The sequence below is a fragment of the Amblyomma mixtum genome, chromosome 5 (assembly GCF_055824585.1).
Source record: "Amblyomma mixtum isolate Tamu chromosome 5, ASM5582458v1, whole genome shotgun sequence".
Taxonomy (NCBI): domain Eukaryota; kingdom Metazoa; phylum Arthropoda; class Arachnida; order Ixodida; family Ixodidae; genus Amblyomma; species Amblyomma mixtum.
This window is the reverse complement of record NC_143016.1, coordinates 112,835,272-112,898,310: the sequence shown is the minus strand read 5'-3', so window position 1 is coordinate 112,898,310 and position 63,039 is coordinate 112,835,272. Positions and strand designations below refer to the sequence as shown.

General features: G+C 47.7%; 1 protein-coding gene and 2 pseudogenes across 2 annotated transcripts; all 3 read left to right on the top strand.

The window, feature by feature from the left end:
- The first annotated feature begins 4,377 nt into the window (after positions 1–4,377).
- On the top strand, positions 4,378–15,672 carry LOC149343379 (uncharacterized). Its single transcript, XM_089545886.1, has 3 exons — positions 4,378–7,503; positions 13,899–14,223; positions 15,330–15,672. Exons 1-3 carry the CDS (start codon positions 7,346–7,348, stop codon positions 15,525–15,527), a joined length of 681 nt encoding a protein of 226 aa, XP_089402012.1. The 5' UTR covers positions 4,378–7,345; the 3' UTR covers positions 15,528–15,672.
- Positions 15,565–45,972, top strand: LOC149343378 (uncharacterized; annotated as a pseudogene). The gene is made up of 6 exons (XR_016283119.1): positions 15,565–15,692; positions 18,493–18,653; positions 21,574–21,739; positions 24,736–25,001; positions 38,769–38,863; positions 43,780–45,972. The product of XR_016283119.1 is annotated as an uncharacterized LOC149343378 (transcript).
- A 7,839-nt stretch (positions 45,973–53,811) lies between these two features.
- LOC149343377 (uncharacterized) lies at positions 53,812–56,741 on the top strand (annotated as a pseudogene).
- The last annotated feature ends 6,298 nt before the right edge of the window (positions 56,742–63,039 follow it).

Here is a 63,039-nt window from a genome sequence, read left to right as displayed (position 1 = left end):
GAGCTGCAATGGGCAGCAGAAGCGGCTGTGGGAGAAAATTTGTTTTGCTGTTATCGCTTCTACCAACAACTCGATATTGGCTAACGATACTCTATCCCATGCACGTGAACAAAAAATACCAGTGAATTTTTCTGGCGCCGGCATCCAGGCTGGCAGGCCGGTCCCGAGAAGAGCGCCCTTACGCTTGCATGGCAGTGGCGCACGTCAAAACCGCCCCGACATTCTACTCTTCGCTCAGGTTGTCATAGCACTGTTAATAGTAAGGAACACTTTAGTGGACCGAGCGTGAGGGACCAGAACACTCTAGAGGACGAAGCGCGAGGGCGCAGGAGACTGAACCAAAGCGCGCGATCGACTGACGTCAGTTCCAAGACTTCTCATTTCACGTGAGATTCAAACGAGCAGGCGAGCTGCAGGTCACTCTTGTAGGTATGAGGAAGTGTCGTGGAGCTGCTGCCCGATCGCAAGCGACTGCTGGTCGCATGCCCTTTGCTATTGCAAGTGTGAATGGGCATTAAACGCACGTTTACAGTAGGGATCCAGTCGCAGAGTTCGCGCGAGTTAATTAAGCCCCTTGGTCACGGAGGGTGATCCCCGAACAAATACATCCTCATGGGGAAGTCACTCACTGACCGAATTCTTGCGGCGCGACTTCATGTCGCAGAACTCGCCACCCAATCCTTGGCGCCGCGGGGTAACGCCACGTCGACTGACAAATAATCGGGTTCTTGTTCCTCCGGGAAATTACAGCGAAGGCGCGACGCAACGGTGCACGCACGCGCCCTTTTTAGGCGTCCGTGTTCAAAGACGCTCAAGGCTGTACTGGGCCTTAGGCTTCGTACGCTGTTCTCTATATTTAGCGAGATGGTTGCGTCACAGTCATGAAATTTTCAGTGGAAGCAATGAGCGAAGTCGTAAAAATATATATATTTTTTTCATATTTTATGATGATCTTGCAGCATGCGCGGCTAAAAACTGAAACGTGGAAACTTGATATGGGAGTCGCCTTGATCATTTATACAGGCAACAGGTCATGCGTGCGTAACATACATGCTGCCTTTCTGATAGCAGGACGATTACTGCGAGTAATCTTCCAGCTTTTTCGCCATCAGGTTACTCTATTACGTGTCGTTAAGCGACGCGTATTTGTGACCTTAGCTTTTTCTCCGCATGTGGTAGTGGGTACAGTATGTTACACTGCGAGACGCACAGGTCACAGCAGCCTTCGGTAGCGCCATTCGTCATGCTCGCGCCGACTCGAATGAAGACGCTCGCGTGGCTCGCAGCATGCCACTACTGCAAGCACTGCCTCATTCACAGGCGCCGCTAGCATTCTCGCTGGTGCATATGCTTCTCTTGAGCATGGTCTTCTTTCGCTCACACTGTCATGTGCGAACTGAAGGGAAGATTGATTGCGAGCGGCGCCTCTCCTCCCCGCCAATTTTCGTGCGGCCGGTAGCTAGGTCTAGGGAAGCGAGTTGCAAACTCGAGTCGCGTTTGTGAATTAACACTTCATTTAATTCCCTCGATGATCGTCGCCAATCGAACAAAGCAACTCGCATCGTCTTCGTGGCTCGCCAAAGTGGAAGCGATTTAACACGTAATTGGTGAATGTCTGCCTATCCCTATCACACGATGGCGCTACAGAATTTCGAGATTTCTGTAACCACAATTACCATCGACTGCAATCTGTAACACGACACTTGCCTCGACAGATATTTGTCCCAAGACAGAACCCGCGACAGGTATCTGTCGCAAGACAGTCCCACGACAGGTATCTGTCGCAAGACAGATACCTCGACAGGCTGTAGTGTCGCGCGACTAAACCCGCGACAGGCAACTCTGTCGAGGCACGCAGGCCCTGTCGCGCGGCACAACTCTCTCTGTCACACGACAGCACCCGCGACAGAAACCTGTCGCGCGACAAATCCTGCGACAGGCACCTTCTGCGCACTACAAAATACAGGAATGATGACTGTCGTGCGGCAGAACCCACTACAAACACCTTTGTCGCGCGAAAGAACCCACGACACGAGCTCCTGTCGCACGACACAATGCACTACAAGAGAGCTTGTCGCGCGACATAAAAGTTTGTCGCGCGACAGATACGCGACAGTAAATTCTGTCGTGCGTTTTGATCGGGAAGCTTTCGCCTTAATATTTGCTTTTCGGTACCGCAACACAAACGTTCAGAGTTGGGGCGGAGGTTGTCCATGTTGGTGGCCTTTCCAGCTTCATGGATGAGGCTGACCAAGTTCGTCTGCCATTCGATGGCGAGTGGCACTTCCCCAAGCCAGATTGAGATAATGTAATTCAATAAGGACAGGTAAGCCAGGTCAGGGAGGTTGGCTAACTATTTGACGATAATTTTGTCCCGACTCGGAGCGGTGCACGTTTCAGTTTTGCCAGGGCCGCCCTCAAGTCATGGAGCTGGAACGGTTGATCGAGCTCAACGTTCTTAGAGCCTGAATAAGAGTACGCCGGCCCGCGCGGGTCCTGGGCTGTGCTCAAGTACTGGTCTCTAAGTTTGTTCTCTGAGGTTTGCTCCCCTGAAAGCTCTGTATTGCTCTTTGGAGGTGTTTTTGAGTTTTTGTGTGTGTTTGCGTTGGGTCATTTAGGGCGAGCAACTGTCGCCACGTGTTCCGGCTTGACATTTACCGCGTGGCCTTATTGCATCAGGCCACCCAGTTGGAGTCGGCGAGTTGGGCCACATTCTCAGCCTCTCGTTGAGTGAGCTCCGCGATGCGAAATTTAAGTTTCCGGTTGTGCTTTTGGCGGTGCCACCGACGGACAAGGCAATGACGGGCCTCCCAGAGGTCGAGCGGGTGGTTGGCCACTTCCGAGATCTCCTCTGGGAGCTGAATTTGAGTTTCGGAAGAGCGAAGACCAGAGATCAATTGTTCTGGCCAAGACTGGTAGCCTTGATCATGTATGGGTGTCGCAGTGTTATAATTTTGCCTGAACTTGGTTCAGTATGGGAGTCGGGCTTGTGTTGTTGGTCGCGCGAAAGGATGAGTCCTAATTGTAGTGTTGAAGAGGCAGTGGTCGCTGCCGAGGGTTTCCTCGGTGTTGACCCAGACTGCATACTGAATGTTGCGGGTGAAGGTCAAGTCCAGACATGTATCCCTAATCACAGTTTCCCATACGAGTTGGGTGGACTGATTCAGTTTGGAGAGTGAGGCACAGCGTTCACGCAAGCTCCGCCAACTTGCGTCCCCCCTTCTCTTCACGGCAGTAACCCCGTATTCGAGCGGGAGCGTTCAAATCGCCCACAATCAGGAGGCGGTCCCGGCCTGCAATTCTGAGCGCGCGGCTAAAGAGGTCCGCGAACGAAACATTCGGCAATTTGGTATTGCATTATACAATGACTATGTGTAACGGTGAGTCCTGCTTGTGGAGTCACCATTATATAGGAATAGTCCAATTGCATGTCTAAATCTACCTGGTTGGCTGCATAATTTCTATGGAAGCATAGACAAGACGAGGGGTCCTTCTTGAAAGTCGTATAATTTATTAGTGTGGCGCCTTTCCCTGGCTCTTGGAGGGCAGCCGCTGCTAGAAAATGCTCACAGGTTGAAAGGAAAAGCCGGAGGTCCGCCCTCATAGAACGGGACCAAAGCCCCCGACAGTTTCATTGAGTAATTGTAATAAGGGAAGACGATTTGGAAAGGGGGAGCGCCTACACCGAGGGTGTCCCGCCATGCTCAGATTTAGAGTTCAGAGGCGGAAGTGAGGCTGCTCCCGAGCCAGATACCAGGGGCTGAAGCTCAGCACGTTGAAGGGGACAGCTGTCTTCGTCATCGCCGAGGTCATTGACTCGGCGGGACAATCTGGAGGGCCGACCACATACGTCCTTAAGGGGACCGGCTCTGCGACAAAGGGCGGAGATAGTCGTGACGTTTTGAGCGATTATAGAGGGAATAGCCTCCATGGCTTGAGCGATGAGGTGTTCCATCGCTGCCTCCACCAGAGTGTCAAATTTGGCATTAAGACGGGCTTCGAGTTCGGTAAGCGAAGGTTCCAGAGCCGGCGCATCGCCGTCTCGCTCTCCATAGACCCCGCGTCGGGGGTACTAGAGGGAGGCGCAGTTGTTCTATGGAAGCATAGACAAGACGAGGGGTCCTTCTTGAAAGTCGTATAATTTATTAGTGTGGCGCCTTTCCCTGGCTCTTGGAGGGCAGCCGCTGCTAGAAAATGCTCACCGGTTGAAAGGAAAAGCCGGAGGTCCGCCCTCATAGAACGGGACCAATTTTGGCAAGTAGCATATCGTTTTGTGCCCGGAGAGAGGCTACCAGGTTGTGGAGCTCTGTGTCAGCCGCCGAGCGAGGGAGAGGGTAGAGGGGTGGGAGGAGGAGGCAACCCTGCCTGAACAGCTCACCTGTTTGCCGTTTTTGTCGGTGTTGGCCCAGGAACCGGCCGCTTCATTCTTGTCTTGGGAGCGGTCTTTTTTCTCCTGGCCGCCGTGTGGGGGTGGTGGTGGCACTTGAGAGCTGTTGACGTCCTTCCCGCTAGTAGGCGTCTGTTGCTGTTCAAAACAGAGCTATCAGATTCATTCACTCCTCATACTCGTACGACGTGAGCATATCATCCCTCAAATCGCAGTCAGGTCTAGCTAATCTTTCTACTCGCCGCCGTATAGCCAGTCTTGTCCTGTTTCACAAGTTCTTTTATTCACCACTAGAACAAGAACCATACATTTGCGCACTTCCACAACGCAGGTCCCATCGCACCGGTCATTCTCTTCAAGCCCGTACCACTGTTTCTGCCAACTCATTTTTTTCTCGTGCAGCAGCATTTTTTTCTCTTGCAACAGCCTTCCCCATAATATTGCTGCAATTACATGTTCATCATCATTTTCAAGCACTGTTGATTTTTGCATTTTGTAAACCCCACCCCTTATGTAATACCCTGGAAAAGGGTCTTTAAGAAAAATAAAGTAAAGTGAAGTGAAGGCGTCTGTCGCTGGAAAGCATCGCTGCCGACGCTACCGGTTCAACATGACTGCCTGCCCGTGACTCTGGATTTCCCGCCCTTAGGGGCGGCTGGCTCTATTTTACGGTATTTTGCAGTGCAGTCCCGCGAGTTCGTGGCATTGCCACCACCACAAACCGCATATTTGGGCGCACACTCGTGAGGGGCCCGCGCCCCCTCTTCTATGGGTGCTTGTTGTCCACACAGGCCACACTTATCTTGGGTGGGGTCTGGGCAAGAGTCCGCCCGATGGCCGACAGTTCCACATAAGCTGACGGACGAAATAGTGCGGAAATGTGGCTGCACTGAGACGATCTCAGAGTTGTAGTGGACATACCTAGGGTTCACCGAGCCGGTGAAGGTGAGCCGGGCATTGTCTGAATTGCCGAACTAGGGGATATCAAGTAGCATGCTGTTCCTCCACTGCACGCAAGGTTTAAGTGATGCAGACGTCTTTTGGTTGGCCACCGTAATGACCCCATAGCAGACGTCCTCTTCATGTTCTTTGAGATGGCCGGCGAGACGCACATCTCCTTTGGCAGATTTAATGGAAGAGTCACCTAGCAGATTGTCTGCGACGTGGGCGTTTCGGGTGCTGGCGAAGATCAACTTTTGCTCCTTGCATAAAAGGAGGCTCATTTCGGCCGCCTTAGGCGCCCCGAGGAAAGCGTCGAACGCGGCACCTAGCTCACCATATTGAAAGGCGTCCCTGATGGACAACGATTTCCGGGGCTTGATCACGATGACAAAGTCGTTTTGGTGAAACTTTGGTAAAGGCTTCGGCCTCCACTTGGTCTCCGGGTTGCGGCCCTTACGGCAGGTGTCCTTCGCCGCTTGCGAGGTGGGAGCTTGGCAGTTCGCAGCAGGATTGTCGGTGGTTGCCGTGGCGTCAGCCGCTATCTTGGCTTTTCGTCTGCAGGAGCGCTCATGCAGACGGAGAAGATTTTCATTGCGGATCGGGTCCGCGGGTGCTGATTTTGGTTCCACAGTGACAGGAATGGTCGGCCAAGACATAGCGTCCGGGTCATAACCGCGTTGTACATGCGTTTCCGCCATCTTGGAGATGGCGTTAGGCTTTAGGCTTAGCGTCGTTAGGCGTTAGACAACGGTTGGTGCCGGAAGCGGGAAGGAAAACCCGCTTTAAAATTTGGAAGAGTGGGCCCACCTAAATGAAACTGGTGTCCACTGATGCCAATGAACTAGCCGTATCCAAAGGGAACAAAACTGATGGGGTCGGATGACTTGAGTCATGGCTCGTGTCTGAAAATGACAGAGTGGAAGCGCCACACGTCTGCCCGACGCGATACGCTGCCGCGACCCCCCCCCCCCCCTCGCACACAGACGCCTTTATGCGTTTCGCCTCCATCGAAACGCTGCTGCCGCGGTCGTGTTCGAAGCCAGGTACTCCGGCTCAATAGCCGAGCGCACTAACCACTGACTTACCACGGTGGGTCGTAAAACGTCCCCATTCGCAAGAAATTCGGTGTCGGCGTCGGTGTGTCTAGAAAATCATGATTGGTCGACAGAGTAATGACACAGAAAGGCACTTTCGCTAAGGAAGAAAAGGTGGTGAAGCGGAATTCAACTAAATCCTTTGTGTCAGCAGCCGGGCACGCTAAGTCTACACGACAAAAGAACGTTCGTTCAATGGGATAAATGGAGGCCGTGTTCGAGCACCGAACGCAGCACAGTAGGCGAATTACATTACAGCGACAGTTAGATAATTATCGTTATTAATTAGCTTCACCAATTATTACGAACTACGGTGTGTAATAAAATAATATGTGGTAACAAATGTGTCCATATCTGCGAAAGCTGCTCCACAAGACACCTAAGCGTCGAGCGATTGCATATGGCAATTTAAACTTGTGTTCCCCAAGTTATCTTCCCTGCAGGCACCAAGAGAGCTTTTATGTTACTGTATGACCTACGCCACTGCATTCTTTGTTGGCGGGCGCTGTGACCATATTTGAGCATTTCGGCCGATATTCTCTTCTCCTGCCGGTTTTTGGTATAATAGATGTACTTGGATAAAGTTTTCAGTATCTGGTTGAGTGCTACGACGATAAATACCCAAACGTTATTGAATTAAAAGACAAATAATCAGTATACATCCACATTTATTGCGAGTGAGGAGACAATCCTTTTTCGATATGGACCTGTTGCACCCACAGGCACTGACGGCGCCGCTCCTGCTAATGGCAACCGCAACGCGGGGTTCTGCAGAGGCCACGGCCTATGCGCTCTATGTACGCTCGTGGCGGCTCTGCCAGCTGTACTCACTTTGGTCTACGTACTGAACCTGTGGGTCTCCGTGGACGTCCGCTGGCGGTCCTTCTGTCAAGAGTACGACACCGCTGCCTGCCTGACTGCCATGAAATCACTGCAGGATCTGCTCGCCCCAACTGTAGCGCCGTGCGACAACATGCGCGCTTATGTTTGCGGCCAATGGGACCAGGGCAGCGACACCCAAGCTGGAGGCGTCACTTTGGTGGACAGTGCCAAGGCCATGTTCTTCGAAACAGTAAACAGGCAAGGCAGAATTTCATTAACTTTGGTCGATTTCGTCTACATTCAACCTTACGCAGCTGCCCCTTGCGCTGTGGCCCAACAAATTTTATTTGCACCGCAAAATACATGCGCTTTCGAGAAGTCTGCAAGCCGGGCGACCCCTACAGTACTCGTAACTCTTCGAAGTAGCCAGAATTTTGTTGAGCCCCAGCGCCAAGGGTAAACGTGTTTTTGATATTCGAAAACTGAAATGGACATTACTATTGGTGCGCTACACGCCTGTTAAAAATTCTAACCCTTATGATTCGAAAGTTGCCTATTAAGTATTAGCCGACCATTCTGCTAGTTAGCACGCCATTGCTGTATTATAATGTGCGGAAACATTGCAAAGCAGATAAAAGCGCTCTTCTAGCTCAGAAAGCCTATTTTGAGAAAAACTGCAGAACGTATTAGATGTAACACCCTGTATACTCTAACAGTGGTAACCTGTAAAGCTACTTGTATAAAACCTACAAGCGTTGATAATCTTTGAAAAGAAGGTTACGGCTAAAGTTGTTTTGATGATGTAATTATCCTACTTGTGGTAACTTTTGCGCGAAATCAGTACAGGGGACATACAGGCTACTTCAGAAATATGTGCGTAAAAACGTGTGCTGAATAACGTGATTACTTCGACCTTGTAAATTATAAATTCAGAGTTTTATGTGCGGTAGCTGATAAACGTCGCGCCCTTATAAAACTGTACATATTTGCTTTTGTGCATTCTTAGTTTACAGCAAGTCTGCAGAAAAATCTGCTACAAGTGTGTAACCATAAATCTACGACTATCTAGAGTGCTTGCATTGCATGCAGACTAGTGGATCGTATTTGTCTATAGAAAGTGCACAGACAATGAAAAATATGTCCTTATTAGGTGAGAACCTCGGGAATGGCTTTGAAAGGTGTAATATTAATTCGCTGCGCCGTGAGCAGGCGTTGCTGCTCGAAGTCGTGAATTATAGCGCGATATTTTTGCGAATCCTCGGACGTTAGTTTAGCTGCCATCGCAAGGAGTACTATGCGACCACGCAGCACAAACTGCATGCTGACATACGCTTTGGCTTTGATGGGGTAAACACATGCACCTCACAAGGTTAACAGCCCGGGAATAGCATTAAACCGGGCAGGAGGGTGTACCGGCCCCATAGGAAACCATTTTTTTTTCTTAAAATGAGTGAGTAGCCCAATGGAAAGGGAAGGAGCCAGTTCGGTGTATTTTGGCTGTCACTATCTTAATGTTTCAAGTTACCTTTTCCAGCACTTGAAGCATAGAATTTTGTTTTCTCTTGGGTGGTATAAACGTTCGATGCGGCTCTTTAGTGAGGCTAACTTCGCTGCCTTCACGAGTTAACTTCAGCTTTTCAGCTTGCGCAGGTTTATTGTGCAAACGATTAGCTTTGTTCCTTAATTTCCTTCGGCTTATTTCAATCAATCCAATGTATTAGTTCACGCACTGGAGCGTACAACCATATCCTTTGCTTCACTGAGCTCTATACTTTAACCACATAATCTGGGAACGATCGTTAGTACCAGTCATCGTTTAACGATGCACATTCTTGAAGACACGCGTATTCGCTTATGTCTCCTTTAATTTACGTGATTACCAATAGATATTTGTATTGAGAGCGTGCGTTCACTTATATATTCTCTGTTATCGGAGAATCATCTAGATATAAATCCAAAGGACCACACGTGCGCACGTGGAAGGAGGTGCAGGCTGACCTGCATTAACAAATACCAAAATATATAGGACGTTTAAATGTCTTCATCACAGCTCTTGCTTTTTCCTGTAGTCGTGTTAAACAAAATGCTCGAGCTGACAACCAAAAGTGTGCAGCGAGGACCGGAGAAGGGCAGCTCAAAAGTTTTTCTGCCACATGAAGATAGGCTGCTAACCACTGAAAAGGGCGCGAAAAATATATTTTTTGCAATGATTTTACCACATCGTCTTCTTTCTACCGGTGTTCCTGAGGCTTCAGGTGAACTTCCTTAATTCAAATTACAAGAAAACTCACAGGCGGAGACACTTGCCGGACAAGAGAGAACAGCCTGTAGGACATCCACTAGCGGGTGTCTAGTCCTGTTTTCTGTTGTGTCTGCGCCTGCAAATTGGATAGTAATTATGAATTTAGGAAGCCGTTACCAACCCACCCTGTTTAATACGTTATTATTGGGTTAGCGCTTTTTCGTTTCTTTGCATCATAACCGTTGTACCTGTATGTCGTTTTTCTACAAAAATTCAGGGGGCGCTTTGACTGTCTAAAGTGGGTAGAGGCGAAAGCGTTTTCCGCATCACTTTGCCTGCTTCTGTGGCACTGGTGGCGTCACATGTAATTGAGTACTAATTACTAAGTGATGACAAATCACTAGTTAATGGTTAATTACTTATTGGTGTCTGCATACTAATTAACTGCTGATTAATGACGCTTAAGCTTCGCCTTTAGGAGTGGAACGCAACAGCGTGTTGTAGCGCTGCCAGGGCGTCCACGGAACGCCACCACCCGTTCGGCGCGATGCTTTGCCGTTTGAACGCAACGCTTTTTGAGGAAAAGAAATGGCCCAGTAATTCTCTGTCATCTCGGTGGACACCTGAACCGCACCGTAGAGGAAGGGAGGAATTGGGAGTGAAAGAAGAAAGACAGAGATGGCCCGTAATGAAGAAAATGAAAAATGTATTTGAGGAAAGGAAATTACGTAGTAACTGTCTCACTTATCTCGGTGGAAACCCGTCAAAATTCAGGGGGGGGGGGGGTGCACTTTTTTTACCTAAACTGCGGTCACTGATATGTGGTTAAGATGTTAAGCTTCGCCTCTAAGAGCGGAACGCGACAGCGTCTTGCAACGCTGCCAGGGAGTCCATAGAACGCCATCGCCAATTCGGTTCTACGCCTCGCTCGTCGGTAAACTGGTTTTTGAGGAAAGGAAATGTATCTGTCTCTCATATCTCGGTGGACACGTAAACCTCGCCGGAAGGGAAGGGAGGAGAATGGCAGTGAGCGAAGACACCGTATTCACTAGACGCGCCTTTGTTCATTCCAAACCACCGAGCTGGCATGGCGGAGTCCCGTTTTTGCGCACCGTACGCCAAGTTAGGCTGCGGCGGCTGCTTCCGGAGTACGTATTCGGAACTGCTGAGGTTTACAGTAGGGTCAGCGGTTTTTACCGGGAAATCGTTGCCAGTGTAAGGTTTCTTTCCGCGCGGTTTTCGAATGACTTTCTGTCCACTGTGAAACGAAAGAAACTGTACCGTGCTTCGTGCGATGTACTTTTCCCCGTGCCCTTGTACAGGGCCTTGTACAGTGGAGGACCAGGCAAAGATGTTTTAAAGAGAGTGAAAAAAATGCAGGTGCCGCCAGGAACAAAAACCTTCTTTTTTAAGCTGCACACCGGAACCTTACCGGTTAAAAAATTTTTAGAGGGAAAGGAATTCTTTTTACCCTGGGGATCTCACTGTTTGATTTGCAGGAAGCCAGAAACAATAGACCATGTTTTTTTACACTGTTGGGAAGGGGTTTATTTTTGGGATGTGTTGCAGCGAACCTTAAAGAAAGAATTTCCGCTAGACCCGTACGGCATTCGGTACTTATCTGTTGAAAATGAGGATGGGGTGCCTTTCGACTTAATAATGCTGACAGGCCTCCACTGTATATGGCGCTCCAGAATGGCAGGCTACCACTGTGACCGAGACGCAAGACCTGCCAGGATTTACTTTCGCGAAAATATGGACATGTTTCTGGCCATTCAGAAGGCCGCTGCGAACCCTCCGGAGTGGCTCTCAAAACTAGAGCCGCTCTGTACATTGCCTGAATTTTAATTAGATGAAGCCAGATTCTTGCTGGCTGACCACGAGTCGTATGTACATAGCTTTTATTGTGTTTTGTTGATTGTTTGTTTTGTCCAATTTTCTTTGCAAAAGCCAGGCAATAAGGAAAAAAAAAGCTGGCATGGCGGAGTGGATAGCCTGCTCGTCTCGCACGCCGAAGACCGGGGTTCGATTCCCGAGCCCGAACAATTTCCTCCTCGGTTTATTTATTTATATGGCCTGACTAGAAAAGTTAATTAGGCTAATTGGGCAATTAAGCAATTAACTAAGCTCAGTCCCACTTACTTGGAGCATCACTATATGATCCCTTCAATTGATTGCATGGTTACTAGCGTAAGTACAATTGGCCCCGTTTGAAATTGGCGCACTGTGACGTCACGACCGTTTCGACCAACTGAAAAGCGTCACATTTCTGTCGACAACTGCTGCTTACAACGATGAGACATTAAAGGCTTTCGCCTTAATAACTGTACGTGGTCTCAGTGTGCCCTCAGCGGGCAGGATAAAAGTCAGGGGTGCTGAAAGTTCTCTCAGTTGGTCCCAGTTTTAATCGCGTAATCATTTCTGGTTCTGACCTTAACTTCCCTGTTACAATAGCAGCCTTTAGTAATGATTTGTTTCCACTCAGTTTGTAGCTCTCGCTGAGAAGGGATAAATCTTTGAGTGATTTTAAAGTGTCGCCGCCTATAAAATAGTGTAATGAATACGGTTATACAGAGTATATCAGAAATAATATTTTTAAAGCACTGAGAAAACCCTGATTCTAGCCCCCTTTTCAGGTTACAGCCAATCCCAACGCGCATCTATTGAAGACAGCATCACCTTCAACACATCGTCTGTTTTGAATAACAATGCAAATATTTTGCACCCATAAAACACCCGCAAAAATAAAATGCACTGAAATAACTTTTGAAATACCTATGACGGAAAAAACGCAGAGCCACTGTCCCCAGCATAAAACACATTATATACCTGCTACTATGCAAAAAAAAACGCTGCAGAAATATTTGGAACAGCGCCCCTTCAGTCACAGTAAGCATTATTAAAGGAACTGCTATTGAATACTGGCCCATATAGTCTTCAACCATGAGCTGGAGTTTAAAAAAAAATTGCATACTAGCTGGATGTGTAGGAGCAGCTGCTGATTATTCAGATGTCCCGCATTGAAGACGGCTTAAATATCGCGAGTTGCGCTATGGTACTACACTGAAAATGCGCAGGCACGAGGCGTCCCCGCTTGAGATAATCTTTTGTACACAGACTCTCGTTTGTACCTTTATCAGTGCGGCTAGCAACTTCAGAGAAAACATTTCGTTAGCTTCGAGGTACGTCGCCGACGTTGTTTTGTATTGCTGATATGTGTATTTCTATGGAGTGGTCCTTGGAATGACTGTTCAACAGTCGTTTGTACGTAGATTTTGGACAGTGCAACGTACGTGGAATATAACCACTTCTGTGGCAATATTTTTCAGTGATAGTACAGAAATGTGTAAGCGCATAGAATGGTTTGGTTTGGTTTATGGGGTTTAACGTCCCAAAGCGACTAAGGCTATGAGAGACGCCGTAGTGGAGGGCTCCGGAAATTTCGACCACCTGGGGTTCTTTAACGTGTACTGACATCGCACAGTACACGGGCCTCTAGAATTTCTCCTCCAAAGAAATTCTAGCCGCCGCGGCCGGGATCGAACCCGCGTCTTTTGGGTCAGCAGCCGAGCACCATAACCGCTGAGCCACCGCGGCGGCTAATGCATAGAATGCATTATGAGACTTACAAATATAGCATAGCGCCGTCTCTGGCCATGGAATATTTTAATCCATGCTTGACAAAATCATCTTTCTTTCTTCAGTCTAAAACAAAAAACAAAAATGGCGTGTCATATTCTGCATAGTGCCTTATTTAAGACAGAAGAAAATCAAAGGCGTCCTAATCAAACGTTTTGAATTTTTCAGTGTGAATGTTAACCAAAGTAGAAAAGCAGGAGGTCTTGCAAGAATTTTAGTTTAGGTCATTGTAAGAATTTTGTTTTACATTCGCACAAACTAAATCAAAGGAAAACAATTTAGAATTTTCCTTGTTCAGCTTTTTGGACAAGGATTTAGAATATTGGAAGATTGCAAGCTGCTGTTGCGAAAGCAGTGAAGGTGATGTCGATTCTTTGATGTGTAGCAAAATCTCCGTCGCTCGCATCGAGCAGTTATGTCCGCCATCGAAAACCAATCGGGAACGTCTTTGGTGATAGCAAAAATGTTAACAACACGGGAGATCTGCGCATGCATTGATTGTTGTAGTGAAATCTTAGAATATGTGAAAAAGTAGCGCACATAAACTCTTTCACGTTGAAAAATGCTTTTGTCCAAAATTATTCGGTATGTGTCAAATTTTACACAACGACGTGCGCAAACCGCAAGAAGCACATAAGTTTATTAGCCTGAATAATTCTGTTGCAATTTATGCGTGCACTTTCTCCATTCCTCACCATATTGCTTTCGTGGTTAACATAACGCACGTGAACAATGTCACTTCCTTTCTTCGCCACGTTTCTACGCCGGGCAGGGAACTTCTGAACGGGCAACTACTACGCCCCAACGTGTTCGGCAGGCACGTGCTGCAGCACCTGTACACTTCATGCAACGCGTCGCTGCGCGAGGCAATAGCCAAGTCCTCACCACTGAAGGTCCCGACTGAGCTGGCTTCAATTCTGAAGGCGGGCCGAATCGACGCCCTCATGCGCACCGTGCTCGACACGACGCTCCGCTGGGGTCTCGAAATGCTCTTGGCAACGCGTGTCGACCGGAATGGGACACGCGGCAGCTACGTGCACGTGTACGCGGGTCGATCGCTCGCCGAGAAGATGGAAGGCAGCAACAAGACCATGTCTGTGAGTGTAGATTCTTGTCTAACACCAATATAATTCTTGCCATGACAGCTGGGATGTATTGCTATTCAGAAATCACACTGAAGAATATCTTAGATAAAATACGCCATAATACTTGCTTTTCTCGGATATAAATTTCAATGGGGATATTCTCTATGAAATGCACGCATAATGTTCATTCGTGGCGTGATATAAAAAGCGTCTTCCTTACAGAAACATATTCGTCCATGTTGTGCGATTATATTTCGTCCCATACTGCTTTTCGATGGAGGCGAAATTCTTGAGGCCCGTGCACTGTGCGATGTCTGTGCACGTTAAAGAACCCCAGGTGGTCGAAATTTCCGGAGCCCTTCACTACGGCGTCCCTCATAGCCTGGGTCGTTTTGGGACGTTAAACCCAAATAAATGAAATCAAATCAAACCATAATGCTTTTTATTTTTTTTTCGAATATAGTTCTCGCATAAATTAACCCTCACAACTATTTTGTGCTTTAACTAGCCCCACCATGCCTTTGCATGCACTCGTACACTTCGAGCACATTCCATCAGACCATCTTTTTGGATATATTAGGAAGAGCTGGCTTTAAGCACGTCAAAAATGCCCCGTCATGGAAGCAGCCGGTTTCAAATCTGAACAAGCACATTTTCTCTTAACTTCTGGAGCATTACGCCAACGCTGCAGCGGTTATTGACCGGGACCAATATAGCCCAGTATCGGCCACCGCCAGGTTTCAAATCGTACAACCGCGAGCGTCAGCCATTTAAACACATTTTTCTTAGAGATTTGCTTTTCTAAGGTGCAGCTGGAATTCACTCAGCACTAGTAACGCGCCTCATTTGAAAGGACGTGGATTCAATCTCTAAATTCAGTTTACGAGATTGCATGTTTAAAGCGGTGGACAAGCCTGCGAGTATTATTTCGTTGAACGCCACAAGAATACACAGAGAAGGTGGAAACAAGAATACAAAACATGCACTGTCTTCTGAACATATTTTGGTGTCAAAGCCCGGTTAGTGTAGAGTGAACTATCTTTATAGAGTATCCATGCAGCATTGTGCGTTGTTATATGCGTTCGCGCTGATTGGTCCTGCCATCTACTCATTACCAGGTGGATGGCAAGCGGTACCTCAAGCAGGTAGTGGACAGCATTGAAAACCCCCGCTTCACGGCTGCTGTCGTGGGTTCAGTGATGCGTCTTGACGAGGAGGTGCGTGAGGAGCTGTGCTGCAGAGACAGGCACCAGAGCAAGCTGGTATCGCTCTGGAATCTCGGCACTACCACCACCAGAGTGACCGCGTACATCTGACTCGACTTCCTCGTCCAGCACCATTGGCTAGGAGAGCCGCATGAGGGCGTCTCTACGATGTTGCTGGCGACCGGGCTCTCCCAGATTAAAGGCGCTCACTCGGCGCTGAAGCAGCACGCGGACGTCGTGGTCCAGTTGTATTTGTACCTGCTGGCTTCACTTGAGGCAAGCACCGCAACGTGATTGATAGACGCTGTCTACCTTTAGGACATTGTTAGATCACTCTTGACTGACCCCATTCTCTGTCTCGCGCTTCCTACTGCCCACGGTAGAAGGGAGAAGGTGGGAGTGTAGGAAGAAAGAGAGAAAGGGGTGCCGTAGAGGAAGGCTGCAGAATAATTTCGACCAACTGGGGCTCTTTAACGTGCACTGACGTCGCATGGAGCCACCGCGGTGGCTCAGTGGTTATGGCGCTCGGCTGCTGACCCGAAAGATGCGGGTTCGATCCCGACCGCGGCGCTCGAAGTTCAGAGACGGCAAAATTCTAGAGGCCCATGTACGGTGCGATGTCAGTGCACGTTAAAAAACTCCGGGAAGAGTAAATTTCCGGACCCCTTCACTACGGCGTCCCTCATAGTATGAGTCGCTTTGTGATGTTAAACGCCCATAAACCTAAACAGTGGAAGCTTTCTCCAATGTGCACACAGACAAACATGGGATTGAGTGTTCGAATTCGATAAAGTGTGCCCATTAAAATAAGCATGCGCCAAAAAAAATAACGCACGATAGAAGTGGAAGTTGATTCCAAATAAAAAAAAATAACTCAAGATAAAAGCGAAGTTTGCGGATGTAGTCTACTGTTACTAGAAACCCTGTAATGTTCGCTTTCCGCTATTAACACATTTTATCTTGTGTACCTGTCTCGTTTGGGGAAAAAGATTGAGTTGCGATTTCCCAGCCGTAACTGCTTGGAAGTAGTACTTTCATGTTCTCTTGCCGTCTGAAGACAGCGAACAAGGCGATGACTCTAGGTATTGCGAGATCGATAAAGAAAAATGGCAGGATCAGACATCTCATGGAATGTTTCTGCAAAAGCTGCTGGATTTTAGTTTGACCACAGACGGCAGCGACAGTTTGCGTTAGTTTACTGGCATTTTTACGCTCTTGTGACGATTTCTGTTAATTTTATCATTAAAACAATGTAGCAGGCCAAAGTTGCGCATGTGAAGGTGATTTTCTTACCCTTTTATGAAAAGATTTTAATCTGAGCCGAGGCCTCACACACGGGACATAGTTTTTCTGAAGGGTAAAGGGAGGTAGATTCGTGGGTTGCGTTTCTGCAGGCAGGAGGTGGCAGTCGCAGTTATGTTCATTGCCCGTTCTACTCTGTGTAGCTTTTAATACATGGCATTCAAACTCTTATGTCAGAGAAAAGTGTCCATGGATGACGTACTCTTTAGCCTCAGAGAGCAACCTTTCATTCACCACATTCGGCGAGTGGCAAAGTGCAGATTGGGAAATTCTCGTTTCCACTTGTCGGGAGAGGAGTGAGAGGCCGAATGTGGATGCCTCTGGTAGAACTTGGGAGTTTTCCGTGGACAGAGGAGGTACTGACGCGGGCAGAGCAATGCAGGACCTGGGGCGAGCTGCCATGGAATCAACCTAGTGGGTGGATACTGTGGAAGATAGAGGGTGAGGACAAATTTGAGTGATGATAGAAGCCGAAATATCTGACCGGCGCCCGCGCCGATTGCTTGTGTGCGAGCTTCCCTTGGCGGTTTTAAGTTGCTGCGCGAAGCTTGTGAGTACCCCTCAAATACGCAGCGAGCCGAACTTCAGCACATTCGGAGAGCGCGTCAGCGACAGACGGGCGATCTTGCTCGTCAGGGATAAACAAGTACACTCATGCAAGTGATATGAAAGAACGATTTTCTCTCGCATACCATTTATGCAGGTAAGTCTGCTGCACAAGCACGGTCAGTATGGTATCAAAAGAGTCCGTGTTTAAGATTATATTTGACATAAATGAAATGCTGCATGCTTTCACTAGGACCGTGGAACAAGACAGGTTGATTCGAGTGCACATTAAGAGCTTGAATGGTCCCAGGCACGAGTACCTGTCCGGGGTGCTGAAAAAGGAGGACGTTAGTTGTGGGGAAGCTTCTTTTGACCGTTCAACGGCGGTGTGAGATGCTCGTGATTGGGTCTCATGGAAGCAAGACCGTCAGCTAGTGGGGTACAGAGCGTTGAAAGACGTGTGCCTAGACCAGCGAGTCGAGCAGAAACGCATTCCAAAAGCAAGTCAGTGGCAGACGGGACCATGTGGCACCGGCGACGGGCCGAGTGTGCAAGGGAGTCAAGCACACGTGTACAAGGGGAAACAAGTGGAAGCCTTCAAGTGTAATGAATAACAAAGCACGCTAAGTGTCAACTAAAAGCGGAATTAAAGAACTGTGTGCAATGCGTCGTGTCGTGGAAACGGGAATGAAAGTCTGATGCTACTCACCTCCGTGAAAGTGGTGCATTCATCACCTGCCAGGTTTTTAGTTTCGATGCTTCGCGGGCTTCTAGTGGGCACTTGCCTGGGAAAGGGCACAGGTAAGTGAACTTGCAGGGGTTGCGCTCCTGGAGTGTAGAGATTTCTGGAAGGTAGATGGCGCCTTAGTAGGTTGCAATTGTGTGTAGGTGTGGTGAGGCGTTAGCTCGGTAGTGGGGGTGAGGGGAACAGCACCCTTTCTCGTTTTTTCCCTGGAAAGGTGGCTGGCAGGTGTGTTTTTTCAAAGTGGAGCCTTCACTCTCCGAGGCTACAGACTGACGGACAGAGTGACGCCGGCTTTCGGTATTCTGACCCCGACACTGCACTCTCGGTAAAACTTTCAATAGTCTCGTTATTACAAACTATCCTGGCGTTGGGGAAAAGATGAATCTTTCTTAATTTGTTTAAATAAATTAACTTGGACTTTAGCCACTTCGCAGCTTTTGAATCATTCACCACAAATTGCGATCGCTTCGCTAACCATTCCAGGCACTGCAGTACGACTACAGAAAACATGGCTACGAAAAGACCAGCGCTGGATCTGGCGTCATACATGCCTGCATGGAAGCAACCCGCCGGGTTCTTTCTCCAGCGTGGCCCTACGTCATAGGGGACATTTCTGGCCACACGCATCTCACAGTCGCAGTCGGGTGAGGTGCTGTGACGCGTGTTATGTTTATTTCACGTAACGACCAAAAATATTGCAACAAATAAGTATGAATGCTGCCCGTGAGTCAACATAGGATTTGCAAATAACCGTCAAAACTGTTTGCACATAGTAAACCTGCTCCGCCAAAGAGATACGGGCTGTACGTCAAGCACTCTCAAGCTGTTCAGAACATACAAGCGGCAATGTTCCTTTATCTGTTCTGTCCCAGCCCTCTTGTCAATGTGACCTAGTTTTGAATTGTGCGCCTAAAACTCTTTTTTTTTACAGCCGAAGCATCGTCCACAAATATTTGACAATTAGTACAGTGGACGTCAAAGAGCTCAGTTAGAGCCATGTAAAGATAGATCGGTGAGGAGCGCTAGGTTCATGCGGGGGACGGGGAACAGGGGCTTTGGTGGAACCTCATGTGATGCTGCTATTAAAGACGTGTAGCTCGGCACACTACTTGCAAGAGATAAAGAGAACACGATAAAAGGAGTTGCAGTAGTGATTTCGTCCACACTCCCATCGGGACGCCATTACCACATTCCCAATCACTGACAGAGTGGAAGTCATCCCAGACTCTGGTAGATTACGCTGGCCGGGTGTTTCTGTGAAGGTACGTGTGCTAACTGAAGCAGAGATGCGGTCCACGGAACTGAGCTAGGCCAATGGCTTCGCGGGAAAAAATGGCGCCATGAAAACAGATTTTGTATTCCAGCCGAAAAAAGAGACAGAACCGTGTGAGGAATACGACAAAATATTTTGCACTTTGATCATAACAACAAATTTTTGTTCGTTTTTTGTAGCAGCAATCTACGTAATTAAAACCTTGTGCTACAACTGTTCTGTAGACTAATTCCTATACTATTTTTCAGTGGTAACTACACAAAATTCTGTTGCTGATGGAAAGAGTTTTGTTGCTGGGACCATTTCATTGTCAAAAAAAACATTGCGGAAAATCGGTTGTGATGACAAAAAATTTTTTCTGTTTTTCGTCTCGGATGTCAAAACGGGCTTCATAAGATGGAAGAGGAGTGAGGTCACGGAAAGCAAAAAAAAACAACAGTAAACTGCAAGAAAATCATGTTCTCTTTCTTGGTTTTGTTTTCCATTGCATAAACCGCATCTTCCATAATAATGTCAGTGTCAGCACACGTAATTATTTCAATAACACCTTCTGCCGGGCTAGTTGATTGCGATCCATATGTATCAGCAGCGCGAACACAACACAGGAAGAAGAAGGTAAAGAGCGCTGAACTTCCAACTTTTATTTGAGCAAAACTGCGCTCTTTACCTTCTTCTCGTTCTTCTTCCTGTGTTGTGTTCGCGCTACTGATACATATAGGGTAATTATTTCGTTGGAAGTGAAAACCCGGGTTGAGTCTTTCTTTCATGGTCCTGTTTTTTTTTCGCGCTATTCTATCCTGTGAAAATACCGTATATATGTGGGCGAGGGCCGCAGTCTTCTGTGGGCCGCTCAGCCAAACTTGTGAGCTGAAATGTGAAAAAAAATATCGACTGAAATAAGATATTTTACACCTGTGTACGCGTTCCCCGACAAGCTGCCACATGACGACAGCTGCCTGCTTTGATCATTAATATTTCCCATCATGCACAGCTGTGCTGCTCAGTTCTCTCTGTGAGGGTGTCTGGCGTTCGCGCAGTTCGGCAACAAATAATTTCATTCGTGCTGTATCTTGAGCCGTCTGTTTTGCCAATCTGGCATTTGGCCATCTTTCCCAACCGGGCGCCTAAAAAGAGCACGAACTCTTTTCGTGTGCTCATAGAATTTGAATTCCCGTGCCGAGACCCAACGCATTGTTAATATTTTTAAATTCGCGGGCATTTCGAATTCAAATGGACGGAACGGAAGATGATTACATTTACGAGGGTGATGACGATGACGGTCCGAGCAGCGGCGAGAGTGACGAAGAACCTTAACGCTATCTGGAACTGGACGCTAGATATATCAACAAACTGTAATGGAAATAGACGAGTTGCCCATGGATATCGGTTGATAATTGGACTCCTAATTGCCGCTTTCGGGAGAGGGCCGCACCCCTTCTAATTTCGAAAAAAGTGTGGCCCTTACCAGAATATATAACGTAGTCAAAAGTTAGCTCAAGCCGCGACTCTTCGGAAATACTGCCGACCACAATGGAGGTTTCATTGATACTACCCACGATAGGCAGGAATGCGATTGGCTTCACAGTGACAGGCTTGAGTATCCGCCACACTCGAGCAGCGAGAGAAAAAAGAGCTTCGCAACACACACTACGAAGCAACCACTCATTCCCACAGATGTAGTAGTCTAAGGGTCCCACGTATTCCACGTCTTTAAATTTCAATCCCTAAAATTCAGGCGCGGGCTATTTTGGAGTTTTGCGACATTTAAGAGCACTTCGCTCTAATGTGGTCTGGATTTGGTCTTGTAGGTCGCTTCTGAACGTATCAGATGCTCCCTGTTTTGTTCCGGCTTTGTATCTTAGTTAAACCAAAACAGCGAACTACCGGTATAGCTTATTTGGCAGGACGGTACGTAACATGAAGAGGTTTCGCGAGTGGTACTGAGTGGTACTGCGTGCTTTTTGTCTTAGTCCTGAGCCCAAAAACCAGAAATTCTTGAGACGTTCTTCCTCAAACGGCGAACTGTTCTCCCGTCTATGCTTTAAGTGTTTCTTGACTCCTGTAGCGTTGGCTTTGATATCTTCGTCCTTAGTCTGATTGCTTTGAGCCTTCCTGCGGTAACGATTAGTAACATTGCTTGAAATGCAGACTTGCTGCCAGTTAGGCTTGAAGTGTTCGAGATATCTCAGCATAATGCCATTATGCATGGAATGGACTGATCAGCCTTGCAACGTTCGCCTCAAACTTATTCCACACACGGCCACCACCGCTACCCTGTCTCACATTCGCAGGGATATGTATGAACAGCTGTCGCAGTTAACGGCGGACAACCCATACTCTGGGTCCATGGATAACTCCACCCGCTTTCGTGCCGCCAGCCAGATCAGCGCCCTGACTCTAGACGCCTTTCCGCCTTTCTGCCTATCAAACACGTTGATATAATCCACTTCGACGACAGTGAGTATACGTTTCAAGCTGTTAAAACTTCTCAATCTCATATGGGAAATACATTCGCCTTGATCGAGGAAAGCAATTCGATTTGGGAGTCTTGCTGTGATGTTCTCCAGCGGGCAACGTGAGCTAAAGTAACCTAAACTTCATTAATGCGAATAGTCAGTAGAAATGCGTTGGCACCTCGGTGTCATTTTACTTTCTTGGAAAAGTTATATTCGCTTAATTAATGTGTCCCACGACGTCCAAACGGGAATATTATAGGCCTATCTAAATGACATTTTGCTCGTGTGCACCGTATTTTTGTATTGGAGACAAAAACCTTATCTTAAATAGTATTCCTGTGATTGAATGATGTGGCTGCGATTTTTCGTTGTTGCTGATGCCTGACTATGTCGGGGCATCGATAGCATTCGCGTTTGCTTTCCTTAATCTGTGTGATGGCTTTTTACTCTCGTTACGTCACTCTGACGGGTACATCGTATGCTGCTGTGCTCGACAGCACTACACGGAAAGGCGAAGCGGTAGCTAGGCGCCGCTCGCTTGCTTGCCTACGGTGTCGCTTCCGGTCACAGAGCGCCTTGCCCGATGGCTCATAGCCAGGTGCGCTTATACGTGAAAGAGACATCAGTGTGCGCAAAAAGAATGTGCACAAGGCAATACCACTGCTGAAATTCAATTTTGGTGCTGTAGTTTATATATATTTACTAAGGGACCCCTTAAGAAAATTTGCCGCTACTTTGATATCTTCCAAAGATTTATATGTTTAGTACTGGCTGGGGCTCCGAAAGATGTTATACGGTTAGAGCAGGAAGGCCAGAGCGAACTATTTTACAGTTACTCCGTCTTACCAGAGGCCGAGATCACGCCGGATACTTTTTCGACCTGGATAGCGTAACGTTGCTTTGAGTTGGACGAACGCAAAAAATCGGGACACGTGCTCCTTTGCGTGCCCGCCCTTAGGAGAAAAAGTTCATTTGCGGCAGTGAATACGCACAGACAGAGGTAGGAATTGTGTGCTAGTTGACTAATTATTTTATTAAGCCGAAAATTGAGTCTCAAGGTTAGTTCCACTTCAGTACAGTGCGGCCGCCGTTTCTTAAAAGCCCACTGCTCTCGCGGTGGTGAGGACGAAAATGCTGCATTAATAGAAGCCTCTGATATTGCATGCTTAATTTACCGGTTTTTCCGAATTGCTTTTGACGGGTCCTTTTCGTGAACTTCTTTCTTCTTTCTCACGTCCTTTATTCCCTTCATCAAGAGAAGAGTAGCTGACTGGGATTTATAACCGGTCAACGTGCATGCCTATCCTTTTTTTTTGCTCTAGGAACAGTTGTGTCGGTCTAGTTGGTTATAATCGTGTGAAGCCATAAGGAAATGATCTAAAGATACGACACAAAGACACATTGGCAGGACGATAGTTTGTTGCACTAGTTTTGTTTGCGTGTCTTTCCTGTCGTAGAGAAGGCATAGTTTCCAGACACTGGAGTGAATACACGGAACACCCCACATCGACTACTCTACATACGGATTAGATCCAGTGAAGCCAAACTGCTGGCTTCCTACGTTTCCCAGGAATAAGTAAAAAATAACGGTTGATAACTGTCTCTGGTTGCCGGCATAACGTCAATATTATGTTGTGGGGAACCCGAACTAGCATACTTTTTGGAACCGCGCACATGAAACGAACGCAGGAAGGAAACAAAGAGTGCAGAGCGCGGAACCTCAACTGGGATTTCAGTTCACAAATCGTCATATTTATGCATATTTGTGCAGTGTCGTTATCACACCTAGGAGAACGACTAAGGGGTCATCGCGTCACTCTGGCATGGAGGTGTGTGTGACTTAAATTTTCATCATTATAGGGGACATCTTTTCTGGTTTGTAAAATTGATGTTTCGCTGACGCAAACCGTACTTCTTTCTCTTACAGTACCCTTCTCAAATTTCTTAAGTTAGGATACACACTTTTTCAATACTCGCGTATTGGTTCGGTGGACGCCAGAATCGTGCTTATAAGTACGTGGGGCGCTGAGAGAGAGATGTGTGCTACAGGCACTGACAACGACGTGCCAGAAACGCGGCGCTGAAGCCATAGGGCGTAGGCGTTCATTGCGTTCATTTCCGTTGGGTTGTCAACGTTTTAGACTCTGATGACCGAGCGCGCGCGGCGAGGAACGCTATCTGCGCGCCGTGTGACGTCACTGCTCCTCGCGCATGCGCAGCACGGCTCTCCAGGAGCCACGGGAAACTCCTCAACATCGGCCAGTGTAGCTCACGCTACAAAAGCAGATCATATATCTAGAGGGACATTTGCGCCACATTCAGCAGCATGCCAGAGTAACTTGATGTGTTGCTATTCATTATCCAGGTTTGATTTAATGCTGCATGAATATGAAGTTTCTGAAGTAAAATCGCGTTGAATGTTTGCGCTCTGTCCTGTTTATTACCTTCCAAAATCCTTCCTTTCCTTTGCGATGTTTCATTAAGCATTCTAGTTCAAACCAACAACTATTACGCTATTAGCTGATACATAGGAAGCCCCTCAGGCCTCCTTTATCTCTCGTGGCATGCCATAGTCCTGGAGGGTTATAAAGAAGGAAACAGATCTAAATCAGAGTAGCAATCATTTCACATCGACCCGATTGATTTCTGCGAGCACGATAGCGCCATATACAGAAGTCTGTGCACAAGTGCGAGATTTCTGAGTGTATATTTACGCGTAAAAATCAATTATTATTTTTCTTTACGCGTGCCTAGACAGTTCACGTCGAAGAATAATTTATTTTTATGTCCTGTGTCACATCTGAAAAAGTAAAAATAGCAAGCTAAAAAGTTACGCAAACCAAGTTCATGCTGTGCTATCAGCGAAAGTACAAATTCTGCGCATTCTTATCATGCATTGAATGTGTGCTATCGTACATTGTTGCGCTTGTATTTTTATGTCTTATCGCAAAGTCTGGTAGCTATCATCAATTACGAACATCTTGCTTCTGAAAGCAGGCTTTGAGCTTGGCGGGACCTTCTCGTCCGAGTTCCTGCACCTCCTGAAGGCATCGCAACTGTTAAAACGAGATCCAGGAGTGCGTTTGGCTCTAGACCGGCTCGCCGAGGATCAGGCCAGGGCCTCGATGGAGTTTTCTCCTCTCACCCGGAGCCTGGTGGTGCCCACTGCCTACACTATGCCGCCGCTCTTCTACGAGGAAGACCTGCCTGAGAGCTTCAACTATGGCACACTCGGAGTTCTCATCGCAAAGGAGATGTCCGAGGTATTTTGAGCCCAGCAGGTTTCGAAACCCCTGTAAAGTGAGGAGAATCACAAATCTTGTCGTCCGTACATTTGCGTCCCTTAAAAACTATAACAATGCAAAACTAATAAGCCTAGCAGAATACGATTCTCTACTATGCACAGTACGCTTTCGAAAACTTAGAAGTCTAAGGCGGGTGTCACCCAGACTTCGCGCACTTTTAGTGGGAAGCTCCCAGACACCCTTAGAGCGTATGGGGGTAGCGGTCTCGGACTCGAAGAAGATGCCCTCGACTCAGCGTGGCAACTCAGCGGAGACCAGCCACCAAGTGACAAGAGGTTTTTGGGCGTTCGGTGCCCAGCTTTCGCTGGTCGCAAGCCAGAGAATGGGTCGGAGCCAAAGGTTCACAAAACAAAACAAAGTTTATACAGCGATGAGACGATACAGAGGATTTCACAATCACTAGTACAGACACATACAAAGTGATTAACAGAACAATGCAACTTCGTGCAAAGTTAAACTCGAGAGAGAATACAATTCAAAGGCAATATTGCACCTAAAGTGCACTAACACAAGAGAGGGAGGTAAACAAGCAAAACACAATTTTTTCACCGGGCACTGCGGCAGTCCGACGACCAGAGTTCCATGACGATGCCGTCCCGCACACTGGCGAACGTTGCCTCGTTGGTCCGATGCTGGCCGAGTGGTGTTTCCCCGGGAGTCGAACGGGCGCGCTTCGATGAAGCTTAAACGGCGGTCCGGACTGACTGATAGCGGTCAACGCCTGCTTTTATAGGCTCGCTTCCACGTCTGTTTGTTGTACGCGCCACAGTAGGCACGCACATACACGCAGCATCTCCAGTGTAGTTTCCCTTTCTTTCTCTCGCCGGCCGCGCGTCCCCATTGGTCAGAGTCAGGAGTCGTTTCGCGAAGGTTCCAGCGTGTTCTAGCGTGGCGCCGTCGTGGCGGCGTCGCCGACGTCGAGTGCAGAGGAGGGGGACATGACTTAGTGCACGCAAGGCTACGCCCTTTTCCTCCGGTCAGCAGTAGAACCGACTCGCATGTTCGAGAATCTTCGGCGTGGATGACTCATTCCTTCGGCGCACGCTGTGGCGATGGAGAGAGAGGCACGCGCTCGGCGGGGGCTTTCCCTCTCTCCCGTTGGGCTCGCGCCGGCGAGACGCCGTGCGCGCGGCGGTTTTTCTTTGTTTGTTTCTAAAATGCGCCGAAGTTTGTGACACTGCCCCTTCCTTTAAGAATATTGTGTAACAATATCCACAAATCACAAAATTCGCGCGCTCATGCATGCGCTCACAAAGTCAAGGGTGAATGCCAAAGTACATACATCAATACCTTGATGCTTTCACATACATAACACAGTACAATAGAAAGATTGCACTCCAAAACACGCCGCAGTTCGGCGGTACAATTCGCGCGCACATGCATGCGCTCACAAACTATATGTGAAAATATATACATCAACACCATGATGTTTTCACAATGCAGGGTTCACAATGCACATAAAAACACGCCGAGATTGGGCATTACATTAACATTGCAAACAGGAAGCACACAAGTATGAGGCATACTTTCGCCTATACTTCCAGGTTTGGCCTACAAAGTTGGTTCGGAATAGGAATGTTTCGCTCAAGCTTTCGGCCGCACTTGTGGTTCTCTTACTCACGCGACTCTGACTTTTCTTCCTGTCGTGCGTTCTAGTCTTCTTCCGCCTCATGCTGAGGCTTCTCTTGCGAACGCTGTTGTAGCCCAGCTTCCTATTCGTGCTGCTCTCTGTGCATCGGTTCATGCTTCGAGCTCTTCCTCTTTTCGTGTGGCTAGCGCGTCTGTTGCGAACAAATTTTACGCCAGTTCGCTCATGACGGCTCCACTTCTCGTGCTTTCCTTCTTGGCGTGCGCCCGTTTCTTTGCGCTTTCGCCTCCAGACGGTGTCGTTGCTGAACGCTGAGCTTGCTCGTCTCAGCTTCTTTTTCACTTTGCTGCGATGCTCGTGCAGCTCGCTTGCATTCGGCTCGGCTGTCTTCAGCTTGGTTCTGTCTGTTCTTTTTCTTCCTGAATTTTCTCCAGGGCTTCTGCTTTTCGGCTTCACCTGCTTTGGTGGTGTCCGACTCATTTCTCTTTCTTTTTACTTCCTTCCGAACTCTTCTTTGGGCTGAGCCCGGTTCACTGACGATTGCGTCATCTGAGTTGTTCTCTCGCGATGCAGCCACTGGTTCAGCTCTCTTTTGTTCTTCGAGGACTGCACTTTCTTCTTCCAAGTCCTTTTTCCTTTTCTTTCGGAGCCTTCCTTGTGAGGGGCATTCTGAGCATGGCTCATTAGCCGTTGATGACTCATTCTCCTCACTTTCGCTCAGTGTTGCTTCCTCAGCTTTCTCTGATACTTTCCTGAGCTCGTTAGTTTCAGTGCAGTGGTGCTCCATTCCTTGTACTGCACTGTCTCCTTCCTCCGAGGCACAAATTTCCTCGCCTTCCTCTTCGGGAAAGCCCTCCTCGCTGCGCGAGGGTTCACTCGGAACGGCTTCCGGGTCTTCACTGAGTGCGCTTTCCTCAGGTATTTCTACGTCTGAGCTTTCACACTCAGTGCCATTTAACCACTCTTTCTCATGGTCTTCACTGCCGGACTCAGAGGTGTAGCACTCGGACTCCTCCATAGAGATCTCAACTGCTTCTTCGTCCTTAGGCGGCTGCTCTAGGGTCCCCTCTGACTGCAGCGTCAGGTCGGCCTTTACCTCAATGCCTACTACCTCGGTAGTAGCTACACAATCAATTTCTAGAGGAAGCGGCTCTCCGGTTTGTTCTTCACTCTCTGTGGTTTCAGCTGCAGGAACAGGCTGTTCCACAACCACACTGTAACTAGTGGAGCTAGTTACAACCTCTTCCGTGGTTGTCAACAAATTAGACTCGTTAGTCTTCCACCCGGCCTCTCCGGGGTTAAGCTCCACTGGATCTCTGACGCTCCTCGAACGCCGAATTTCGGCAAGCTTCTTCTGAATGATTGCCATCTCTATTTCAAAAGCTCTTTCGGCTGCTTCTTCTCGCCTTTTCCTTTCTCTCTCTTCTTTTTCGCGTTTCTTCTGCCTCTCTTTCTCAGCGGCTTCTCTAGCGAGCTGTCTTTCTTTCTCTCTTTCTTCTTGTTGTCTTTGCCATTCTCTTTCTCTCTCTTCTCGAGCTCTCTCTCTTTCTTTCTCAGCTCTGTCTCTTTCTTTCTCTCTTTCTTCTCGAGCTCTCTCTCTTTCTTTCTCGGCTTCTTCCCGAGCCCTCTCTCTTTCTTTCTCGGCCTTCTCTCTTTCCTGGTCCACCCATTTACGCAGTTCGGCTCCGGTCATCCCCATCTGGAGACCGGCCTCTACTAGCTCCTTTAGCTCCTTAAAGCTCATATTTGGAGACCGAACTCTACATTCAAGGCAATGAATACCTCTACACGGTGAACATCACTAACCGCTTCGGCGCGGCACCTCACAGTATCGTTCTGCTGCTACACTCGTTTACGGCTCGTAAACTCCTTCCGACTCTTTCTCCGTTCTCTGTGCTTGCAACACCAAACGTCCTGTCGCGGACGCCAGAATATATTTTCACCCAGACTTCGCGCACTTTTACGTGGGAAGCTCCCAGACACCCTTAGAGCGTGTGGGGGTAGCGGTCTTGGACTCAAAGGAGATGCCCTCGACTCAGCGTGGCAAACTCAGCGGAGACCAGCCACCAAGTGACAAGAGGTTTTTGGGCGTTCGGTGCCCAGCTTTCGCTGGTCGCAAGCCAGAGAATGGGTCGGAGCCAAAGGTTTACAAAACAAAACAAGGTTTATACAGCGATGACACGATACAGAGGATTACACAATCACTAGTACAAACACATACAAATTGATTAACTAAACAATGCAACTCGTGCAATGTTAAACTCGAGAGAGAATACAATACAAAGGCAATATTGCACCTAAAGTGCATTAAAACAGGAGAAAGAGGTAAACAAACAAAACACAATTTGTTCACCGGGCACTGCGGCAGTCCGACGACCAGAGTTCCACGACGATGCCGTCCCGCAGACTAGCAAACGTTGCCTCGTTAGTCCGATGCTGGCCGAGTGGTGTTTTCCCGGGAGTCGAACGGGCGCGCTTCGATGAAGCTTAAACGGCGGTCCGGACTGACTGATAGCGGTCAACGTCTTCTTATATAGGCTCGCTTCCACGTCTGTTTGTTGTACGCGCCACAGTAGGCGCGCACATACACGCAGCATCTCCAGTGTAGTTTCCCTTTCTTTCTCTCGCCGGCCGCGCGTCCCCATTGGTCAGAGTCAGGAGTCGTTTCGCGAAGGTTCCAGCGTGTTCTAGCGTGGCGCCGTCGTGGCGGCGTCGCCGACGTCCGAGTGCAGAGGAGGGGGACATGACTTAGTGCACGCAAGGCTACGCCCTTTTCCTCCGGTCAGCAGTAGAACCGACTCGCATGTTCGAGAATCTTCGGCGTGGATGACTCATTCCTTCGGCGCACGCAGTGGCGATGGAGAGAGAGGCACGCGCTCGGCGGGGGCTTTCCCTCTCTCCCGTTGGGCTCGCGCTGGCGAGACGCCGTGCGCGCGGCGGTTTTTCTTTGTTTCTAAAATGCGCTGAAGTTTGTGACAGCGGGAGCACTGCAGCGACTCCGAAGCGCAAAATCAATATGCTAGTGTTTTAAAGTTTGCACCAAAATATAACACCGCCGTTGTACTTCCTGGAAGCATGAGTAAACACTTTCATGTTGAATCAGGGACTTGCCAGTTGCCAAAGATTCAGCAGCAGCTTTCGAGCATTTTCTTACTAACACTCGTAGATTATTCCGTAACCGCAACGCGGCTCAGGACGCCATGCACTTGCTGGCTACAAAAATATTCGTAGGCTCAGCATGGAATTTTAGTTGAATTCTGACACTTGTTATTCTGGCAAACTTCTGCGTTATTTGTTCTAGCTTGCTGTCGCTCGGTGAGAATTGCGTAAAGAAGATCGTAACAGAACCACACTCGCGAACACACTGAAAGAAGTACATTTTGTACTCGTTTCTCTGTTCAGTTCTTACGAATCTAAACTCGTTCCATAGTGCGCCATAGGCCATCGGTCAAATATGAGCGCTCGTCTATGGTGCCTCTTGCTTTGTTCTTTCGTCTGTTTTGCGTTCTACCACCCGCAATGAACTATGACCAACTCGCCCCGACTATCCATCCTTCGATGTTTTAAACCTGGCGCCAAAATTCAAGGCGGCGCTTCTGGCCAAGTAGCCATGTCTAGTTCGCATACATAACTCCATTTCGTTTATTTTCAGTTCTGTTTTCTTTTTTATTTTCTAACGCGAGGAGGAGACGTGAAAAATGTAACTTTGTACGGACATATTCCGCCGCTCGCCTATCATTTCGTCCATTTCGGCACGCGCTCCTCAAAGGCGAAAGGCTACAGAAAGCACTTTTGTTGGTTCTTATACTGACTTTTTTTTTTAGAGCAGTAGTAGAGAGTCAGGAAACCACGCGGGATGGTCATATTTCAGTTTTGATTACAAGACTTTGTCGCAGATGCCCGTTACATTAGCGCGTGCTTGCACGTGTTTCGTTTTACCGATCACGTTGTATTTTATGCAGTGCGCATGAGTTTTATATAATGTGAGTTTTTTATTTGGTGTTCTACCATCTTTGTAACATACTTCCAAGATATTTTCCCAAATGCGCCCAGGAAAAGTTTTACTATGAAGGTGTCAAAGAAGGCCGCGCCCCTTTTCCGCACCTTAGGTCGGCGGACGGACATTTTCAACTTGGCGCCAAAAATTAAAGTATGTGCTCTTGCACACGCTGTGCTATCTTGTTTGATTGTATAACTCCATTTTCTTAGTTCCAGTTTTTTGTTTTTTGTTGACCCCATGACCCGAGGCAGCCCGCTGGTCGGCGATTATGTTGCGCCGTGCGCTCCTGAGAGCCGAAAAGCTACGCAGAGCACTTTTTATTTTAAAGAAGCAGTGGTGAGTTAGACAACAATATGTAATAGTCGGATTTCCTCTCACAAACTCGTTATATTAGTGCGCTGTCACGTGTGTTTTGTTTTGCCGTTTAAGGTGTATTTTGTGAAGCGCGGTTGACTTGGTCAATGATGAATGCTTTCATTTGATGCTTTAAGGTCTTTGCAGCATACTCCCAACATATTTTACCAAATACGCTAGCAGATTTTTGATTATGATGATGTCAAGGAAGGCCACGCGCCGTTTTAAAGCGTTTTCAGTGTCATTTATAATGTTTTCTTACTGCCAAGCGAAAAAAAAAGAAAAAAGTAGGAACTTCAGGCCTCGCTATAACAAAAACAAGAACTGAACTTAGAACAATTGTAATGTGCAGCACATCCAACATCTACCTTCATTTTATGCCCTCACACGACTGCTTTCTGTAGTGGCACTGTAGTCATACTGCTGAACTTGAAAGCGCAGTGTACCATGTACGCCGATAAAAATCGCAAGAATGGTAGCTTAGGATATGTGTACCGTTTCGCATATAGTATTTCTTTGTAATTGATTTCCTTGTATTCTTTTTTTGTGTTTGCAGCATATTTAAGCAAATAATTTTCAAAACGTTTTACACACAACTTGCTTTTCTTTTCCATTCAAAAGTGCAACTAATCAGCTACAATATCTGTATTACGCGACATTGTACACAGCCGATTCAGTCGAAAAGCTCTCGACATCGTAGTGGTTGTGACCACCGCGCGTCGAAAAAAACCGTATCATGCCAACCGTTTGCCGCAGAATGTTCAGGATGGTGTCATTCCATTCAGCGTTTCGTGCAGCCTAAATTGCTTAGTTAAGTTAGAGCCTAACTAGCGGCAGTGATTCGAACCGGCGACCTATATTGGGAGCTGCGCACCACGCGTGGTTCGGGTGTCCACCAAGATAGGTGAGACTGTTACTGCATCATTACCTTTCATCAAAACTTTCTCGATTTGTCCGACGGCCACGGCGCCACGCCGAACGGGAGATAGCGTTCCGTGCACTGTTATGATCGTACTTCTGGCCACGTGGGCTGAAGCAGGCGTCCACTTAGAGCTGCTAACAAAGGCGGTAACCTCGCAACGGCTGCAGACCGGATGTCCTTTGTCTCGGAAAAAGGAGGGTCCCCTAAACCGCACCGGCTGCCACTTCGACGGGGAGCTGGAAGACTAAGCACGGCGCGACTGCAGCGGGCTACCAAAGAGTACTGGGAAGTGATGCGGGGTCCAGTCGTCAAGTGTTGACACGGAATTCGTTTCCAAAGAGGAGGCTCACACCGCCTACCATTCCGCGTAGATTGCCCGTGCATTGATAAGAAACACGCGTGACCAGCTGCACACCTTGGGAATGTCGCTCGTGGATATTCCTGTCTGCTCCCGAAGATGGCACCCTCCTCTCAAGCTGAACACGTGGCGGGGTCGTGTTCCCTGGGGAGAGTGCGTGATGACCTGCCAAAGTGAACTTGGCCACGCCTTCCTCGGCAAACGCCGCCTCCATCTAGGGATTCTATCAAAGAAAACTCCTATAAAACTCGGCGCAGAATGGTCAAGGGGACTTTACATCAACTAGTTTTCCCTCATCGGGACTTCTTTCGTCTGAGAAACATTCTCAGTTGCTGTACATGTACATAATGTAAATAGTTGTATAAAGTTCTCCTTGGCTTCCTCCTAACCCATTCTCCGATCATCCTCGTCCCATCACCGGTCCGGCCATGCTGCCCGCGGCGCAACAGCACTTCCTGGCAGCGCTGCAAGACGCTGTCGCGTTCAAGGACGAAGCTTAAGCGTCTTCCAATTTTTTTAAAGCTGAGTTGACGCGCCCTCCTCCTGCGCTGTTCCGTACTCAGTCTTCACTGCAGTACACACTGCGGGCAGTGTCAAGTTAGTGGTCCCACTGCGGCGATATGAGACAGGGAATGCTTTGAAGTCTCAAAGTTTAGACACCCTGCCCTTTGGTTAAAATGAGGGCTACTCAACTTGCTCTGCTGGACGGGTGGATGGAAGACGAAAACGACGACGAAGGAACGTCGCTGCAACGCGTGGTGGTGGTGGTGAAAACATTTATTACGAATGAACAGGAGGTATGTTTGGATCAGCCCGTAATGGACCGATCCTTACAAACACTAGGTGGAGGTCCCTAGTATGGGACCCCAGTGGCGGTTGCCGCCGCCCGGGCGCGCCCGACTAAGGCTTGTTGGGCCTGTAAGTCGTGGCAGCCGAGCAGGGTCGCCTCCCAGTCCTCGCGGGTTGGGTTGGGGATGGGGGGAATAGCGGGGTTGGAAGGGCAGGCCCACACCATGTGATATGTGTCAGAAGACACATATCACCGGCGCCATAGCACGAGCAGCCTACATGGAACAAGCCTGCCGAATTTCTATGTCGGCATGACCGTGCCCTCCTGAATAAGCCATGTGCAGGGACAACGCAGTGGCTGCAGACTCCAGGAAGGACAAATCGGGATGCACGATGACAGGACCTGAAGACAAGCGGTGGGTCATCGACGACCTGCCTGCATGGAACCAAGTACCGCATAGGATCTCGTACGAGCTTGTCGAGCTACTACCTGGAGAACCCGGTCTTTGGCGCCTGCCGTACGAGACCGAATACAGCGGCCCAATCACAGCCGCACGCCTGGCGGCTTCCGGGGTCTCACGTCTTCTTGAAGAGCACACCTCCACAGGCGACCTGCGCATAGTGTGCATAGCTTCTTCTGGCGAAAAGTATCCAGAGCAAGCGCCTGTACTCATTCGCCTCCACCCACCACCTGCATGGGACAACTTAGCCAAAAATCGCTACATTGAGGTAAAGACGCACGGTACCGACGCTGTCAGCAAGGTGCACTGTCGCTACCTGCCGGAGGAATACAGTGTTTGCGCCATAAAAGAGCTCAAGACCTATTCCGACTGTGATAGGTTTCAAGAAGCACTGACGAAGCTGCTGGGACGTAACTCTGCTCCCTCCGGGTCGTCGATATTGCCGGAAGGAATCTTTCGCGACGCATATGATCGACGCTCTGCAATGTCTCGAGAGCTGCGAGTCGTCGGTGGGTTCCGATCTGCAGGAGCCGAGAGGACAGCTACTCAAGCGCGTATACCGTGACTTTTATGCTATGGATCTTAGGGCCTGTCAATGTGTTCAGCGTTCTTTCGTGCACTAACATCGAGTGGAGTGTTTCTGCTGCAGTTGACGCGTTCCCGACCAGTGTGAATTTGCCGGTTCTCGAATTACACGGTGCTCGGCTGCTGACCCGAAAGACGCGGGTTCGATCCCGGACGCGGCGGTTGAATTTCTTTGGAGGAGAAATTCTAGAGGCCCGTGTACTGTGCGATGTCAGTGCACGTTAAAGAACCCCAGGTGGTCGAAATTTCCGGAGCCCTCCACTACGGTGTCTCTCATAGGCTTAGTCGCTTTAGGACGTTAAACCCCATAAACCAACCAACCATCAATTGTACCCAAGATTAAAACTGCCCCGCCGTGGTGGCTCAGTGGTTATGGTGCTCGGCTGCTGACCCAGAAGACGCGGGTTCGATCCCGGCCGCGGCGGTTCAATTTCTTTGGAGGAGAAATTCTAGAGGCCCGTGTATTGTGCGATGTCAGTGCACGTTAAAGAACCCCAGGTGCTCGAAATTTCCGGAGCCCTCCACTGCGGCGTCTCTCATAGCCTTAGTCGCTTTGGGACGTTCAACCCCATAAACCAACCAACCATCAATTGTACCCAAGATTCAAACGGCCCCGCCGCGGTGGCTCAGTGGTTATGGTGCTCGGCTGCTGACCAGAAAGACGCGGGTTATATCCCGGCCGTGGCGGTTGAATTTCTATGAAGGCGAAATTATAGCTTATACAGGAACTCTAAGTGGACCTCCTAGTGGCGCCATCTGTCGTAGACAGAGCAAACTGCCCTCGCCGCTGCCGCGCGGCGCGCCGACGGCGCTGCCATCTGGCGGAGCGCGGCTGAAGCAACGGCGCGCCACCTGCTCGGCGCAGCAGCTGTTCAGAGTCATCCGTCCCTACCGACCGGGGCTACGCGACGACGCGAAATCTACAGTACTATTGTTAACGCGATAAAATAGCCAGTGGCAGCGCAAGCGGGGAACCCCGGCCTTAATCTAGGCTTCCTCGTCGTCTTTTTACGCGACAGCGTATACTGCTCGTTCGGTCGAAAACCCGTTGGTGTCGTAGTAGTTGTGAGCCCCGCGCGTCGGAAAAAGTTGCATAATGCGAACCATTTGCCGCAGCATGTTTTGGATAGTGTCATATGATTGAGCAATTTTTGCAGCACGAACTTACAGGTTAGAGCCTAGCTCGCGGCGGGTATTCGAACCGGCAATCTATAATTGGGGTAACCGGAGACCTATAATCCGGGGCTGTGTATCATGCGCGGTTCGGGTATCCAGCAAGACAAGTGAGACTTACTGCGTCATTTCGTTCCGTCAAAAAACCAATTTTCGATTTATCTAAAGGACGAGGCGTCGCGCCGAACGGGCGATGGCGTTCCGTGGGCTCCCTCGCAGCGCCACAAGACGCTGTCGCGTTCCACACTACAACGCGAAGCTTAAGGATCCTCCATATTTTCGCAATGTGCGATGCGTTTGACCAGTCATAAAAAAGAAATACTTTCAACACATCCATATTCTGCATTTTTTGCTTGTACAAGAAGAAATTAAGCATGATGAAACAACTGGCACGACAAAATGTCTGTCAATTGTTACGAGACGCCTCGCGTGCGTTTCACGGTGCATGAAATGCGAAAGCCGTTGCGTAGATACGTGTCCACGTTTTCGCGCCATCTTTTCTCCGTGGCGCAGTTGCATACTTCTTTCTTCATACTGGGAGTGCATTGATCCTATTACGGCAGCAGCCGCTAATCACCGGGAGCACTACTATAATCTTGTTCGGCTCAGGTGCAATTTTCCGCCAATGGAATATTACTCCTCGTGGCGGCATTTGACGCTTGTGGGCGAACACGCCGCGAGTTAGTCCTATGGGGCGTCGAAGTTTTATTTCAAGTACAAATCCATATCCATGGCTTGCAGATCACATGTCCATGCATTTACAGACACGAGAAATAATACCCAAAATTCAATTGTACCCAGCCGCCGCGGTGGCTCAGTGGTTATGATGCTCGGCTGCTGACCCAGACGACGCAAGTTCGATCCCGGCCGCGGCGGTTGAATTTCTTTGGAGGAGAAATTCTAGGGGCCCGTGTATTGTGCGATGTCAGTGCACGTTAAAGAACCCCAGGTGGTCGAAATTTCCGGAGCCCTCCACTACGGCGTCTCTCACAGCCTTAGTCGCTTTGGGACGTTAAACCCCATAAACCAACCGACCATCAATTGTACCCAAGATTCAAATGGCCCCGCCGCACTGGCTGAGTGGTTATGGTGCTCGGTTGCTGACCCGAAAGATGCGAGTTTGATCCTGGCCGTGGCGGTTGAATTTCTATGAAGGCGAAATTATAGAGGCCCGTGTACTGTGCGATGCCAGTGCACGTTAAAGAATCCCAGGTGGTCGAAATTTCAGGAGCCCTTCACTACGGCGTCTTTCATAGCCTCAGTTGCTTTGGGACGTTAATCTCCATAAAACCAAACCAAACCAAACCAAAATTCAAACGATGGATGACTTCACCCAAACCGATATAGTTGACATAAGACACTGTTAATGATGCCCTACGCCATCCTTTCGTGAAGCGAAACCAGCCTTGTCGCAAGCTTCGATTAGTTGCAGTCGTGGCAGCAGTGTAGTTTGGTTAGCTGGTCATCTTTTAGCGCCAGAGCGCTTAAGGACACTTTTCCCTTTTGCGGTGTTAGCGGCATTCGCGCTTAAAAAAGTGACCAAGTGCGAGGAACTGAAGGAGGAAACTCTGAGGGGCTTTGTGCCGCCTTGTTGGCCGTTGACCAAGTACGGATCCGTGGCGCCTTCCGAACGAACGCAGCAGAGCAAAGTAGCGCCTACTTCGCAAGGCAGACATAGCTGCAAGGGCGGAGCGTCAGTAACTCTGCCATTCGGTACAGTCACGAGTGAATAAATTGCTGTTGGTTTAGCTCTGGTGAAACCTAGTGTGTACGGGAAGGCTTCATATACATGGTTACTCGTACTCTGCGATTCAGGTTCCACCACATTTCCATCGATTGACCCCAAGAAGGCGTGGCTCCTCTCGCGGCTTGTCGTTGATGTCTCTCCGCTTCGTTCCTCTCGTTCTTCCGGCGTCATGGTTCCGCGTTTGGCATTCCTTGTTTCTTGGACTTGTTGTCGACTCGCCTTATGCGTTGATGTGGGTTCCCACAGTCGCCGTTGATGTCGATCGCAGTATACACGTGGACTTTCCGTTTCTTCACCCATAGTTCATCTGAAGAATGAGTGCTTCGCACCCTCTGTTTATAAAGCTGCTGAGCAGTGGCACGCATCTGTAGCTACTGCGCACGCGCGACACGCGCTGCGAGGCTGGGGAGTCGGCGGTGGCGGCGCACCTGTGACGTCACGTGCGGCGCATTTGTTTCGCGGCGCATGCGTAGTAGCGGCTTCGGCTCGGGCCGGTGAGCTTGGCTTTACATGGCTTAGAGAAGCTATGGCGTCAAAATTATTAGCGCAATAATGTCATCGGAGCGGTGAAAATTGCACCGGGAGGCTAGCGCGGCGTCGTGCTTTGCAAACACACCTGGCACTTTCGTTATCGGCGTGTTGGGTACCACAGCGCTGAGCGTTGCTACCTGCCGCTGCTGTGGCACGTCACTAGTGATAATCTTTTTTAATCGTGACCATAGATAGTTCAGCCGCATGACGCTGCGCCTGGCCACCTGTCACGTTGCCCTATGCTAGGGACCACAGTGGTAACTTCCTCTCCGTTTCTGTACGTTACTTGCTGATTTAGCCGATGTCATCTATGGGAGCTCTCTGTAACAAGACGAGCCTAGCAGGTGCGTAGCAAATTGGTTACAATAAACAAACGTTTTTATTTTACTTTGTTACGCTGAAAGCTGTCAGTCGGGCTGGTGAGGTGCTTTAAGCTACGAATGTTGACGATACGCGGTGTTTTACGAAGAACTTAATGAACGGGAGACTACATTCTCCTGTATAGCAAAAGAGGCCGTGTTTTGGCTGCGTTGCTTCCTGCCCAGTGCCAGAAAATGTTGTCGCAGTGTACAGGCTGCCCCGATACTCGAAATCGAGACAACGTAATGCAGCTTTGATTCATGGTATCCTCTTCGCGTGATGGCTCTAAGTTTCGTTTGCGGCTTTCGCTCTCGCGTAATACGATTGGTTGCACTTTGTCGCCCATGAATGTGGAATATTCCGCGACGAACAGTATAATAATGCGTCTCAGAGTGGCGGTTACTCCAGTTATATTCTTGTCGTGTGTTATATTCTTGTCGTGTCGTGTGCTAAGGACTCATAGGCAGTGCAGGCATTATTTTCTCTCGCTATCGAAGTCGAGGCGCATCGAAAGAGGGTTCATGATCCCGCAACGCTAGGCGTCCAAGGGGAGAGACAAAGAAGTCAATAAAGATACAATAACGACCCTACACTGGTGCCGCAGAACGTTTTACACTGGCGTGGTGACCTCTAGCGAGTTATTTTAGCGCTAAACGCTTGTACGGCTTTCTATGTTTTTGCTTTGCCCAGTCACTGTGATAATTCTCAGTAGACTCTCACAAAACAATGCCCTTGTATGACAAAACGATTGCCGGTTTCCAATGCACTTTCAAACTTTCGAGCTATTTCGGCATCAACGTCACATGTTATGCGGTATGCGGGTACGTTTTTATTTCGCGGCTCGATGTAACCTGCAGGCAGTGGCCCCAGGCAGCCCTCTCCTCATCTCTGATGGAACATTGGAAGCATCTGGCGAATGGGGGACAGAGTCTTCGCGTAAATCCCTGAACAGGTAAGTGCCGAAGTGCCTCAAGTTTCTTCATGTGAGCAGGGTAGTTTTCACTAGTGAAAGCGAGTGATTTTCATTGTCCAGGCGATCAATTTGCTCACATTTGCTTACTGGCAATGGCAGCTCAGCTCTTCTGCGCCTGGTAAGCGGAATGAAGCCTTCTGCAAAGCTTAGTTGGCCTGCCTCATCCGATCGGGGTGCGTTTAAAAAATTTTAGAGAATTAAGTGCATGTAGCGTTTGTTTGTTTTGGCAATAAACTAATAAGAACTTTGTTCCGGGGAGTGAGACCCTGGGACAGGCTCGATGACATAGTTCTTGCACCGGCTGCAGCCTATGAGTTTTAAACCGCTTTAATGTTGTTGGTAACTTAAATTCGCATAGTAAAAATGAATGCACGGACCGCAACGAATTATGTACATAATATTATGTACATAATTCGTTGCGGTCCGTGCATTCATGTACATACATTCATGTGCATTCATGTACATACAATTATGTACATATTATGTACATAATATGTACATAATATTTTTGCCACACCCTGCTGTCTTTCCTCGCCGTGACCACGTTAACAAAATAAAACGCATCACATGCCGTTCATTGCTCTACGCGAAATCATTCATTCCTCGCACTATAATAGATTGGAATAACTTGCCATCACACATAGCTACTGAGGTTAACCCACAATCGTTTCAGCATTCCTTAAAGCAAACCATGGACTAACAGATTTGGTATTTTTGTTGTATTATGTGCATTTACTGAGTATTTTATTCTGCGTTGTTTGTTGTTATTATTTCTGTACATTACTAGTTTTAATTCACTATTACGTGTATTTTGTTCGAATTCCTGTGCCATATTTTTATGCTTGTATCGCCCCCCCCCCCCCTCTATGTAATACCCTCGCACGAGGGCCCTTAGGGGTATTGTAAATAAATAAATAAATAAATAATGAAATGCCGAATAATAATGGAGCACGGAATAATGAACCGAAACTAATAATATATAAAAAAGAGGCAATCTTTACAAAGGTGTACCAATATCATCCAGGATTCCAGCTGCATTTTCGCACAGTCACCAAGCCGCTCTGGCGATCAGGCCAGTCACATTGCACCTGCTATGGTGATGGTGAAAAACCATTGCAGCATTCGGAACCTGAAGACGGGAACATGCTATAGTGACGGGTGGGCTCTTGGCTTCGTGACGTGGCCGGAAACTGCTGCTTTCCAGAGACTCCGAAAGCGCAGTCCGCTATCCGCTTTTCAACGGCTAGCTCAGAGCTGGACGCCCCGTCTCCCATCGCTCGAGGTATGAGAATTTACAAGTGGCTGGAAGGTGGAACTCTGAACTTTGACGTATAGCGTGATTGCAGTGAGCTTTAGGTGCCCCGGAAAGGTTACACTCTGGCAAGAACAGTACTGCATGGACCAAAGCTGAGAAAGCAGGGGATCGAAAAGTACGGAACTACGGAAAGTAGGAAGTACGGAAAGTACGGAAAGCTGGAGCCACCTCGGCTATTTTAGTTTAGTCAGAGATTTGTAGGAGGGAGTACGCAGATGGCGATAATGGATGGAGATTTCGTGATACGAGACCATGTGCCTTCTAGTAGCTGGGACATGTGAAAGGCGGTTCACAGCGACATCATGAGAGTAGGTCAATAGTAATCGTTGATGGGCCTCCAGGGAGGCGCATTTTCAACTTAATTCTCAAGTTGTATCGAAGTACAGTTTTCTTGCGTCAGCTTTACTGAACCAGGATATCGACACCTTTACTCGTGCCAATAGTTATGAACTGATGTATGAGGAGATATAAGGTTTACTCTCCAAGGCGGCAATACTACTGATTAGAGGGACAACAGCGATTTCAAGTATGGTCTGTGTCAAGCTGTCTTGTAGCCGGGCCTGGTTTACAGGGAATTCACTTGCCATTCGAACGCTGGACGGTTCGGTATGCAGCTGGTTAAAGGTTTTTTTGTTTACGCTTTGAGCACAGAGAATGTCGTGGCCTTTTTTTGCTACTCACAGGTAGAGTGGAATATTACCTTGACACTAAAAACGATGTAAACAGCCTTCATGCGCCATTGAGTCTCCAACTAAATTCACTAATATAGTTAAGTTCTTCCAACCGAAATGAAGACCTCCTATTTATAAAACCATTGAGCACTTTCCTGCAGGAACTGTCACTGGATACATGTGCATACGAATTAAGAGTGTTCAGGCCACAGAGCGTTCTGGGCTGACCATGTGTACAATCATAACTTTGTGGTTATGGCTGTACGAGAGCAAATTTTTCACCTCTGTGAATAATCGAAATGCGAGTGAAAGCGGTAATAAATTGCACAGCTCTCCGGCTCTCTGGGCATTGCGTCAATTTTCATCAGTGCAAAAAAAATGAATTGCTCTGGTGACTGAAAGAGGAGTTGTCAAGTCGTAGGCTTGTGACCATCAGGAGTTTTTTGTTATTCTAGAGCGTTCATTAAATTCATACACTGAGGAACATTCCAATATATGACCATACATTAAGTGAAATTGTCGACCAGGGTGAAGCAAACAGAGCGCGTAAGATGTCGCTTCAGCTTCATCGTTTACAGACTCTTCCTCCACGGTCATACTGTCAACTCACAGACAATTGCTCCTCTGCTTCAACGCCGATATCAGGCGCGCATCAACCTTCACGGTGCATAATATACATCGAGTAACCGCACGCAGCACTGCAGGGAGTTACCGCAGTTTACGGACCCTCCCATCCTCATCTTAACTCCCGCGCTACATATAGCGCGGATACTTGCTCCCCCCTTGCCTTGGCGCTACAAGTGATACACAATGCAAATGCTTCGCTTCCACTTGTACCCACTTTTGATATTGTTGACATTTACACCGGGCATATTCCAAATTACACAATCCATTCACTAGCTTTGCACAAAATGCCCCTGTCCTCTGCGTATACACTGGATTCGCGGTCATGCTCACGATCCGCATACTACTCATCTAGACACAATGACACACCTTGACACATCAGACATCTCGCCACCTTCCCGTCTTTCCCCAGATCCGTGCCTGTCCCATGTTTCTGAGAAACAGGGTTTGCGTAAGCGAAGAAGCGCTCTGATTCCTAGTTGTTCGTACCCTCCCCCGCATAGTCTCACTCGGGAGGTGGAGGTATCTGTGCGCCGGATTCGGGAAGGAGCGGCTCTGACTCCTTCTGTGCGTCATCGGTGGTGTGACAAACATTTAGAAATGACTGACAAGTGTCCCCATTGTGGTGCTGCTGCTGACTAGTGTGACGAAGCAGACTTGCTGTGAACTTGAACGGCTACAGCCTCCGTGAGACGACGCTTCCTAAGGAAGGTAGGCCTGCGATGTGACGTTGCAGGCGACTATCGCAAGTGAACACATAATACTTTATCCAGAACTTTTGGCGCTTTTTAAGCAAAGCTTGTTTACACTCTTTCTAACTTTGTCTCCCTTGCTCATTATGCCTAATGGCGAACATCTCGAATAAAATAAAATGTCATTGTCACAAGTTCACGCACTTGTAAAATTAACTATCAATGCACAAAAAATGGTGGCTTTGATGGAGTGCTTCGCGAAGCACGTTTCGAAAGGTTTCGCCAAAGATTGAGATACAATCTCCCATGTCGAGTATTGCAGTGTAGAAACTCGTACAAGCCTGTTCAATAGGACTAGGGCCGAAAAGTGTTTCACCCTGCTCTAAGCAGACACCAGTTCATCTACCTGAGGAGAGGTGCAGAAGCGAATGGAACGCGCAGTTGCAACTGCATACTCGACAAACTTCGAAACCTTCTCTTTCATTAGTTCTCCATCGTGATAACCTAAACTATCATTGTTTCATATACGACGCCGTGCAGCTTTCACGCATGCTTCGCCTGGGCTTGCACTCGCACAATTAATGTGGACGGCCATAGTCTTTGTTCGAACTGTGCCGCTCAACAGACCAGCGTTCGTTAGAGCAAGTCCGAACTTCATCAGCTTCGTCTTCCTTCCTCTTTCTCTCCTTCCTCGGCGCTAGCCGCTGGGGCATCAAACCCCACTCTTTTTCTTATACTTCGTTTTTTTTTTCACAACTGGCCTCTCAGAAATGGCCCTCTATTTACATCAAAGCCGCACTTTATTCCAGAATTAATCAATTGAATACACGGGCCCATGATAGGAAGAAATACAAATCCTCAAGCTATATAGCAGAGAGCTTCAGCGGCCATGATTCTGCGTCTGCGTTCTGAGTTTAGGAAGACAGTCACGTTAGAACAAATCGAAGTAGCCAGCTTTCTTCGAAAAAAGATTGTTTCAGCGCCCTGGCCACTTGTTGCATGCATGTAGGATGCTCGAGTTCATTTGTTACGCATCTCTTCGGTGCTAGCCTGTCGCCGCCTACCGTGCCTGAGCAAAAAAATTGCGAGGACAGTTTGGCAACTAAAATGAGAGGCGAAAGCCGAAAATACTATGCCATGATGACTGCCGGTGGATGTGACGTCATACCATTCCCGTGGCTATACCTATACCTGAATTATACATCTTTCGGAGATCTTAAGTGTTAATTACGCTTAATACACATTTTTCAATCTAATTTGACACAAATCTGACGTTTCTCCGACCATTCTGTGACAATTTTCACTATGCCGTGACGAATCCTGGTGCATGTGACGTCCCACTTTTGCCATGGCTATATCGACGTCCGCCCTGTTTCGACGGAATTTCGGCATTTTACCTATAATTAATTAAGTAATTATTCTACAGTCATCAAACTTGGCTTCTAGGTTCATTTCTTCATCTTCTATCTGATGAAACCATTGCTTTATTTCTATCTTTTTTAGCTCCCGAGTTAAACTCGTGTGACACGCTTTGTTCACTGACGACAGTATGAGCCATTAAAGGCTTTCGCCTTAAGAGTGCTCCCAACGCAGGACAGCGCAGTGTTGGCAGCGGCAGCTCAACTCAGCCGAAGCGACCGGCAGCGCCACCGCAGCAGAACCGGGCCTCGAGCGCTCCCTGTTTGTCTGGAGCCGGGCGGCGCGGATCGCCTTCGACGCTCTGCGGGGTCTCGTAGAGCGGCGGGCCCTGCGGCGGACGCGGGACGTGCGCGCCGCCCAGGAACACTGGCTGCTGCAGCAGCGTGTGTTCTTTGCACGCTTCTGCCTCCTGGCCTGTTCCTCGGCCGGGGCCTCACTCGGCGTGGGCGCCCTGGCTCGTGGGCGGCGCTGCACGCTTCCGCTGCTCAACATGCGTGAATTCCGCACCGCCCACAACTGCACCGTCCGAAACGAGACAAGCGTCTGCGGCGACCTGTGACGACGTGCTCACGTCACTTGTTTTCTTGTGTGAGCACTGCGGAGTCCGTGAATGGTGTATGCACACACAGATCTGGCAAATTGGCCACTGATATGCGTGTGCACCGAACTGAAAACCGGCTCATCTTTGAAGGACGTAAATCTGGAGTGTCTCGAAACTTAGTAGAATTATGGTGCTTGGCGTATCATCTTGGGAACTGGAATAATCGGAGCTATAATAATGAATATGGAATAATTACTTGTTTTTTAATGTGTCTAATTACTGTTAATTTCTTGCAGTTTATGGGGAGCCGTGTGTTGAGTGGAAGACTTGTGCGTATATACTACTACCGAAAGCGAGGAAGTAGGCTTTCTGACGCTGCTAGGTGGTCCTGAAATGCATTTGAAAAATTCTGAAACAATTTTAAAGCGACTTATTCGTGTAGCAAAGCTCTTGAAATTTTTGTAGATTTCAAACTGTCCAAACTTTAATAAATTCCTCTCATTTGTTGTCTGCGCTGCATTTCAAACGCACAGACATAGTATACATGTGTTCGGTCGGTCCACAGAGAAATCTAGTGACGATTTATTTGCATTCTGTTTAGTACCTAAATGTGGTTAACCGGGCTTAGGAGTATGAGTTTGAACTCTGCACCTATGCATCGTTAACTAGGCTTACAGATGCTATTTTTCAAGGCAAACGTACCAATAAGAAACCTTTAGAATGCCCTAAGGGCCTTTGTAAGCTGGAGATGTTCTTTTCGTTCGAAGACTGAGATTGAATACGTATAATGTAGTTTGCGGTATTCTGTTGCTACATTGTAAAAAAAATGAGCTCAGCGGAGAACAGAATGACAACCAGCGTATAAGGTAGTGTGTTCGAAAAGGAAAGGCAAGGCGATATTTTGCCGCCAAAGTGTAGCACTCCGGAATTATTTCGACCTTTTAGATCTCTTGAAGCAGATTACTTCATGCAGAACAGAAAAGTTCGACGGATAAGAATGCTGTATGGGCCATTGCGTGCAATATTTATTTTCTGTTAAAGGTACAGTGAGCACTACTATATGGAACTAATGTTCTCGCTAAAAGTTGATTGTTTGGCTCTACATGAGTGTCTGGACAAGTTTCCTGCAGCATGATGAATTTATAACCAAAAATTAAAACAGTTAAATGCTGGAAACCTCCTCACCAGTCGAATCAAACTTGTGACGTCCTTACCCAAAAGGGCGACCTTTCAACTTTCAACTGTGTTACCTGACCGCTTTTCCCACTTTCTTCAAAGCTAATTTAAAGTGGAAAGCAATTCTAACCTTCTAATGGAGGCCACATTTGTACTTGAGAAAACTAAATACACTAATCTATTGTTGGCTTCACTCCCGCCTTCGGTAAACGCAGTGTATGCTGTTCAACTCCCCTGAGAACAATGCATTCGATCTGCGGTGATGTGAGCTGGATGACCATAATGTCGCGTGGAAGCGCCTAGATAGGCGGCCTCCTTATAACGTTGCCATAGATTGCTGATTTACAGCAATTCAAAAACAGCCACCCATAATTTGGCGAGAAGCAGAATATCTGTGACAGCGGCCCGACTGCTGAATCGGGCCAAGAGGTGATGGACTAGGAAGGTGGAAATTGCTTACCAGCACACTGGGAAACCTTGGGAACGACCCACGAATGTTCGAGGTTTCATCAGCTGAGCAGGTGAGCCAGGCGTTCCGGTGACGGCCACGAGAGATGGGCTGGTCTCCTTCCACGACACTGGAAACCATTATAAACTGGAGTGGAGGATTTATCCGCCATCAGAAAGCAGTTGGTCAAGGTGGAGGAACGCCTCTGGAGACGATTGCAAACTAATCTTTCCTCAGTCCTGCGTGCTGAGTAAAATATACCAGTAAGGTTCAGCCAGATGGTACCAGAAGCTGGCAACCTATGATCGCATCTTATGCGAGTGTAGCAGATCGGCGCCACCACGAGGATATTATGCGTGATCCATCTCTCCAGCAGTGAGAGGCCGTCGTGGCCATCTCAGACCCGGTCGTCCAGACCAGGGCCGTGGAGTGGGCCAACCAGGCCGCCGTCAGCCATGCGTTGATGGCCATCTAACACGGAATCGTGCGCACGTGCTTTATTACGACATAAAGTTTTGCCATCTATCCATTGTAGTTATTGATGAAAGGAAAACGCGCGGTAACTGTCTCGCATCTCGATGGACACCTGAACCGCGACGTAAGTGAAGGTGGGAGTGAAAGAGGGAGAGAGAGAGAGGTGCCGTAGTAAGGGCTGCTGATGCCTTCCCGACGGCACGAGTAAGCTCAGGAGCTCGACCTCCATGTTAACCTGAAAATATTAGAAGAATAATGACGTTGAACTGAAGATTTATGCAGCTGCAAGATAGTATTTTTACATACCATCTAACGGGTAGAAATGATCGCAGTCTGCTAAAATTGGCGACCTGCCGGGGTGGCTAAGTGGTTTTGGCTTTCGGCTGTTTATTGCAAGGTTCCAAGATTGATTGTGGCCACAGCAGCCATATTGAGATTGAGACGAACTACAAAAAAGGTACGTGTGCTGTGCGAAGTCGAAATATTAAAGAAACCCCCGGGGCCAGTATTACTCCGCATGCCTTCCCTATGGCGTCCCTCAAAGCCCACATGTCTCTTCGTAACACTAGTCCCATATTTTCCAGCGCCGAGAAAATGGGCCTCAAACCATCGCCAGCAAGCAATTTGAAGCGATAAATCCACCTTTCGCCCTTGTTACAGCGTTTTCCCTTCAGGAGAGTCTTCGGGTGCCGGAAAATGGGATATGCAAGCATGTACCTCGGTGAAAAAATTAACTCACTTTTAAAAAGATTTTAAGATCACCGTTTCTACATTTGCATACGTTTAACGGTGCTGCTGACTCCATTCAACCAAGCTGGAAGGCAAACGAGGCTTGATTGTTGATGACGTAACCATCATGGGCCTGCATATGAAAGAGCAGCAGAAACTGCAGTCACAGGAAGGTGACCGCCTGTACTAGCGTTTCCTGTTGCGCTGGTAGGGCGGAAAAAATATAGAATTTTCGTGACCAGGCCATCTGCGGTTTAAAAATCTGAATTACAGAAAAAATCATTAACCATAAAGTCGAGAACAATGTATTTAGTTCATGACAGTTTCCCGGTGCCTTGTGTCAAGCTATAAATCTTCGAGTTCAAAATGAATCGCTAAGGGCTTTTCTTACAATTATTTCTCGGTCATAAAAAAAATGCCAGACATTCGGGGCAATAGGATTCGAGAGTGTGCTTTTCTGTATCCCAGTCTTCTATGATAAAAGCGTTTGCTGTGAAGGAAAATTAACAAGAAAAATCTTTTAAGGCACAGAAAATAATTATTAAAGCGAAACTATTAAGGCAACCATTCTGCATAACATATAGCGTCGGCGGTGTCGATTTGGTGATGGTGAAAAACAATTATCATCTATGAAATTTTCACAGAAAGGTGATTGGGGTAGGACCCAATTGGCCCTTACCCCTCACAATATTGGGTAGAGCCCCTATTCCGGAGCCCCATTGGCAAGCAACGCCGCCAGCGTCAATTGTACCAAGGCCTTTTGGGTCTTTAGGTCTTGATAGCCGAGCAGGGCCGCCTCCCAGTCCTCTCTGGTGGGGTTGGGGTTGGGGGGGAATAGATAGGTTTGATTGACACGCCCAAACCACGTGGAAGGTGTCAGCCACCTCCCCACAGAACTGGCACGCGCTATCAAAGGATATGCTTAAGCACCGCCGGGCACAGTACAGTGTTAGTGAGAATTTTGATGAGGAGGCGCTCGTCAGCGTGATCAAGACCCTTAAAAGGGGCCGGGTAGCGCCGGTGCTCCTCCTTGTAGTAATCGGTGATGTGTTTAAATGTAAGGGCCAGATTGTCTGACCGGGAGTAGGCTTCCAAGGACAGGGAGATAGTCCGGGGAGAGAGTGCGCGGGCGGCCTGATCAGCCTGATCGTTTCTCTGGAGTCCCTGGTGACCGGGGGCCCAAATCAGGTTGCGTGGAGTTGGATCTTTGCATCGGCAGCTGTATTGCACTATGCGTCAGGCAAGCGGGGGAGCCCAGCCCAGCTCATAGAATTGAAAACCCGAGTGCAGAACAGTGGGAGAGGATAATATATGATAAAACGGAAATGATAAAACGTTTTTTTTTCGTGACAACTGCCTGACAAGATTGATGAGCCCAGATCCCAAGCGGGGATACTGCTTCGCAGTTCGTCATTGCATGTGCTCCTGTCTGGTGATAACCGAATTGTCATTTTCACCCACTATGCTGTGTGCGGCCTCAACTCTTCGTAAGTTCATTTTATTTCGGCTGCATTGTACGGTAATAGCCATTTGTATTAGTGTAACTTAGGGAATTTTTAATACATCTATTTCTCTGTTTGCTCTGCACGATATCACGTAGCTGTAATTGGTCGTGCTTTTGTTTATCTTTTTATTTTATTGACTGGAGTTCTCGCGTTGTCTTTTGGTGTTACGCCTGTTGATGAATTTTTTTCTTAATGAAATGTTCACGTGCATTCACCTGCAATTTGTTAAGCGTAAAATTTGTTATCTCTACCGCCTTTACTGGAATGCCTTACAAAGGTGTGGTTAGTAATATAGAAATTGGGTGCCTAGAATAGAGAATATACATTTCTAAAGATATTTTCACAAGTGATAATATTCCTTAGCCATTCGTCATGAACACCACAAACGAATTACGAGAAGGCAAAAATGTCAGTCGCATCGTTTATAATATTTGCCCCTCTCCTTTTACAGAATTTTGTGTTTCTTTATGAGAGGCTGCTTTTATATGCATTTAATAGATAAACAACTTCCATCTAATAGCTATTACTCAGAGCAACATTTTTTTTGTATACTTGCTTGCAAGCAAAGGCAACAGCAAGAGACGCGACCGGTAGCACTGGCGCCAATTAGCATCTCACTGGCTTTTTGCGTCCCCACCCCGTTCAATGGCACCGCCTAGGAACTCCTCCCGGAACATTCTTCACTTTCGAGTTGCCTCTCATTATTTATACACCCTCGGCTATGCGCCGCCACATTAAAATGGTTAATTCTGTCCAGAGCTCGAAATAGACAATGCCTCCTGGTAGCACCAGATAGCCGGCGGAAAGTCGCACCTTTGAATGCTGAGCAGACAGTGTAGTGGTGACCCTGAAATTAGCATGGGAGTCTGTGTTAAAAAGTGCTCATTAATGCTAGCTGCCGGCTTTGCAGGAAGCATTCCTTGAGTGTTGTAGTCTCACACATTTCAGATATTAGAGAGAAACAATAGGAACAACAAGACGTTTAATTACGGTCTCGTGCTCAAAACTTGCGTGCAGTGTGTTTGCAACAGCTCGGCAGATTGCCACATAGGACAGCCATAAAAAGTACGATTTGGGGACTTTACTTACACCTGTCTCTTAGTTTTTTGCTTCGGCAGTCCTGTTCAGCTGATCATTGATTTTTGTTATTTATTTAAGAATCCCGTAGCCCTCACTTGAGGGCCATAACAGGAGAGGTTTTTCCTTTAATTTTCGAGGAACAAAAAACCTCAGGCGCCGACAAGACACAAAAAACATAATCAAAATATGAATACAGGACCAGCAGTGACAGAGAGAAAAAAAAAGCACCAACAAAGTACACGCGATCACTTAATAAAGATGAGGGAAATCATAACAAAACATGATCAGTTGTCAATTCCCCCGTTGTCTGTAATATATTTCCTAAAGGTTCTCAAACTCTTTGACATTTAATAGATCATCGTGACCTGAATGTTTCGAGAAAAGCGGGGATATTTCTCGTCGCAGGTATTTGCATTTCTTATAAGCGCCAACCGGTTCTTAATAAAGCACAACGCATTTTGTCGGCTTGAGGCCGGCGATTTGAAAGTCACAACATTCTTCTAAAATGATTGGTTTGGTTTGTTGGGTTTAACGTCCCGAAGCGACTGAGGCTATGGGAGACGCCGTAGTGAAGGGCTCCGGAAATTTCGACCACCTGGGGTTCTTTAACGTGCACTGACATCGTACAGCACACGGGCCTCTAGATTTCGCCTTCAAGAAAATCAGCCGCCGCGGCCGGGATCGAACTCGCGTCTTTCGGGTCAGCAGCCGAGCGCCGTAACCACTGAGTCACCGCGGCGGGGCTCTTCTAAAAAGAATCCCGGTGTAACACAGTACAGCCTGAGTCGATGCAAGGTTTTCGCGTTGTGTAGATAGTTTCGTTTCGTATCCATGACACACACAATTTTTTTCTTATTGTGGCATACCATAAATTTATCTGCTGACTTATAACTGGCGCTAAAGTATGCATAAAATACCTTGCTTTCATATATTGTCTGCGCATACGAGCAACGGTGGTTCGATTCCATTAAATAACAACAATATTAACCTTAAATCTGACACACGTAGACAGGAATGCCCAACACCGGCGTTCATAAGAGGTTTTATTATTTTTTAGTCTTCACAAAGCTTTTACGAAAGTTCCACGTCACCATATTCTCAAAGTAATCCTGCCGTGGGCTTGTATTGCACAAGAACCAGTGACTACTGTGACTACATCCGGACCACTTTATGCGTACTTGTGGACAAAATGGAAGCATGGTATAGTTCAAAAAGACTCATTTGCCACTTTAGATATTTTACGGCGCAGTTGAATGTTCTGAGAAATAAAAGGAAATAGTAAATGGACAAAAAGAGGTCACGAAGAACGACGAATGCAAAGAAACAGTTAGAACATTCATTGCCCTTCTTCGTTCAATAAAAAGCCATAAAAAAACTACCGAACAAAGGGAAAGAAGGTTTGGTGCAGTTTGAAATTAGCTAAGCTAATACGAGCCGCTGCAGCCTTTTCAAGTTCACATAAATTAGTGCGGTCCTGCGTGGCGTTGGTGGAGCAGGCGTACTGTTCCGCCAACTGTTCTTGACATTGTGGGCACGAATAATTCGACGGTTAGCGACATGTCTTATTAGCATGCGCATCTACATGCGAGGCATTATAAAACGAGTGCCGTCGAAGTGAGGCGCGCACGAGGTAGCAGCGTTTTCCCGCTTACCAGTTTCAGTACTTTGCGCCACCGTCTCACGCCTGGGAGCTGTTTACTCATCGGATCCACGCGCAGACGGATTGTTTCTTGCATCAGCATAATCTTGCTTGTGAGCTTGCTTGTGCACTGCCTTGTGTGGAAACTAGGGAAGGATGAGGTCTACATGTCTCAAGGCGGTTCTGGGAAGAAGGTCGATTTTCGTGCCCCTATCTACCACGTCGCGCGAAGAACCCGACGCGGTTGAGCCATGGAGGGTGTTTGAACAGTCAACCAGAGCGCGCTCTTCTACGCAACAGAGCGAAAGAGGGAAACCGTGGCCTGAGCACTTGTCGTCAAGGAGACCGCGCTAACTTTAGGAAAAGGCGTATGCAAACAGATGCAGCAGCTTTCACGTGACGTTGAATATTTCATTTTATACAAAAGAATTTCGAGTTGGATTGTATTTGCTCAGCATTGTGTTGAGCGACCCTTCTTCCACGCGCCAGTCCTGCCGTTGAGTGGATTTTTTTTGGCTCTTTAATTTTCATGAGATTGAATTACTTCCGAGTCGTCGCCTTCAATGCTTGCTGTCTCCAGTAAGAAAGCAACCAGCGACCTTTCAGCAAATGAGCATGCTGACTCTGTCGCTAAAGTTTGGCCCGTTAACGAACCCGCCACGTTAGGTCGTGCATAATAATAAACTGCAGCGTGTTCTGCTTCAGCGACGAACCGTGAGCTTTTTCAAGTATAGTGCTTAACTAGAGGTACAATCTGCTTAAACATATTTCTGGTTGGTTTGGTTTATGGGGTTTAACGTCCCAAAGCGACTAAGGCTATGAGAGACGCCGTAGTGGAGGGCTCCGGAAATTTCGACCACCTGGGGTTCTTTAACGTGCACTGACATCGCACAGTACACGGGCCTCTAGAATTTCTCCTCCAAAGAAATTCCAGCCGCCGCGGCCGGGATCGAACCCGCGTCTTTTGGGTCAGCAGCCGAGCACCGTAACCGCTGAGCCACCGCGGCGGCCTTAAACATAATTCTCTTCATGCGACTCCTTTCAAGCTAACTGCGATTACTCCCTAGATGATTCTTACAGGAAAATAACTTTAAAATGCGGGTTCTAAAATGCCTTTAAAGTACCTGGCTTTGAAAACATAGCGCAAAAAGGACACGGACGACACAGAAGTGGACAGGACAGGCGCTATAGCCCCTGTCCTGTCCACTTAGGACAGGCGTTATAGCCCCTGTCCTGTCCACTTCTGTGTCGTCCGTGTCTTTTTTGCGCTATGTTTTCGAAGAACTGTTACCAACTAGCCCAAACCAAGCTACTGTTACCTGGTTTTGCGTCGTTTGTTTTGTCATCAATAACAGCAGGCCTCACAGCAACAAAGAAATAAGTGCTTGTGAAGAAGATATGCATAATGCAGTGCAAGGAAAATGGAGCAAGAGCACGGAAATAATCTAGAATGTTGCTGTGTTGCGCTCTGTCTGGGGAAAAGTAAGAACTGCTTTTCACAAAAGGGAAGAGAAAGAGATTCACGGCCAGAGATGTCAAAACTTAAATAATATTTTTTTGAAAATTATGTCCTCAGTGTCTCTTTTTTTCTTTTCTAAACGCAACTTTATTTATCTCCTGAAGTGCGCATTTGCGCCTGAGAGCGGCAAATACACGGGAAAGGAACCTAGTACTCTAGATTATACGGAGGCAGTGATTTGTGAACAATGAGGACAACTTTCTGTTAATGTAAGATTCACTAACACTGGACTAAAATGAACTTTCAGGGGACATTATAGCGCAATTTATAGGGAATATTTTCAAGGTTCTTAATATTTCAGGAACTACAATACTAACTGAGATTGCAATTTTCCATTAGAATCTTAACGCATAGTACACGCCTTGATAGCGATGTTTATTTTATATATTTATATATATTTGATTGAGGCACCTAATTTTCTTACAAGCAATGAAAAGTGGCAGGCAAAATATAGAACCAGATTCAAAAGACGTTAGATCATTTTTCTGCGACTACGAAGGTAACATGCAGAAAAGCGTCAGCTCGCCCTTGTTCCCATTTGAAGCCACCTTTTTGGCTTCTCTCTGATCTGACGTCTTTAACGTGCATGTGAATTGGAGCATGCGGTAATGCCGAAGGCTTCGAAGTAATTTCGGACACCTGGGTCCCTTTAAGTGCACAGTTATCGAAGAGCACAAGCGCGTTTTTGTACTGGCGACTTCACACGAGTTTCGATTTCCTACAGTCCGCAGGAGTATTTGACCCTGCCTACATTATATCCTCGGCACGCATATTGGCAGACCTGTTAGTGAATACCGAGTGAGACTAGTGGGCGGCTGCATGCGTTCTTTGTCTCGTGAGAAGTTGTGTTCTGGCTACGCAACGCATCACCCCTCTGGAGTTTCCAGCCATGTACTGAGCAATTCGGCCCTTCCTGATACTCTCCATGCGGCGTTCAAGAGACACTTGAAGATACGTGACGAAGAGGCGTATAAGGCTGCGCTTCATTAATTCATAGCCTAATTATTATATTTTAATAGTAATAGCCTGAACTTATCGGCTACGACGGCCGAGGGTCCGTAGCTTTGTTAGTCGCGCACGTCCGCGATCGCGCCAAGAAGGCACGTGTGGAGCATACAAAGGTAGTGGTGGGCATGCGGCGTCGCTGGGTCCAGTGTGGCGTTCCCACCTGACAGATGCCATGCCACTTCCGCGCAAATATGCGAACCTTCCTGGAATTTCGCCAAGGGGCCTCTCTTTTACTGGCATTAGATCTTCACAGCACGGAAGCGTCGTGGGGCTTGATTCCTTCCTACGTCATCCAACACTTCCACGATGAGCCAGCAAATAACTAGCCCTGCTAGTTAGCTACAAAAACTCTGCATCCTTCCAAAAGCGACACGCAGGTGCGACGGTGAAAGGGGAAAGGAAAAGTGCATCACGCGATAAGGGCACGAACTCCCGCGGTGAGAGGGTGTTCAGAAGGTTTTCGTAATGTGTTTCTTTCTTTCTACAGCCAAGCCTTAGTCTCAAGGTTGTGCACAACCTTCAGGGGCTGTGGCTGCTTTGTATAAAAAATTTTATTGGTTATCGAAGTTTAGGGCGGGCCTCCAAACATGATCGCCCTAACTTCTTTGTTTGCGAAAACCAATAAAAATGGAGGTAAGAGCGTTAGACACCAGTCTTGTCTAGTATTGTCTAGTCTAGCTAGAGGCTCTGTGCATGGCACGTACTTCAAGAACACCTAGGCTTTAACCGAAACCCTTCGGTCGATAATTAAGGTCTTGGAGTGTTACCTCTGTGTGAGATCACGTCTTTTCAATTACACTTGTTGAATTTGCCTGTGTGACTTCGTTTCTGTAACTTGCAGTTTTCAACCTTGCAAATTTCTGTAAATATATCTCCTCGTCTTCATCATATCTGGAACCGTACATATCCTCCTTAATCACCACCGAATAGGCTCCGTATAGTGGTAAGTGGGCGCAGCGGAGCTGCGCCGCATTCAGCGCCACCGTGACAAATACCGCGTTACTGATAAGGCGGAGATGGTGAAGCCTTGGCCTCCCTCCTGCTCTTTGCTACGTTTAGTGCACGACAAGCGGCCGCGTTCGCGTGTTGTTGCATGCACTGTCGTTTGCGATGTCGCGAGTGATATTAACTGGTTTCAGGCCCATTAAGGACGCAGATGAGTACTTCCACCTAGCCTCTCTTACGAGCCGAAAGAAGTTGTACGACGCAGGACATGTCACCTGTGTGTCGGAAGTGGACGGCGTGGACATGCAGGTGAAGTGCCGTTCTCAACAAGGGAAAGAAATTTGCACATAATTGAAGATGTGACTTGTTTAACGTAGCTGTTGCTTCTGGTCTGATACAGGCCTTGCTGTCAGCGATGCATGGTTTGTACCGTTTCTGTGCCTTCCATTCGCCCCAATCTCGCAGGCCTCTTTTTATCTTTTGGGTGCTTTAAGGCACGAACTGCTTTTTAGGTATTCAATGCTGATCCACGAGGCCGGCTGTTTCAGTGGCATCGCACACGCACAAAAAAAAAAAAAACGAAGCAACAACTGTTGTCAGGAATATGATTCCGTTAAATACGGGAGCTTTCCCGTCTCTCACGAGAAGTTAGAAAAGCACTTCGCAGCGGGAACGCATTTAGTGGCAGTCAGCACGTAAGAACATTTGTTTGCTGTTTGTGTCAACAGTTCCATTTACATTGTATTCACTGCAGCTAAGCAAGAAAGACCGTGAACTACAAGCCGGGCACTGCAGCTGCAGGTACAACGCTGCAGGCAGTTGCAAGCACTGTGTGGCTGTCGTACTTTACGTGAGCACACAGGAAGATATCTCGTACACAACAGAAAAGCAGAAGTCGGGTATCCCAGCAAAAAGTCCCGGATAGATGATCAACCGTCGATTAAAGAACTTTTTGGTGGTAAGCATTGAATTTAATGCAGAACTCATGCAAATTAAATGTACACCACGCGGTGGCTCAGTGGTTATGGTGCTCGGCTGCTGACCCGGACGACGCGGGTTCGATCCCGGCCGCGGCGGTTGAATTTCTTTGGAGTAGAAATTCTAGACGGCCGTGTACTGTGCGATGTCAGTGCGCGTTAAAGAACTCCAGGTGGTCGAAATTTCCGGAGCCCTCCACTACGGCGTCTCTCATAGCCTTAGTCGCCTTGGGACGTTAAACCTCATAAAGCAACGAACCTAAATGTACACCAGGCTAATTATTTAAGAGTATCACGCGAGCGTCGACCGGCGCGCTGGTCAGCGCCTTGCTTTCGCTACTCTGCGCCGTAATAAGGCGCTGACTAGCGCGCCAGTCTACGCTCGCGCGATACTGATAACCTTCGGACGTGTGTACTCATTGCCAAGCACTTCGGTGTGAAATGGTTTAGCAATTGATTGCGTGTTAAGCAGTTGAGGGGTACAATAAAGACAATGTGTGCCCCCGCTTTCTTTCAACTAATACACCTGAACGTTTTTTTCCAGCTAACAAGCATCCATATGTCGGTGGAACAGAACCTCTTGAAGCCCTGGACCGAAGCTTTGGCAATAAATACTTTCCTGACATTAGCTGTCCACTGGCAAGAATGTTTAAGGAGCAAAATGAAACGCCCAAGGGTGCATGTAAGGCGTTGTAGATGCCTGGACATTGTAGACCTAGTTGGGTTTGAAGAAGTCATTGGAGGCTTCAAAGATCTTTTGCATGCACGAAAAAAGGCTCTGCACACTTTAATGGAGGTGGGACAATTCCCATAGATAATCGTAAAAAAGAAAGAGCACGAGGAAGACATGACAGAAGAAGTATCTGAGTACTACGAAACCAATATAAAGTCAACAAGTGCTCTGCGAGTTCGTACGGCCTGTCTGCGAATCTGCAGCAGTACCGTCGGTTGGTTTTTATTTTCGTCGCATTCCTTTTGTCGAGGCCACCACAACCACCGCCACAGCTTGCCATGATTTTAACTACGACTGAATACAAGCACCTGAGCGCAGAACATCCGTTCGCCCACCCCGAAGCTTCTTCGGAGCTGCAGTAGATGGCGCAAGGATCGCGTTCAATGAATACCTAGGCTTTAACCTAAACCCTTCGGTCGATAACTAAGGTCCTGGAGTGTTACCTCTGTGTGAGTTCGCGTCATTTGAGTTCCACTTGAATTTTTCTCTGTGACTTCGTTTCTGCCACTTGCAGTTTTCAACCTTGTAAATTTCTGTAAATATATCTCCTCGCATCATATCTTTCATCGAAGGTCTCCTCGTTCATCACAACCGAATAACCGCGTTTGGAGAGGCATGAGCCTTTTGAAGAACTAAATGAACCAATCTTGATTTTACTTGTCATTTTAAATCACGCACACGACCAAGGGTTAAACCTTGAGCGCAATTGCTCTAAAAATTCCAACGAAAGATGAAGCCATCTTTTGAGAATGATTATGAGCTCTGTTCAGCTGTTGGAGGTGTTATACGTAGATGCGCTGTATACGAGAACCTAATGTATAGATTAGGCGTGATTGTTTGGGGCGCAAATAAAAAGTGTTGCAAGGCCCTCCTGAGGGATCTTCTGTGAAAGTCATATATTGAGGTTTCCGATGAAAAACGAGCGAAAACGAGCACTGCCTCCTCATCGTCGTCTTCTAGTTGCAGAAATCCGTGAATTTGCACTGATTCGAAGGCATTGAACATTGGCTGAATTTTTTGTGTTTCGATCTTTTTGAGTTTTTTAACACAGATTTCTGTATAAATGTACAGAACTTCTGTGAAATTTGTGTTTTATATTTTCGTTTTTTTTTCTGTTATTTATCAGAAATTCTGTTTTCGGCTAACTGATCATTTCTACAAAACTTTTTTTTTCTGCTTATAAAATCTACATAAAGTTAAGCAAAAAAGAAACAGCTAACGATACACTCAAACTACGAAGCTTTGAGTGACATTATTAATGAGGGAGCATATTCTGCCGAACAGTGCTGGTTCTTATCCAGAATTCTTATGGCTTTTCTCGAAGTAAAAACAGGATTTCGATTTGCATACAAAATTGTCTAAAGCATTTCAGCCAACAAATATATTAGTAAAATGACTATATACAGCTTTCCATGGAATCAGAGAGAGATAGCAGTGATCTATAAAAACCTGCAACTGCCTACAGTTTGTAGCGCCCGGCGGCGCTGGCGCTGAGATCGGCGTTCCCGCGCTAGAGGAAAATAAAGATGAACAGCGCGTGCTGGGCGCGCACGCCCGGCACGGGCAGTCCGGAACTAGGAGCCTGCCACGCTGGTCGTCTCTGTCTGGTGCTCCGCTGCGACCCCGCTAATACCTCAACAGTGGTGACCTGGCGAACCGTGCCTTCTATCGCAGCGGCGTTCCAGCATGGCGTACTGGCAGCACCCAAGTTTCGACCCGCCGCTCCCGGCGTTCCGGCCTGCAGGCGTCGGCGGGTGGTTCGCCCAACTGGAGGCTGCGATGTACCTGAACGGCATCACCATCCAGCCGTTCAAACACGAAGTCCTTTGTGACATCCTCCCGGCCGACCTCCTGCGTCGGCTCACCTACTCTGCTTTCGGCGGCCGGCCATACGATGAGCTGCGTGCGGCCGTCTTGGCGTACTTCGGCGCCTACTACGTTCCGCCGGCGCTCTACGACGCAGCGGACCCGTTTTCGCCGCCGCCAGCCTCTGGCCCTGCACCGGCCTCGCTCGCGCCCACGCAGCCTTCATCAGAACCCGGCCCGCCTCAGCAGCCCCTCGCCGCCTCGCCGCCACTCCCGTCCAGCGTCTCCAGCCCGGCTGTCTCTCTCGACGCCACACCAGGTGGGATCCGCACGAGCTCCGCCTCGCGTCCTGCTCCCACTACTATCCGACCCGCGTCTCTGGCTCTGCCTCTTTGCGCTTCAGTGGCGTTGTCGCCAGAGCCTCCTGCAGCCAAAGACGACTCTGCGGCAGCAGCCGTGCCGAGGCTTCCGGCATCTCCATCTACCTCGTCACTACCGCCAACAGCTCTGCAGGCCTCTTCTGTGAGGTTGACGCCATCGCCCGCTGATGCTAAAGAGCCCTCGACAACGACCAAGCCTGCTTGTCACACTCCCAGCCCCTCAGAAGGTCCGCAGAGCACTACTCGTCATCAGGAGCAGGATGAGAAAGCCAACCCGATGACAGCAGTAACAAGCACGGCGATCGCCTCCAGCCCCACTTTGCCTGAAACAGTTCCTGACCCAGTGTCAGCGCTTGCTCTCAAGCCCGACCATGCCCACACGCGCATCAGCACTGGCCAGTCGTTCCGGACTGTCACTCCCGCTTCGCCCAAGCACCTGGAATTGAGCCCAGCGACTTCCTCCCGCATCGTCCCAGCTGTCACCGTTGTGTCGACGGTCACACCACAGCTGCTGTCCGTCCATGGAGCCGTTTCGTCCGCTCCTGTGCTTGTGATCGTGTACTCGGCGCGTCAGATTCCCATCGGCATCAGCTGCAACGTTCCGACACTGATGACACTTGTACCAGTGGGCAGCACTACAGTCGGTGACGGCCCACTCATGGCCTCCCCTGCCCCGATGTCCATTGTCAGCTCGACACCCTGCATCATTCGCCCATTGCGCAGCAGCCAGGCTCGTCCACCTGAGCTCGCGCACTCCACCCGACAGCTCTTCCCGGCCCCTGACATGAACTTACTGGACACTTCTACTCTCTTTTCTTTTACCGAGCGCACATTCCGACGTTCCGTCTAGGCGGGGGCCCTGTAGCGCCCGGCGGCGCTGGCGCTGAGATCGGCGTTCCCGCGCTAGAGGAAAATAAAGATGAACAGCGCGTGCTGGGCGCGCACGCCCGGCACGGGCAGTCCGGAACTAGAAGCCTGCCACGCTGGTCGTCTCTGTCTGGTGCTCCGCTGCGACCCCGCAAATCCTCAACAAGTTCTTGCGAGGAGAATGTGTTGTAGCGTGCCTTTTGTACTTTATCTAGATTCTTACCTATTGTAATATTATCGTAATATGGTATAAGTCGGCACGTCACCGTTTAACTGCAGGAAGCTCTTTGAATAAAGCATCATTCCAATACTGTCGAGGTAACAAGGTTGGTTGTCAAGCGGAACCATTTTAGAAACCTACATGCAACAGGCAAACAAGTGAACGTCATTTCGGTAATTTGTGTACTATGTTGATTGTTAGGGCGATGTTTGTGCGCTCTCCAACGGTCGTATAGGTGCGGAAAATGTGAAGTGATACTCGCTAACGGGATCCACTGCTGCTAGACTGCACGCCTGTAAAAACTAAATAACCGGAGTTTTTGTCCCCGGCTGGTGCTCCTGTTGTGAAGGGAAGGGCCGGTCTTCAAACGTGGGCACGTTCCTCAGACACGCTGAAGTATGTGCAAGCGCTTGTAATATTAGTAGGTACGCGTGGAATAAAAGCCGGTTTTTATTCCACACAAGTACATCGGTAATTACACCAGTAATTAGCGATAAACATGCCAACTGGAACACGGCGAGAGTTGGCGGCTCTTGCTTGGATGTACGCCGCCATGTTTTTACGCTAAGTGCTCGAAAGCCGGCGCGCTATGTTCTGATAATTGCGCGTGCGCCATAATTCCATTTCACCGTTAGCATTCTGCGCATGCACACTCTGGATCCGTTATACGGCTAAGCACGCAATTACACGTGTTACGCTTTAACTATCTAACATCAAAGTCGTACACAAACAGCGACACATCTGTAACAACCATCCACCTAAAATGAAAAACCCTAAATGGTTTGTAAACAAGTTGTATGTAAGTGGAAGAATTTCAGGTAACTTAATTTTTTACATCATCTCTTAAATGATCAAACTTTTTGCTTATTTCAAGGTAGCACCGAAACATAAAAAAAAATATGAATGGGCAGTAGGACCAACGACGCAAGGAAATTTTTGCATGCAAACTGAGCACGTTTAAAAGCAACTGCCGTTTAAAGACACAACAATTCTACTTAAACTCCAAATGGATGTCTTTTAAAAGAAAAGAAACGTAGATATCGCTACTATCCTCAGTTTACACAGGTACACCGAGATTAGGTAAGGTGGCATTTTTTACTGAAAAAATTTTGCAGGACTTTTTTTTTATTTTATTTATAGATACTGCGATCTTGTACAGATCATAGCAGGGTGGGACAAAACAAAATACAAGCATATAAACACACACAAATTCACAACATTTACAGGCACTTTTCAAACAGAAGTAAAGAATTTTGATTAACAGTCTCGCTATTAAGTTTATTCCAATCAGTGATTGTCCTCGGAAAAAAAGAATATTTAAAGCAGTTATTTCGCGCGTTCAAAGGGGTGATTGTTAGTGCATGCCTTTGTCTCGTGTTATAACCTAAGGAGTAAGAAAAATACTTAGAGGTATCAACTTTATAATGTCCTTTTATAAGCTGGAAAAAAAAACTTTAATCGACAAACACGATTGCGCTCAGTGACGGGGGGTAACCCACTTCGCCTCACGAGCTCACTTATAGATACACGGCCATATGAGTTAAAAACAAATCTAGCCACTTTATGCTGTATTCGCTCTAATTTCTGAATGTTTGTTAACGTGAAAGGGTCCCAAATGATTACGGCATATTCTAGTAATGGACGGATGAGAGAATTGTAGGCCAATAGACGAACACTAGATGGGGATGACTTTAGGGAGCGCCTCAAGAAAAATAGCTTCCGCATTGAGTTTGCTACTACAGCGTCTATGTGTTTTGACCACGAAAGGTTGTTAGTAATCCATAGGCCCAAATATTTATATTCTGTCACTTCTAATAATGATATGCTGTTAGTACCGTACACATAATGAAGAGGCATTTTCTTGTTTGTAATTTTCATGAACACGGTTTTTTTCAAAATTAATGCACATCTGCCATTTGTTGCACCACGCAACCACTTTCGCTAGGTCATTATTTAGACACACCTGGTCGTCAACTGAAGACACCACTTGATACAGGATGCAGTCATCCGCGTACAGCCTCACGCGAACTGAAAGATCTGCCACAATGTCATTAATAAACAAAAGAAATAAGAGTGGTCCCAAAACAGATCCCTGGGGGACGCCAGACATAACCCGGACACTGCTAGAAGAAATATTGTTCAGAGTGACGAACTGACATCTGTTCGAGAGATAAGCTTTAATCCATGCAAGTATCCTGTCATTTTTAATGTAATAACTTAATTTATGAATTAGCTTGTTATGTGACACCTTATCGAATGCTTTACGGAAATCCATGAATATTGCGTCTGTTTGTTTTCCCTGGTTAATCGACTGAGCAAAGTCATGCACAGTTTCAACTAGCTGTGTACTTGTGGAAAACCCACGCCTGAAACCATGCTGAAAATCGGTAAGTACTTTGTGCTGTTCCAAGAAACCTAATATATGTTTATGAATTATATGTTCTAAAATTTTACATGATGTGGAAGTTAGAGATATGGGTCGGTAATTCTCGATGCGTGCTTTTTTTCCGGTTTTGTGCAGAGGTTTAATCGCGGCTGTCCTCCAGTCATCCGGTAAAGATCCGTCATGTAAAGATCTGTTGAATATTACTGTCAAGTACTTTGCGCACCACTCCGCATAGCGCTTCAAAAAAGTGTTTGGTATGTTATCGGGACCTGCTGATTTTTTGACATCAAGGTTCAAAAGCAAGTTACAAACACCAGTCTCTGAAATTACAACATCAGATATGGCAGGGAGTGCTGCAGAAAAGTTGGGCAGGCATCCATTATCCTCTGTGAATACTGACTGAAAAAATTTGTTGAACGCAGAACAAACAACAGCCTCATCACGCACACATTTGCCGTCTACTATGAATTCGTTCGTGGAAGAATATTTGGGCGTGATTTGGCGCCAGAATCTCTCGGGAGATGTTTTAATGAACGAGGGCAGGAGCGTTCCGTAATACTTTTCTTTGTCGCAAATTATTTTCTGCTTAAGTTCCTCTGAAATTGCTTCCACAATTGGTTTTAATGATGAATTCCTGCTTGATTTCTTTTTTAACCTTCACACCGGAAGAGTAGGAAGGTTTTCATTTCCAGCGCTGCTGCATCTCGTCTGACAAGAAAAGAAAAGCTAACAAATGAGAGCTGAAAATTTTCTATGAAAAAGTCTAGCAGGTGACCTCGTTACCAACTTCCCTCACTTTCAGTAATATCCACACTAAAGAAATACTCAACCTTCAGTTTGTAAGCTAAAAAATCGCCTTTCTCTATCAAAGAAACGCCACCACAGACAAGAAAGGCCGAGCAACCAGGCTACGCCAAGGAGAAAAACCCTGTAGAATTTTTCGCACTGTCCCCTTCACTGTTCATTAGTGGCGCGAGTTTTCACTTGAGCTCTGGATGAGG

Coding starts and splice junctions, on each gene's coding strand:
- LOC149343379 (XM_089545886.1), top strand. CDS start 7,346: ATGAAATCACTGCAGGATCTGCTCGCCCCAACTGTAGCGCCGTGCGAC. Junction 7,504..13,898: donor TTCTTCGAAACAGTAAACAG/GCAAGGCAGAAT, acceptor TACGCCGGGCAG/GGAACTTCTGAACGGGCAAC. Junction 14,224..15,329: donor GCAGCAACAAGACCATGTCT/GTGAGTGTAGAT, acceptor ACTCATTACCAG/GTGGATGGCAAGCGGTACCT.